This window comes from Pristiophorus japonicus, chromosome 33, assembly GCF_044704955.1.
Source record: "Pristiophorus japonicus isolate sPriJap1 chromosome 33, sPriJap1.hap1, whole genome shotgun sequence".
Taxonomy (NCBI): Eukaryota; Metazoa; Chordata; class Chondrichthyes; family Pristiophoridae; genus Pristiophorus; species Pristiophorus japonicus.
Genome location: NC_092009.1, coordinates 1,690,657 through 1,762,745, shown reverse-complemented (window position 1 = coordinate 1,762,745; position 72,089 = coordinate 1,690,657). Strand labels below are relative to the sequence as shown.

The 72,089-nt window shown below is 46.1% G+C and overlaps 2 protein-coding genes across 2 annotated transcripts; both read left to right on the top strand.

Annotated features, from left to right (window-relative positions):
* Positions 1-11,235: 11,235 nt before the first annotated feature.
* On the top strand, positions 11,236-11,631 carry LOC139240658 (histone H2B 1.2-like). Its single transcript, XM_070869223.1, has one exon. The coding sequence runs from the start codon at positions 11,236-11,238 to the stop codon at positions 11,629-11,631; it is 396 nt and encodes a 131-aa protein (XP_070725324.1).
* Positions 11,632-32,954: 21,323 nt separating this feature from the next.
* LOC139240653 (zinc finger protein 420-like) lies at positions 32,955-67,504 on the top strand (the record flags this gene model as incomplete). The annotated part of the gene is made up of 2 exons (XM_070869221.1): positions 32,955-33,778; positions 66,661-67,504. Coding segments are annotated over 2 exons (1,668 nt in total), but the record flags the coding sequence as incomplete, so codon positions are not given.
* Positions 67,505-72,089: the final 4,585 nt, after the last annotated feature.

Genomic DNA, 72,089 nt, shown 5'->3' with positions numbered 1-72,089 from the left:
ATAAAATTCTGACAGGACTGGACAGGTTAGATGCAGGAATAATGTTCCCGATGTTGGGGAAGTCCAGAACCAGGGGACACAGTTTAAGGATAAGGGGTAAACCGTTTAGGAATGAGACGAGGAGAAATATATTTACTCAGAGTTGTCAACCTGTGGAACTGCCTACCGCAGAGATTTGTTGATGGCAGTTCATTGGATACATTCAAGAAGGAGTTAGATGTCGTCCATATGGCTAAAGTGATCAATAGGTATGGAGAGAAAGCAGGAAATGGGTACTGAGGTGAATGATCAGCCATGATCTTATTGAATGGTGGTGCTGGCTCTAAGGGCCTACTCCTGCAACTATTTTCTAAGTTTCTATATTTCTAAGTGGATAATCAAGCGGCTCGAGGGAGGCAGGATCATAATACAATCCCTATCCCTAATGAAGTAGTACTCGGTAATATAATGGGAATGAAGGTGGACAAGTCACCTGGACCTGATGGCTTACATCCTCGGGTCTTAAGAGAAGTGACTGTAGAAATAGTGGATGCATTGGTTGTAATCTAGCAAAATTTCCTGGATTCTGGGGCAGTCCCAGCAGATTGGAAAACCGCAAATTTAATGCCTATTTAAAAAAAAGAACACAGACAAGAAGCAGGAAACTATAGACCAGTTAGCCTAACATCTGTCGTTGGGAAAATGCTGGAGTCCATTATTAAAGAAGCAGCAGCGGAACATTTGAAAAAGCATGATTTAATCAAGCAGAGTCAGCATGGATTTATGAAAGGGGAAATCATGTTGGACAAATTTACAGGAGTTCTTTGACGATGCAAGAAGCAGTGTGGATAAGGGGGACCAATGGATGTGGAGGCTGTTCAGAGGTTGATTCCAGAGATGAATCAGGTTGTCTTCTGAGGATAGGTTGTGTAGGTTGGGCCTATACACATTGGAGTTCAGAAGAATGAGAGGTGATCTTATCAAAACATACAAGATAACGAGGAGCCTCGACAAGGTGGATGTAGAGAGGATATTTCCAATGGTGGGGGACACTAGGTCCAGAGGGCATGATTTAGGATAAGGGCCCGCCCATTTAGAACTGAGATGGGGAGAAATTTCTTCACTCAGAGCGATGTTAATCTATGGAATTCTCTTTCCCGGAGAGCTGTGGAGGCTGGGTCATTGAAGATATTTAAGGCAGAGGTAGACAGATTTTTGAGTGATTAGGGAATGACGGGTTATGGGGAGCGGGCGGGGAAGTGGAGCTTAGTCCATGATCAGGTCAGCCATGATCTTATTGAATGGCGGAGCAGGCTCGAGGTGCCATATGACCTCTTCTTGCTCCAATTTCTTATGTTCTTATGAGCTAATAACCCTGGGACTGTTCACAGGGATTCCAATCCTGGGACTGTACATGGGGATTCTAACCCTGGGACTGTAAATGGGGATTTTAACCCTGTTACTGTGCATGGCGATTCTAACCCTGAGACTGTTCATGGGGATTCTAACCCTGGGACTGTAAATGCGGATTCTAACCCTGGGACTGTACATCGGGATTCTAACCCTGGGACAGTACATGGGGATTCTAACCCTGGGACTGTACATGGGTATTCTAACCCTGGGACTGTACATGGCGACTCTAACCCTTGGAGTGAACAGCTCTGGGGCTTTCCTGTTACAATTGTCTGGAATGTAAACCGGAAGCTTAGCACTGAGCAGCGGCTTTGGGAGAGATGATGAAAAATCCGAGGTGTGGAGTGAGCATGAAATGACTAATTGTTGCTTTACTCTGGAGGACCGGTGGGAAAAAGACAACAACGCTACACACGTTGCTCCTGCACCAAGATGGCCGCGTATGCGCGTTGCTGCTCACTGAATGAAGATGGCAGGCCGCTGAACTTACCTTCCTGTACAAGGATGGCCGCCGTTACCCTGGGCCTGTGACCGGGAGACAGCCTCGAGGCTGCCTCCGCCGATATTCCGGTTATTATTCCGGGCTTACGGCGGGCACCAGTTGTTTATGAAGCCTCCCCGCCAACCCGCTGGTCCATTACTCCCCTCTGCCCCGCTGGAAAATAATTATTTTACGCAGCAGATGTTCAAAGCATGCACTCCGCCATTACACGCACTTCCCATGCTCCAAACTCAGCCTGCTACCGCGCATGCGCACTGGACCCCTGTCGTCAGGGTGCAGCACATTCTCCGCCGCGGGGAATGCTGGTTAAATAAACCGCCATTGAAAGGCCACGTTAGTGACTATGCGAGGATTTACTATGATTGAAGGGCTTCATTCGAGGGAGCAGCGTGCGGCGGCCCAGCCCGGAAATGGGCGCGGAACCGGCCTGCAAGACCATCAGCTGGCCGGGGTCATCAGAGGGAGCAGCGTGCGGCGCCATATCACTGCAGGAGGGCGACGGCTGCCAAGTCAGATCACTGAATGCAGTGCGGCCAGGTACAGCAGGAGGGGAACAGGAGCGGTAAGAGTTTGTACAAGGAAGTGACTGGTGCCCATGAACGGCGTGAGTCTGTTTCCCAGAAGAGGCGAGGGAACTCCGTCCGTGCAGTAGAGCTGGTCTCCAGTCGTCTTGGTTAACCTTGCCACTGGACCAAGACCTAGCTCCGTCAAGCTGGTGTGCAACGGTCACCACACGTTAAAAAAATTCCAAGCACAGGCATCTTCCACCCTCTAAGATGTAATTTGTGATCTCCAATATTAGGTCCTTCTTTGAAACACCTGTGAACTCATTCCTTTTTGGCGTGGAAACAAGTCATCCTCGCTTCGAAGGACTGCTTATGATGATGACTCTGATTGCATGTCTCAGAGTCCACCATCAAGGGTGATGAATGCTGGGCCATTAACATCTTGTTGGCGCTGCGGTGGTGATCATCATTTCCTTTCATGCCACTTCAGTGACTACGTTTGCAAGTGCTGTGGAACAATGGGACACCTCCAACGTATGTGCAGGTGAGTTGCAAACCCTGCTAATCCTGCAAACCACCATGTTGAGAGGAGGACAGATCCATGGTGGATCACGATGAACCAAAGCCTCAGAATGAGGAAGCAGAGGTATATACGGTGCACACATTTACCACAATGAGTCCCCGATAAAGCTGAAGGTTGAATTAATGGACTGTCGGTGTCAATGGAGCTGGACACGGGTGCGAGCGAGTCCATTATGAGCAAAAAGACTTCCGATAAATTGAGATGCAGCAAGGCCTCAAGGCCAGACCTGACTCCCATTCACACTAAACTGAGAAGTTACACAAAGGAACTGGAAATCGTAATCGCCAGTGCTACTGTAAAGCTCTCCTACGATGGAGCGGTGCACAAGTTCACACTCTGGCTGGTACCGGGCGATGGTCCCAAGCTGCTCGGCAGGAGCTGACTGGGGATGCTACGCTGGAACTGGGACAACGTCCAAGCACTCTCGTCCGTCAACAACACTCCATGTGCCGAGGTCTTAAACAAGTTCCGCTTGCTGTTTGAACCAGACATCGGGAAGTTCCAAGAAGCAAAAGTGCAGATCCACATAATTCCGGGGGCGCAACCCTTTCACTACAAGGTGCGAGCAGTACTTAACATGATGAGAGAGGAGGTGGAGGTTGAGCTGGACCGGCTGCAATGAGAGGGCATCATTTCACGGATCGATTTCAATGAGCGGGCCAGTCCGATTGTTCCATTCCTCAAGGGAGATGGCACACTCAGAATCTGTGCTGATTACAAAGTAGCTATCAATCGTTTAACCCTGCAGGATCAATAGTCACTTCCAAAGGCAGACGACCTTTTTCTGACACTGGCGGGAGGAAAGATGTTCATGTACATGGAATCGATCTTGGCCTAACTGATACAGCAGCTGGAGGAATTATCGAAGGGCCTCACCTGCATCAACATGCACAAAGGTCTCTTCATTTACAACAGATGCCCGTTTGGGAGTCGATCAGCTGCGGCGATATTCCTGAGAAACATGGAAAGTTTACTGAAATCTGCCCCAAGCACCGTGTTCTTCCAGGATGACATCGTGGTTGCAGGTCGGGACACAATGGAGCATTTTAGGACCTGGAGGAGGTTCCTCATCGGTTTAATCCCGTGGTGCTCAGCTTAAAACGCTCGAAGTGCATTTTCCTGGCACCTGAACTGGAGTTCTTGGGGAGAAGAATTGCAGTGGACGGTATCAGGCCAACAGATTCGAAGACAGAGGCAATCGAGAACGGACAAAAGCCACAGAACGTGACGGAGCTGCGTTCGTTTCTCGTACTCCTGAACTACTTTGGTAACTTCCTATCGGGTCTCAGCACACGGTTAGAACCACTGCACGCCTTACTGCGTATAGGAGACGAATGGGTATGGGGTCAAAGCTAAGAACATGCCTTTGTAAAAGCGAGAAAACTGTTATGCTCAAATTGCTTGTGCTGTATGATCCATGTATGCGTTTGGTACTGGCATGTGATGCGTCCTCATACGGTGTCGGGTGTGTCTTGCAACAAGCTAATGAATTTGGGAAATTGCAACCGGTTGCTGATGCATCCACACGTCTGTCTAAGGCTGAGAGGGCGCTGCCACCACTGAAAGCCTGCGGGCCATTTTTGCCATGCACGGTCTGCCTGATGTCCTTGTGAGTGACAACGGGCTATGTTTCACCAGTGCCCAGTTCAAAGAGTTAATGACGTGCAATGGAATGAAACATGTAACATCTGCCCCGTTCAAACCAGCACCCAATTATCAGGCAGAGAGAGTCGTGCAAACAATGAAATAGAGCTTGAAGAGTGTAACTGAAGGCTCACTGCAGACTCGCCTATCGCGAGTCCTGCTTAGTTAGCACATGAGACTACACTCGCTCATTGGGTTTCCAGCCGCTGAACTGCTCATGAAAAGGGCTTTTAAGACGAGGCTCTCGTTAGTCCATCCTGATCTACATGAACAGGTGGACTGCAGGTGGCTTCAACAAAGTACATATCATGGGAGCGCAAATGTGTCACGCGAAATTGAAATTAATGATCCTGTATTTGTGTTGAACTATGGACAAGGTCCCAAATGGCTTCCCGGCACTGCCGTGGCCAAAGAGGGTAGTCGGGTGTTTCAGGTCAAACATTCAAATGGATTCATCTACAGGAAACACTTCGACCAAACCAAAATCAGATTCACGGCCTATCCAGAGCAACCCACTTTTGACCCTAACTTTTCCGACCCACCAACACAGACACCAGTGGCAACCGGCACAGCTTTTAACCACGAAACAGAACACATCACCAGCAGCATCATAGCAGGACTCACCACACCAAGCAGCCCAGCAAGGCCAGCTGCACAGCAGCCCAGTGAAAGCCCAACAAATGACTCACCAAAACCAGCATTTGTACAGAGACGATCAACCAGGGAAAGTAAGGCGGCAGATCGACTCACTTTGTAAATAGTTACACTATTGACTTTGAGAGGGAGTGTTGTTATATATGTAAACCTGTAAATACCTTGTTCAACTATCAGAAGGCTCATCCCCTGGAGTTCCAAGCGATCCCACAATCCCTTGGGAGGACCTGTACTTTAGGAGGCCTCACAGGCTGAGAGGCACTCTGGAGACCTGTAATAAAAGACAAAGGTCACACTTTACTTTAAGCTCACAGTACCTGGTCAGACTCTTTATTCATACATAACAGTTAGGGAATTGGTTTAGACGTACGTTTATTGGTTAGTGGGTGTGGTTTGTGTTCATTTGTTAGGATTGTGATTGGTGGTTGAGGTAGTCGGTAGGATATTTGGCTTATGATATAGTGATTATATAAGAAAGCATTATTGGCAATAGAAATGTCACTGGACTTGCCCTTTTCCATTTCATGTTTTGAACCTCGCACAAAGAGTCACAAAACAGCCTCACAATTCGTTCATTCAAGGAACCTTATTTACTGTGCAAGCCTCATGTCCTCCCTTCTTTGACATCTGTACATTTATCACAGAAAAATAAATTAGTGACCTTACATTTGGGCATTTTGGGACAAGAACAGATAGATACAGTTGTTGTGTCGGTTACACCAGCATCAAAGTCCACGGCGCAGCCCTGCACAAAGTGGACCAATTCCCATATCTCGGGAGCCTCTTATCAACAAGAGCAGATATTGACAACGATATTCAACACCGCCTCCAGTGCGCCAGTGCAGCCTTCGCCCGCCTGAGGAAAAGAGTGTTTGAAGACCAGGCCTCAAATCTGCCACCAATCTCATGGTCTACAAGGCTGTAGAAGTACCTGCCCTCCTGTATGGTTCAGAGACATGGACTATGTACAGTAAACACCTCAAGTTGCTGGAGAAATATCACCAACGATGTCTCCGCACGATCCTACAAATCCCCTGGGAGGACAGAAGTACCAACATCAGTGTACTCATTCAGGCTTGCATCCCCAGCATTGAAGCACTGACCACACTCGATCAGCTCGGTTGGGCAGGCCACATAGTCTGCATACCAGACACGAGACTCCCAAAGCAAGTGCTCTACTCGGAGCTCCTTCACGGCAAATGAGCCAGAGGTGGGCAGGGGAAACGGTACAAGAGCACTTTCAAAGCCTACCTGATAAAGTGTAACATCCCCACTGACACCTGGGAGTCCCTGGCCCAAGACCGCCCTAAGTGGAGGAAATGAATCCAAGAGGGCGCTGAGCACCTCGAGTCTCAACGCCGAGAGCGTGCAGAGATCAAGAACAGAGAGCAGAAGGAGCGTGCGGAAAACTTTTCCCAACCACCCCTTCTCTCAACGACTATCTGTCCCACCCGTAACAGAGTCTGTGTCTCTCGTATTGGACTGTTCAGCCACCAAAGAACTTATTTCAGCAATGGAAGCAAGTCTTCCTCAATTCCGAGGGACTGCCTATGATGACGATGGTTACATCTAATCATCAGCCTGCCTAAAAATTGCTTCTGACAATAATCTGTCACCAGGCGCCACAAGTCGCCATGTGATTCCACCATCATATCTTCATTCATTACCCACCTTTCGCCTTAACGAGAGCTGCTTTCACTGTCATGGCCATTCCCCATACTGAGGCTCTCTAATTCCCGAGCAGAGCATAAACACCGGCACGGATTGGTTCGTCCGAATGGCCGATTTCTGTGCCGTATATCTGAAGTAATTATGCAGTCTCAGTGTAAGTGATCAATGAATTTGATCCCTCAATGTTACTGGTCCATGAATTTCTTGTCACGGTATTAATAATCCCTCAATCTGTTGTCACAATGCAGTTAATCCTGGATTTGATGTCTCATTGTAACTAGTCCCTGGATTGGGATTACGGTATGTGTTCCTGGATTTGATGCCTCAGTTTAAGGGATCCCTGGATTTGATGACTTCGTGTAAGTGGTCCCTGGTTTCGTTTCATAATGTATGTGGTTCCTGGGTTTGGTGCCACAATGTATGTGGTCGCTGGATTTGGTGTCACAATGTAAGTGGTCCCTGGGTTTGGTGTCTCAATGCATGTGGTCCTTGGATTTGGTGTCACACTCTATGCTCTCCCTGGATTTGATGTCACAATGTAAGTGGATCCTGGATTTGTTGTCAACAGCACCTCGCCACTGGGATTGAGGGCAAACCCGACGCCCAGCAGCGCATTCAGCATAGAATGATCCCACATTAATTCACCAGAACCAGCCCAGTGCCTGCAAGGAACTGCAACCCCACACGTCTAACTTCAGTGAAACACACGATAAAAACATTTTGAAGGAAAAATGAACCCCATCATATTTGAACGGAGCTGATTAATAGGCAATAAATCTCCCACACTCATACACCTCCTTCACCCCTACTCTCCAAACCCCTCACCCAACTCCTCTTTTAAACCTACAATTTCACATTCAACATCACTTACACAAGTCATCCACACTGGAGGTAAAACTGCGGAGCTGCTGTGTGATGGTGAGGTGATCACTGGACAATAAAGTGCAGAGACTGATGGGTGGCTTCTCATTACGCTCGGTGAGATTTAATCCCCTTACCCACTGAATACTGTGGACAGATGGTCACCTTGGTAAAGTAATTGTCATTGTGACATCACTTTCTAACCAAGAGCGTAGAAGGCAATGGGTCATCAATAAATGGTAAAGGGATTAAATATTCTACAATGTAATTGAAAATAACAGGAAATAAAATGCTGGAAAATAACAGGTGATGATAATAACTTATCTCTGTGGAATTGGCTAGCAAACATTAAGAATGATGTGTTTTATTTACACACACAGACATATATATGTAGAGATAATTGCAAAGACTTTGTGTGCACACTTTTCAATTGTTCTGCTTAGCCTGAAGCGTTTTATTTTCTAAGGTCTTTAGGAACCTGCGGGAGTCCATCCGGCGGTGCTTGCTGTGTCAGCATATAAAGAGACCGACCGCTGTTGCTCCTGCCACTGCCTGGGGGAAATAGAGCAGATATTTAAAGGGACAGGTTCTCCCTTTTCACTGTCTATTTATACTTAAAGGAACAATCCAGTTTACCTCGGAGTGTCGGAGGACTTCACGAACGGATCTCCCAGTAACAGTCGCTCCTTTCTGTACTGTGCAGTGATTGTAAAGCTGTCTCATTGTCTCTATGATCCATTTTACTTCCTTGTCTAATTTGAAAAGATTTCAGAATTGTGCAGTGTGACGAAGGTTTTATTAAAAGGTGGAAAAAATTGGTTTCAAATTATTCTTTCTAACCCTCCCCCACTCCTTAAAATTTAAAAGCACTGCAATACTGACTGGGATGTTTCCAATTTCGATCCTTGATCTGGGTTGTTCGCTGATCTCAGCCAAGGCAGCAGTTCAGGGATTACAGTTGCCCTGAGTAACACTGGACTAAATATGAGCAAAAATTATCCACTGCCCCTGCTCTTGATACCGATCCAGTGACATCAACTGGGAAGTGTGTGGATGTCATTGAAGGCAGGTTTGGACTCAGCTCTGATGCCGACCACAGTGGAAATGCAGCTGACACTCACTGAGTCGATTGATGGTGAGGCACCAGAGGTAAATAAATGTCTCTGGCATTGCACCCAGCCAGATTCAGCACTTTCTGGAGAAAATAACTCACAGACGATTAAATTAATATTGATTTTAGACTGTAAGGATGGAGGGAGAATGTCGAGAATATGGGATTTACAGCTTAGGAGGGGAAGAATGTTCTATAGAATCTAGAATTGTCGGTTCTGAACTTCTATCCTGTACTTAAAGTACAACTTTTGTAACCTCCATTTGCAGGGTATTAGAAGGTGAGGGTCTGCAGCTGGGAAACTGAAACCAAACAGCGCGTCAAGATTAAAGAGGTTCACCGGATTCATCAGGATCACCTTATCATCAGCCTTTGGAAAACACTAATCACAGCGGGGAGCAACAGGACACATGTTCTATGTGTGGATGCACCTTTAACCAATCGTCTAGCCTGTGAGACTCGTGTTCCCAGCTGACTGAACACTGTAAATGTGGGGACAGTGGGAATGGATGCAGATGCGCGTTGGGAGGAAACGTATCAGGGAGAGACCATTTACCAGCTGAGTGTGGAAAGAGATTCACTCTCTCATTTCATGAACTGACATTCGAGGACTTAGATATCAGACTATCACCTGTGAGTATAGAGCTGTGTTATTGGGCCGTGATGTTTTTACTTATTCATCTTGTTGACTGTAAATCTTTGCCAATTGTTTCATATGATCCGTTTATCTGCACATATTTTTTTTCATTGCATTTAGTCAGTGGAATCAAATTCAAATTGAAACCAGCTTTGCAGGCTTGATGCTCTATTCACGCATCGAATATTAGAGAGATCCTGTGGGGTACACGCTACGTCCTGTAGCTGAAAGTTAGTAACAGACTGTTTGTTGTTTTTTGTTTAGTGATCTCGGGCCTGTTTGCCTTGATGTCCAGGGTAGGTATAGCTAAGAGTGGCACTCTGGACGGTATGGGAAACTGGGACTTGTCCCTTAGAATAATCAAAGACATGAGAACTGAAACAATCTAGAGCTAGAAAGGAGAAAAGGGGCAACATGAAGCAGTCAGTGACAGGATATCAAATATCATGGAGATACCAATATCGACACACTGTTAAAATATTAAACTCTTGCCCACTTTTAGGATTTATTAACATCAGCAGAAACAAATCCCAATTGACAGAATTAACACTAGTCAGTCAGGATGCGATTAACAGCAGTAATAACATTAGAACACAACCCCTGCAGTCACTTGAGAACTCGCAATTCAGATGACTGAGTGAATCCCTCCCCACAATTCCCCAGTGTGAACTCGCTGGAGTTTCAGCAGGTTGGATGACTGAGTGAACCCTGCCCACACAGAGAGCAGGTGAACGGCATCTCCCCGGTGTGACGGCGACGATGCCTTTCGAGATCGGACTCGAAACTGATTAACAGTCTCCACATTCCCATGGTTTCTCCATGATGCAGGTGTCCTTTTGTGTCCCAGGTTGGATGCTCAGTTGAAGTTTGCTCCACACATAGAACACGTGCAGTTTCTCCCCGCTGTGAATGGTGCGATGTTTTTTCAGGCTGGCTCTTTCCACAGTCAGTGCACTGGAAAACTCTCACTCGATTGTGTGTGTGTGTTTCCAGTCACACTGATGTTTGAAATATTTTCTCACAGACAGAAAGACAAACATTGCTCCTTTCACATTCAAAGGCAGACGATGTTCATCATTTCCAGCTAAGATGTTTGGGTTCAAACCTGCACCCGCTGTGCGCAGAGTGAGAATAAAATCAATCGGATGCTGATTTTCTCTGCTGGTCACTGAGCCTTTCATGCCGGCCCAATAGGGTGAGCCTGTGCCAGCCCAATAGGGTGAGCCTGCGCTGGCTCGATAGGGTGAGACTGTGTTTGCCCGATAGGGTGAGCCCTGTGCTGGCCCGATAGCGTGAGCCTAGGCTGGCCCACAGGGTGTGACCGGACTGGGACAATCGGGTGAGCCTGGACTGGCCTGTTGGTGTGAGCTTGGGCTGGCCCGATAGGGCGAGACTGAGCTGGCCCAATAGGATGAGCTGGTCCAATAGGGTGAGACCGGGCTGGCCCAAAAGAGTGAGCCTGAGCTGGCTCAATAGGATGAGTCCGGGCCCAGGGTCACCAAATAACAATGAGAACTACAAGGCTTCCTTTCAGGGACCCTGATCAATCATAATTTCGCGCACCCTGAAGCCCCGCCCACACTTTGTCCCTGCACAAAAGGCCGCGCATGCGCTGTGAGACCCGCCCTAACCAAGATGGTGACGGTGAGCACGCTCTCTGGGTGCCCTGCCCAAATGGCGACAGCTGATAAACACCCACCGGCGGGGAAAAGAGTTACTGCCAAGAAAGGCGCCAAGAAAACGATCACCAAAGCGCCACTGAATGGCGGCAAGAAGCGGGTAAAATCGAGGAAGGAAAGTTACACTATCTACATCCACAAAGTGATGAAGCAGGTTGACCCCGACACCGGCATCTCCTCCAAGGCCATGGACATCATGAACTCGGTTGTGAACGATATTTTGGAGCACATCGTGGGGGAGGCTTCCCGCCTGGTCCATTACAACAAGCGCCGCAACATCAGCTCCCGGGTGATCCAGACCGCCGTGCGCCTGCTGCTGCCCGGGGAGCTGGCCAAGCACGCCGTGTCGGAAGGGACAAAGGTGGTGACCAAGTACACCAGCTCCAAGTAAAACTGCACGCTGTCCTGGGAGATCAAACCGCTAAACATGAGCCACCACAACCTTACTAAGCTGGACAAACCTTTAAAATCAATTTACAGTAATTATTTCCCGAGCACGTGTGCAGGACAACCGTTGATGTTAAAGCTGCAGCTTGGAATTATCAGATCAGCAGCTTCACTCTCCGGATGAACCTTAGCATCGCTGTTGAATTTCCCACCAAACTCAAACAGGGTCCCTGGTCGCGCTTTCCCTTTGCTCTCAGACCCGTTCATTTACACTCCCTGCCGATGAATTAAGAGCTTGTTTTTGGGGTGAGACCCAAGACTTTAGCCATCTCGTTTTCTCTCATGCCTCCTTTAAATTAAAAAAATTCTTATTAGGGGTCAAACTATTTATTAACCCGACACTCCCCGCAGTGTAACAACCCAGAATGAGAGTTTTTACAGAGGCCAGAACCGGGACAGTTTGAACACTCTGTCCCTCTTCTCTTTTCACAGAAGGACTCCCCGTTCTGGTCTCACTCCTGCCTTTCTGGGGGATCGATCGATAATCTATAAAAGCCCACATTTACAAAGATTGAGCTGGAAGGTGTTCCATTACAGAATCAGTGGGGATTGATTCCCGCCCATTACAGATAGTTTGAAATATAATTTAATCTTGATTGTAACAGTCAGGAACTTGCAAGGGAAGTATGGAATAAGACAAAAGGAATTAAAACGTGTTGCGAAATCTTTGACAAACCTTGACTTTATTAATCCGCATTTCTTGGTGGGTTTTTTGAAATTAAAAATACGTTAGCTTGTAGTGGGGAAATGCTTGAAACTATCATTCAGGAAGAAATAGCGGGACATCTAGATAGGAATAGTGCAATCAAGCAGACGCAGCATGGATTCATGAAGGGGAAATCATGTTTAACTAATTTACTGGAATTCTTTGAGGATATAAGGAGCATGGTGGATAGAGGTGTACCGATGGATGTGGTGTATTTAGATTTCCAAAAGACTTTCGATAAGGTGCCACACAAAAGGTTACTGCAGAAGATAACGGTACGCAGAGTCATAGGAAATCTATGAGCATGGATAGAGAATTGGCTGGCGAACAGAAAGCAGAGATTCGGGATAAATGGGTCCTTTTCGGGTTGGAAATCAGTGGTTAGTGGTGTGCCATAGGGATCAGTGCTGGGACCACAACTGTTTACAGTATACATAGATGACCTGGAAGAGGGGACAGAGTATAGTGCAACAAAATTTGCAGATGACACAAAGATTAATGGGAAAGCGGGTTGTGTAGAGGACTCAGAGAGGCTGCAAAGAGATTTAGATAGGTTAAACGAATGTGATAAGGTTTGGCAGATGGAATACAATGTCGGAAAGTGTGAGGTCATCCACCTTGGGGAAAAAACAGTAAAAAGGAATATTATTTGAATGGGGAGAAATTATAACATGCTGCGGTGCAGAGGGACCTGGTGATCCTTGTACATGAATCCCAAAAAGTTAGTTTGTACGTGCAGCAGGTAATCAGGAAGGCGAATGGCATGTTGGCCTTCATTTGGGGGGGATTGGCGTATAAAAGCAGAGAGGTCCTTCTGCCACTATATAGGATATTGATGAGGCCGCACCTGGAGTACTGCGTGCAGTTTTGGTCACCTTACTTAAGGAAGGATAGACTAGCTTTGGAGGGGGTACACAGACGATTCACGAGGCTGATTCCGGAGATGAGGGGGTTACCTTATGATGATAGATTAAGTAGACTGGGTCTTTACTCGTTGGAGTTCAGAAGGATGAGGGGTGATCTTATAGAAACATTTAAAATAATGAAAGGGATAGACAAGATAGAGGCAGAGAGGTTGTATCCACTGGTCGGGGAGACTTGAACTAGGGAGCACAGGCTCAAAATACGGGGGAGCCAATTTAAAACCGAGTTGAGAAGGAATTTCTTCTCCCAGAGAGTTGTCAATCTGTGGAATTCTCTGCCCAAGGAAGCAGTTGAGGCTAACTCATTGAATGTATTCAAGTCACTGACCGATAGATTTTTAACCAATCAGTATATTAAGGGTTACGGGCAGCGGGCGGGTAAGTGGAGCTGTGTTCACGGTCAGATCAGCCATGATCTTGTTAAATGGCGGAGCAGGCTCGAGGGGCTAGATGGCCTACTCCTGTTCCTAATTCTTATGTTCTGACGGTTGGAGATAGTAATTGGTCATCGGAAAAGTTCCCAGGTGTTTTAATGAAGGACCTAATATACCAGATTACGAACTACATATTGAAGGGTGGAAGATGCCTGTGCGGGGATTAATTTAACATGTGGTTGCCGTTGTACACCAGCCACCACACAGGCTTGACAGAACTAGGTTTTGGTCCTGCGGCAAGCATTACCCAATACGACCTGGAGACCAGCTCTGCTGCACGGACCTAGTGCACACATATCTCACTGTGGGCTGGCCCGTGCTGTCCCTGGGCCTTCGGCTCTTCTGGGCCCTGAGCTCACGTCTCTCCCGGGTACCGATCACAAGTCTCTACAATCTCTGGCCGCTCCTTTGTCCCTCCAGCTGTACCTGCCCGCACTGCAATCAGCGACCAGGCTTCACAGCAGCCCTCCTGCAGCAGCAAGCGCTGCTCCCTGCAATGGTACCCTGCTGCACGCTGCTCCATCTAATGGTCTCGGCTTGCTGATATACGGTACAAGAAAGGCAGATGTTGGAGGAATTTCTCATTCTTTCTCTGAACTTGTAGATTGTGCAAATATTTGGTAGAGGCACAACCGGCGGTAAAGCTCGGGCCAAGGCCAAGTCTCGCCCCTCCCGGGCCGGACTGCAGTTCCCTGTGGGCCGTGTTCACAGGCTCCTGCGGACGGGGAACTACGCTGAGCGTGTGGGTGCCGGAGCCCCGGTCTACATGGCTGCTGTGCTCGAGTATCTGACCGGCTGAAATCCTGGAGCTGGTCGGCCACGCAGCCCTCGACAACAAGAATATCCGCATCATCCCCAGCCACCTGCAGCTGGCTATCCGCAACGACCAGGAGCTCAACAAGCTGCTGGGAATGGTGACCATCGCTCAGGGCGCGTTGCTGCCCAATATCCAGGCTGTGCTGCTGCCCAAGGAAACCACCAGTGTGTCCAAGAGCAAGTATAGCGGACAGGATTTAATCTAATAACCCAAACGCTCTTTTCAAACTCACTAACAATATCTGTGAAAGGGCTGCTTGCTGTTCTATGCATCTCAATTATCCCAGATTTAATTTAACATATTATATCTCCGTAATTACGCCGAGAATTTCTTGATCAGAAATTAGCCACAGATATTCTCAATTAGGAACATGATGAAAATGTAGAAATCTCGATCGCCAAACACTGCAGCGGATCTTCAGATCAGTGAATCAATATAGAGAGGGACTGGCTTCAGGGAAACACAACCGACAGGACATGAACGTGAGACCGCCCGTCATTGTGCACGTTGTTGGGAGAGCCGAATATGAACGGATGTTAAGAGCCGAGTATAAAGGGAATGTACTGTTAATGGGCTCACCGTCCATTATTGGGGAAGTAATTCAATAGGCTGAAGGATATAAATCCATGATCACAGTGGTCCATGCAGATTTTCGCCGTTGAATTTGCATACAGGAGGGAACTAGAATTACAGCTATGGTTAAATCAAAATATTACAAAGAGTATCCCACCTGTCCCCACATTAAGAGCTGTGTTAAAGGTGAGATACCGAATTTAGATATGTGCAGTGGGATCAGTTCACTATCAGATCTCCCACTGAGAGTTTCCGCCCACATTGGCGGGAGTTATCGGTATATTGGGCATCCCAATCACATTCAAACCTGGATGAAACCCTGTCATTTTAACCTGTGAGGGACCGCCCCCAGCAGTGATTGGCTGGCGCCGAGCGCCCTTCCAGCTTCAATCCAATCAAATATGAGGGAACTAAGCGGTGGAAGGTACTGGCCACTGATTGGCTGAACTGGGATTGAGCATCATTTTCACAAATCTGTTAATTTCACTGCAGGACTGACCGATTTAACAAAAACATTGAACATTTTATCAATAGAGAGAGAAGGGGCCACTCTGCCGTCTAACCCTTCCTCGCACAGAATCCTCGGGACCCTTCACCGCATCAACTGGCTCTTAAGTTTATGCCTGCATGTTCTCTACTCCACAATCCGAGCAAATTGTATCCACCACATCAACACCTTTAATAATCATAAACCCACCAAATGGTCCACCCTCCCTCTGTACTCCCTATGCATCCTGCCACCATCATTAAAACCTAGAGCACCTATTATCCTCTCTAAGTCTAGCAAGGCCATATAGTTATTCAGAGCATAAAGTAGGCGCTCTCTACTCCACACCCAGTGCAACTTTGTACTAAAATACCAAAACCCAACACAACGTGAATCCACACTCTATCCCCGGTCCCAGGTCACTGCTCTCTCTGTGAGGCGGTGGGTGGCTGTTGTGTTCTGCACGAAAGCGTCGAGTTGTTCAGCCGCCGAATCCATAGAGAGTTTCAGAGTGTACAGCACACCCCGGAGAGTGACTGCCTTGCCCTCGGCGGGCTCGCTGTAGGTGACAGGTTCCCTGATCACATTTTCCAGGAAAACCTTCAGCACCCCGCGGGTCCCCTCGTAGATCAGGCCCGAGATCCGCTGCACCTTCTCACACTGACTCTGCCAGACATCCTCGTCTCTTTATTTGTGAACTGATTTCTGTGGAGAAGGGGCCCGGCCGTGGGACAGGTGACATTTAATTGCGGTCACCGCTCTTTCCTGAGAGGATTTGCTGGCTCTGAAAAGAGCGTTTTGGTTCTGGTGTTTACAAGTTGCGATCTTTTATTTTACTTCTTTTTGGGGCTTTTGGCTTTTTCTTAGGTTTTGGCGTTTAACGTTACAGCGTTGATCTTTTGGGAGGCCTTGGTCTTCTTGGCAGGAGCCTTTTTCTGACTGATGCATTTATTTGTACGAACTGAAAAAGGCAGCCGTTTCTCTGATTGGCTCGCCATTATCACATGATCTGTTGCTAATTGGTCGCCTTGGAGGAGAAGATACACCCTGTAGTTCATCTGGAATGTGTAACTGGAATCGCCCAAGGATTTCCAAAGTGTAATTCGATCCATTTTGAATTCAAATGCCACAGAGGACAGATCTCCCCAAATACCACCACGTTGCAGCCGAAGGCCCATTTTATCTGCTGGCTCTTTGACACAGCGGCTGTGCTTAATCCCAAACAGCCCGCTCTTCTGTCCCTAATCCTGTAGGTTACTCATTCTGGGGGAGGGGAGGGTGCTGACACTAGGGGAGGGGTGGGTACAGACACTTGGGGAGGGGTGGGTGCAGAAACTGGGGAAGGGTGGGTGCAGACACTGGGGGAGGGGAGGGTGCTTACACTGGGGGAAGTGTGCGTGCAGACACTCGGGGAGGGGCGGGTGCCGACACTGGGGAGGTGTGGATGCAGACACTGGGGGAAGTGTGGGTGCAGATACTGGGGGAGGGGTGGGTGCAGATACTGGTGGAGGGGTGAGTGCCGACACTGGGGGCGAGTTGGGTGCAGATATTGGGGGAGGGGTGGTTGCAGACACTGGGGGATGGGTGGGTGCAGATACTGCGGGAGAGGTGGGTGAAGACACTGGTGGAGGGGTGGGTGCAGACACGGGGGATCAGTGGCTGCCGACACTGGGGGAGGGTGGATGCAGACACTGGGGGAGGAGTGGTTGCAGACACTGGTGGAAACTTGGCGCCTTTCTTGGCCGTAACTGTTTTCCCCGCAGGTGGGAGGAGGTTCAATGGCCTTCATCTTGGGCAGGGCGCCCAGGGGAACGGGCTCAGCTACCTTGGTCAGGGTGGGTCTGACGGCACATGAGCGGCCCATTGTGCAGGGACAAAGTGTGGGCGGTGCTTTAGGGTTTCTATCGGTTTGATTGGTCACATTTTTGTGCGCAGGTCAGTGACACCTGAAAGGGTGTCTTGTTGTTCTGATTGTTTTCTGGTGACACTGGGCCGGGGCTCATCGTATTGGGCGAGCCCAGGCTCACCCTATTGGGCCAGCAAAGGCTCACACTATTGGGCCAGCCCAGGTTCACCATATTGGGCGAGTAGAGGCTCACACTATTGGACCATATCAGGCTCACCCTATTGGGCCAGCACAGCTCATGCTTTTGATTCAGCCGGGTCTCACCCTATTGTGCCAGCCTAGGCTCAGCCTTTTGGGCCAGCCCAGGCTCACTCTATTGGATCAGCACACGCTCATGCTATTGGCCAGCCGGGTCTCACCATATTGGGCCAGCCCGACTGATCCTATTGGGCCAGCCCGGGCTCAGACCTTTGGGCCAGCACAGGCTCACCCTATTGGGTCAGCACAGGCTGATACGATTGGGTCAGCCGGGGCTCAGCCTATTGGGCCAGCCCAGTCTCGTCCTATCGTGCCAGCACAGGCTCATGCTATTGGGTCAGCCTAGGTTCACCCTGTTGGAACAGCCCGGTCTCACCCTATTCGACCAGCACAGTCTCACCCTATTGCGGTGGTACAAAAGGGCCAGTGACCAGCAGAGAAAATTAATAGCTGATTGATTTTATTCTCATTCTGCGCACAGTGGGTGCAGGTCTGAACCCAAACATGTAAGGTCGAAATGATGAACATCATCGGCCTTTGAATGTCGAAGGATCAATATCTGTCTGTTCTGTCTGTGGTAAAATATTTCAAACATCAGTGTGACTGGAAAAGCACACACACGTCCAAGTGAGAGTCTTCCAGTGCACTGACTGTGGAAAGAGCTTCAACCAGTTGCACAGCCTGGAAAAACATTGCACCATTCATAGCGGGGAGAAACTACACGTGATCTGTGTGTGGAGGAGGTTTCAACTGATTGTCCAACCTGGAGAGACAAAGGACACCTGCATCATGGAGAAACCGTGGGAATGTGTAGACTGTGGAAAGGGATTCAGTTCCCAGTCTGATCAAGAAATTTATTGTCGCAGTCACACCAAAGAGAGGCCATTCAACTGCTCTGTGTGTGGGCAGTGATTCACTCAGTCATCTGAATTGCGAGTTCACAAGTGACTGCAGGGGTTATGTTCTACTATTATTACTGCTGTTAATCACATCCTGACTGAATCGTGTTCGTTGTCTCAGTTGGGATTTGTTTCTTCTGATATTACTAACCGCGAAAACTGGGATGGAGTTTAATATTTTGATATTTCAAATAATACAATGTGTCTATATTTGACATATCCATGATAAGAGGAGACTAATTGATATCCTGTTACATTTGGTCCTTTTTTCCTTTCTAATTTTAGATTGTTTTAGTTCTCTGAACTTTGGGTACTCTCAGGGACAAGTCTCAGTTCCTTATACCTTCCAGTATGCCTCTCTTTGCCTTGGTGTCCAGAGTAGGGATAGCTATCACGCCTGGGATCACTAAACACAAAAAAAGTCTGTTAATCCCTTTCAGCAACAGGACTTATTGCGTTCCTGGCAGTATTTCTCTCGCCTTCAATGTGTGAATAGAGCATCGTGCAAATCTGGTTTCAATTTAAATTTGAATCCACCCAGTAAATGTATTTAAAGAAAAAATGTACATGTAAACCCATCACATCAAGTAACTGTCAAAGGTTTACAGTCAACAAGATGAACAAGTAAAAACATCACGGCCCAATAACCCAGCTCTATATTCACAGGAGAATGTATGTTATCTAAGTCCTCGAATGTCAGTTGGTGCGATGAGAGAGTGAATCTCTTTCCACATTCAGCTGGTAAACGGTATCTCCCTGATATGTTTCCACCCAACGCACATCTGCACCCATTCCCACTGTCCCCACATTTACAGTGTTCAGTCAGCTGGGCACACGAGTCTCACAGGCTAGACGATTGCTTGAAGGTGCATCCACACACAGAACATGTGTCCTGTTTCTCACCGCTGTGATTGGTGTTTTTCCAAAGGCTGATGAAAAGGTGATCCTGATGAATCCGGTGAATCTCTCAAATCTTGACGTGATGTTTGGTTTCAGTTTCCCAGCTGTAGACCCTCCCTTTCTAATACCCTGCAAATAGCGGTTACAAACGTTATTACTTTAAGTACAGGATAGGAATTTCCACTGAGATAGGCATCAGAGTCGAGTCCAATCCTGCCCTCAAATGACATTCACACACTTCCCAGTTGAGGTCATTTCCCAGTTGAGGCCATTGGATCAGTATTAAGAGCAGGGTCACTGGCTAATTTTTAATCATATTTTGCCCACTGGTACCGAGGACAATTATAACCCCTGAACTGCTGCCTTGTCTGAGATCAAATAACAGCCCAGATCAAGGATCGAACTTGGGAACTTCCCAGTCAGTATTGCAGAGTGTTCTAAAATTTGGGAGCTTGGGGGAGGGTTAGAAATTAATATTTTGAAACACATTTTGCTCCAGCTTTAAACAAAACCTTCGTCACACTGCACAATTCTGAAGTCTTTCCAAATTCAAGTCAAATGGATCATCACAAAGATGAGACATTTTAGAAAGGAGCAAATCACTGAAATAGACAGCTTTACAATCACTGCACAGTACAGAAGGGAACGACTGTTAATGGGAGCTCGGTTTGTGAAGTCCTCCGACACTCCGAGATAAACTGGACTGTTCCTTTAAGTATAAATATGCAGACAATAGGGAGTCCCTGTCACTTTAAATATCCGCCCATTCCCTCAGGTGTGGGAGGAGCAACAGCGCGCGTAATCTTTATATCACCGGAGAAAGTCTGTTATCAATGTCCTCGAATGTTCGTTGGTGAGATGATGGTCAGTTCGCGGGATCACACAGCAAGCACCGCCGGTTGGGCTCCCGCAGGGTCCTGAAGCCCGAACAAAATTTTCGCATCAGGTTAAGCACAACAACTGAAAAGTGCACACACAAAGTCTTGTGTGTGTGTGTGTGTGTGTGTAAATAAAACACAACATTCTTAATGTTTACTAGTGTATCCTACATAGATAAGCTATTATCTTCGCCAGTTATTTTCCAGCATTTTATTTCCTTTTATTTACAAGGTAATTGCAGAGTATTTAATCACTTTACCATTTATTGATGACTCATTGTCTTGAGTGCTCTCGTTTTGAAATTGATGTATCAATGACCATTCCGTTACCAAGGTGACCATCTGTCTGCAGCATTCAGTGGGAAAGGGGATTAAATCTCAGCGAGGGTAATGAGCAGCCACCCACCAGTCTCTGTGTTTTATTGACCAGTGATCACCTCACCATCACACAGAAGCTCCTCAGATTTACCTCCAGTGTGGATGACTTGTGTAAGTGATGTTTAAAATTAAATTCTTGAGGTAAAAATTGATTTGGGTGAGGGCGTTTTGGAGAGTAGCGTTGAAAGAGGAGTTGGGATGAGGGTTTGAGAGAAAGGGGGTGATAGAGGAGTTGGGGTGAGGGGTTTGGTGAGTAGGGTTGCAAGATGAGTTGGGGAGGGGGAGTTGGAGAGTTGGAGTGAAAATGATGGATGAGTGAGTGGGATTTATTGCCCATTAATTGCCTCTATTAAACTATGATGGGGTTTATCTTTCCGTTAAAATGTTTTGTATGGTGTGTTTCACTGAAGTTAGACGTGGGGCTGCAGTTCCTTGCAGGCACTGGGCAGTTTCTGGTGAAACAATGTGGGCCGTGTTAATTGGGAATAGATTTGTGTGGGATCATTCTGTGCTGAATGCATTGCTGGGCTGCGGGTTTGCCCTCAGTCCCAGTGACGAGGTGCTGTTGATTTTAAATCCAGGAACCACTTACATTGTGACTCCAAATTCAGGGACCACTTACATTGTGACTCCAAATCCAGGGACCACTTACATTGTGACTCCAAATCCAGGGGCTACTTACACTGAGGCACCAAATCCAGGGACCAGTTACAATGAGACATCAAATCCACGATGAATTACATCATGACACCAAATTGAGGGATTATTAATACTGTGACATCAAATCCAGGGACAACTTACACTGAGTCCACAACATTACATAGGATATACAGCACAGAAATGGGTCATTCAGATGAATGAGTCCATGCTGGTGTTTATGCTCTGCTCAGGAATTAGAGAGCCTCAGTGTGGGGAATGGTCATGCCGGTGAAACCAGCTCCAATTAGGGGGAAAGGTGGGTAATGAATAAAGATATGATGGAAAAATCAGACTGGTGGGGCATGGTGACAAATTATTGTCAGAAGCCCTTTTCAGGCAGTAAGATGATTAGATATAACCAGCGCAATAATTGTATCCATCTGATCTTTTCCAAAAATCCCCAAATGTATCGTCACTAATTTATTTTGCTGTGATAACTGTACAGATGTGAAAGAAGGGAGGAAATGAGGCTTGCAGGAAAGAAGGTTCCTTGAATGAACACATTGTGAGGCTGTTTAGTGACTCGTCTGTGTGAGGTTAAAAACATGAAATGGAAACGGGCACGTCCAGTGACACTTGTATTGCCAATAGTGCTTTCTAAGTTAATCACTATATCCTAAGCCAAATATCCTATTGACTATCCCAATCACTGATCCCAATCCCAACAAATAAGCACAAACCACACTCACTAACCACTAAACCTACATTTTAAGCAGCCGAAGGCTAAGAAGATAAGAAATAAGAGCAGACGTAGGCCATCTGGCCCCTTGAGACCACTCTGCCATTCAATAAGATCATGGCTGATCTAATCTTGGCCTCAATTCCACTTCCCTGCCCTCTCCCCATAAACCTTGACTCCGCTATCTTTCAAAAATCAGTCTATCTGCCACTTAAATATATTCAATGATCCAACCTCCTTTGCTCTCTGGTGCAGAGAATTTCAAAGATTCACGATCCTCAGAGAAGGGCGACCCCTAATGCTCAGACTTTGCCACCATGCTCTAGATTCCTCTCACAAGATGAAACAGAGATCAGTGGGGAAGCTGAAGAGCTGATAAAGGAAGTGTTTAAACAATTATTTTGCTGCAAAAAATACTGCAAGGTATGTTTGTAACAAGTAATTGTAATCAACTAACCCATCAACATTAGCAAAGACAATTACAAATGATTGTAACTTGAGACACGCTGGTTCATTCCATGACAACCACAAGCCGTACACTCAAACGAAACAAGTTTGGGATTTGATTTGGGAAAAGATGAACTGCGTGAGAGGTGAATCAATCCAGAGTAAGAAAAGGCCCAAAATGGAAGGGAAGGAAACATTAATTAGTCTCTTATTCTGGAGAAATGAAATATTGGACACACCATGTTTGAAACAATATTTATACAGAACATAAATCTCCAGCTCAGGTACAGGGTTATTCAGAGCAGCAGAAACAAAGTCTAAGTGCCAGAATGAACATGGTTCAGTGGCCAATGGGAGCCCAGTATATCCTGTCCCATTCATTGAAGTGGTCTTGGGTATTTACCCAGCATTCCCCGCGATGGAGATGTGCCGAGCCCAGACAACAGGGGTCCAGTGCGCAGGCGCGCGATCTGGCTGTATTTGGAGCATGCGCGGTGCTTGTAATGGCGGAGCGGCTCTGTTGAAATGTGCTCCGCAAAGCAGCTCAATCTCCGCGGGGCGGAATTGAGTCATGGACCAGCGGGTAGCCGGGGAGGCTTCACAAACAACTGGTGCCCGCCGGAAGCCCGGAATAATAACCCGGCATATCGACGACTGCAGCCTCGAGGCTTTTTCCCGGTCAAAGGCCCGGGGTAACGGCGGACATCTTTGTACAGGAAGGCAGGGTCAGTCCTCCGCCATCTTGGATCAGTGAGCAGCAAAGCGCATGCGCGGCCATCTTGGTAAAGTAACAGCTGAGTTATGTTATTCTCGAAACCTCGGATATCTCTCATTGTTCTGAACTCCATAGTGTATCGTCACAATCTTCTCAACCTGTCCTCATCAGAGAACCCCCTCCTCGCCGGAATCAGCCTCTGAACAGCCTCCAGTGTAAGTATATCCTTCCTTAAATACACAGTATTCCAGGTGTGGTCTCACCAATACCCTGCACACTTGTAGCAGGACTTCTCTTTTTTTCATTCTATCCCCCTTACAATAAAGGCCAACATTACATTTGCCTTCCTGACTACCTGAACCTGCAGACTAACTTTTTGTGTTTTATGCACAAACACCCTCAGGTCTCTCTGTCCTGTAGCACTTTGCAATTTTTCTCCATTTAAATTATAATTTGCTTTTCTATTATTTCTGCCAACATGGATAACGTCACCTTTTCCCATAGTATACTCCCTCTGACAAATTTTTGCCCACTCATTTACCCTGTCTATAGCCCTTTGCAGATTTTTTGTATCCTCAATTTGCTTTCTCACCCATCTTTGTATCATCAGCAAACTTGGCTACATTACACTCGGTCCTTCTTCCAAGTCAGTAATATAGATTGTAAATAGTTGAGGACCCAGCATCGATACCTGCGGCACCCCACTGGTTACCATTTGCCAACTGGAAAAAGACCAATTTATCACGACTCTCTGTTTTCTGTTTGTTAATCAAATCTCTATCTATGCTAATATACTGCCCCCAACCTGATGAGATTTTATCTTGTGCAGTAATCTCTTATGTGGCACTTTATCAAATGCCTTCTGGAAATCCAAATACACCACATCCACTGGTTCCGCCTTATCCACCCTGGTCATTACATTCTCAAAGAATTCCAGCAAATTTGTCAAACATGATTTCCCTTTCATAAAGCCATACTGACTCTGCTTGATTGAATCATGCTTTTCCAAATGTCCCGCTACTGCTTCCTTAATAATGCACTACAGCATTTTCCCAATAACAGATGTTAGGCTAACTAGTCTATAGTTTCATGCTTTTTGACTGCCTCCTTTTTTAGAGAGAGGCGTTGCATTTGCAGTTTTCCAAACTGTTGGGACTGCCCCAGAATCCAGGGAATTTTGGTAGATTACAACTAATGTGTCCACTATCTCTGCAGCCACTTCTCTTATGACCCTACGATGTAAACCATCAGGGCAAGGTGACTTGTCTGCCTTTAGTCCCATTATTTTACCGAGTACTACTTCATTATGAATAGTTATTGAATTAATTTTTTTCCCTCACTATAGCCCATTGATTATCCACTTCGGTATTACTCTCAGTGACCGAGTGTTTTACTCTAATTAAACTGATCTCGGACTGTTTCTGTCAGATATTAACTTCTGCACGGTCCCAGCAAACAATCCCACTCCCTCGTCCCTCCGATGTTGCTGCAGGATTGCTTTGTGAAGACGGTCTCATGGAGAGAAACATCATGCACGGAATGATCCCAAATTGATCATCTCCAAGGAACAAGGCTTGCAGCTTTAATCATTCTCTGTCCTTTCCCCCCAGGCCCAGTTCCATATTCTGATAAAAGTAAATTGGGAAAAGTGCACTTTGGTTTTGAAAGATTGAATTATTGCAGAGATCTGCGCATGCGCGGTTCAGCACCGCCCCCTGTGTCAATTTCCAGTGAGCGCCCTCCCCTCCCCCAGACCTGCCTGTGATCGCCATTCACTCAGTGAGCGGAAGAAGATGGTTTAAAACAGCCAGGAATGGAGACATCGCGGCCCCGGGGTAAGGCAGTGAGCAGCAGCCTCCTTAAAGCTGCGCCGTGCTTTGGGAACGTGTCCGCAGATCGGCTCAGAGATCGGCACTGAGTCCGGGGGGAGTTCAGGGAGTGTCAGCGGCTGTGTGTAAGAGGCAGAGTGGACCAAGAATCAGTATCTGTGAGTGGGGGAAGGGAGAGTCCATTCTCGCGCTGTGTGTGGATAGTGTGTGTCCAGGGTAAGGGACACAGAATGGGCAGAATCTGCTATTTACAATCTGCTGCTTTCTCTCTCCAAACCAGTCATGAACGTTCCTGTTTTAGTTCCATCGGGGGCTGTGTGTAAGGGGCAGAGTGGAGCAGGAACTAGTTCAGGGACATGGTGTGAGTGGGGGAAGCGGAGGCCATTCTCGGGCTTTGTGTGAACAGTGTAAGGTAGAAGAGAAAGTAAATCATCTCGGTCTTTCAAATCATTGCTGCTTTCTTTCCCCAAATCAGTAGTGAATGTTCCTGATTCAGTTCCAATCTAACCGTGTCTGTTTCTTGGATAGTGAGCAGTGGAAACACAGCCTGACAGTGAGGATGTGGGGAATTTCACAAAGTGCATCTTTTGCAGGCACCAGGAGAGGAGTGTGGGAGAAGATATTTTAAAGACCAGTTATATTGTTTCGGTGAGCTGAGTTCTCCAGAACCATGTTGCTGGTGGTCGAGAGATACATTGTTGCTCCCTCATATTCTCCCCCGCATCCACCTCTTAGAACTAATAATGTTCTCGAATTATTATTCTCAGAGCAAAATTCTTCAGCCAGAACAAATGTGAGCTTTCCTCCACCCGGAACACAAGGAACAGTGCAGGCAGCTCCTTCTCACACACAGTAAGTAGATTATCACTCACAGTGTGCAGAGACACATAACTGGCCTCAATCCTGTTGTTACAAGCAGCAGAAGCTGTCAGTTCCACAGTGATCCGAAGTGGCAGAGTTACATTGCGAATCTTACAGCCACATGGAGCAGTATAAACACATGCTGTTTCACCATTGAAACAGATCATACTGACGGTACATTAAAAACTGACACTTGCCAGAAACTGGCAGGTAGAGAATAAAAGACAATCATCTATCAGAAAAAATGTCCAATAGAACGTATAAACCACACTCGCATATCAGAAGCTGATGGGTACAGAGCAAAAGCCATATTCACGTTTCAGAATCTGACGGATTCAGTATTTAAACCCCCCGAACATACCAGAAGATGGCAGGTGCAGAATAAACGCCACATTCTTGTACCACAGACTGACAGATACAGTATACAACACACACACACATATATGAAAGTGACAGTAACAGAATAAAATCCCCACTTGCATACCGGAGAGTGACAGGTAAAGTGTAAATCCTATATGCACATATCGGAAATCTGAAAGGCAGTAAGGAAAATTGTTACCTGCATCGCAGAAACTGATAGGGACAGATCAAAACCCACAACCACACATCAGAAAAAATGACATGGAGAAGGCAAAATCTTCACTCACATATCAGAGAAATACAGGTTAAAAGTAAAATTGATTCTCATGTTCACACACCAGAGACTGGCAAATACAGAGTAAATTCCACACTCACATAGCAGGAACTGACAGGTATAGTCTAAAACACACAATCAAGTAGCAGGAACAAATAGGTACAATCTAACATAACAGAAACTGAGATGCACAGATTAAACCTCAACACACGCCAAAACCTGACAGTTACAGAAAAATATACACACTTGCATATCAGAGACTGAGTGGTACAGTATAAAACCCACACTCACATATCAGAGGCTGACATATTACAATCCATTTTCCCATAACATAAATTGACATACAGTGACATGCCCAGACTCTCAAATCAGTAATTGACAGGTACAGGGTAAAGACCTCTCTTTCATTCCAGAAACTGACATGTACAAAGGAAAGTCCACTCATAATTAAGCAGAAACTGGCAGGTATAGAGTGAGGCCCACAATCACATGTCAGAACGTCACAGGTACAGAATAAAACCCAGACACCCATAACAGAAATGCAGAGATACAGAGAAAGATCCACACTCATAGCAGAGACAGATAGATGCAGAGTGAAACTCAGACTCATTTACCAGAGACCGACCGAGTCAGCATAAACACTCACCTCCATAACACAAATTGACAGTTAAAAAGTAAAACGAATACTCTATCAGGAATTGGTGGTACACAGTAAAACAATACTAATATACTGGAGAATGACGGGTCTGGAGTAGAGCTCACATTCACATAAGAGATGGACAGATACAGCGCAAAATACACATCACACACCAAGAATGGAAAGAAACATAGAAAATAGGTGCAGGAGCAGGCCATTTGGCCCTTCGAGCCTGCACCGCCATTCAATATGATCATGGTTGATCATGCAACTTCAATACCCCACTCCCGCTTTCTCTCCCTATCCCTTGATCCTCTTAGCTGTAAGGGCCACATCTAACTCCCTCTTGAGTATGTCCAACGAACTGGACTCCACAACTTTCTGTGGTAGAGAATTGCATAGGTTTACCACTCTCTGGGTGAAAAAGTTTCACCTCATTTCAGTCCGGTATGGCTTGCCCCTTATCCTTAGACTGTGATCCCTGATTCTGGACTTCCCCAACATCAGGAACATTCTTCCTGCATCTAACGTGTCCAGTCCTGTCATAATTTTATATGTTTCTATGAGATACCCTCTCATTCTTCTAAATTCCAGTGAGTGTAAGCCTAGCCGATCCAGTTTTTCTTCATATGTCAGTCCTGCCATCCCGGAAATTAGTCTGGTGAACCTTCGCTGCAGTCCCTCAATAGCAAGCACGTCCTTGCTCAGAATAAGAGACCAAAACTGTACACAATACTCAAGGTGTGGTCTCACCAAGGCCCTCTACAACTGCAGTAAGACCTCCCTTCTCCGACACTCAAATCCCCTCGCTATGAAGGCCTTCATGCCAGTTGCTTTCTTTACTGCCTGCTGTACCTGCATGCCTACCTTCAGTGAATTGATGTACCATAACATCCAGGTCTCTTTGCACCTCCCATTTTACTAATCTGTCACCATTCTGATAATCTGCCTTCCTGTTTTTGCCACCAAAGTGGATAACCTCAATTTATCCACATTATACTGCATCTGCCATGCATTTGCCATTCACCTAACGTGTCCAAGTTACCCTGCAGCCTCTTAGCATCCTACTCACAGCTCACACTGCCACCCAGCTTAGTATCATCTGCAAACTTGGAGATATTACCTTCTATTCCATCATCTAAATCATTAATATATATTGTAAATATATGGGATCCCAGCACTGAACCTTGCGGCACCCCACTAGTCACTGCCTGCCATTCTGAAAAAGACCCGTTTATTCCTACTTTTTGCTTCCTGTCTGAAAACCGGTTCTCTATCCACGTCAATACATTACCCCCAGTACATTGTGCTTTCATTTTGCACAATAATCTCTTGTGTGGGACCTTGTCGAAAGGTTTTTGAAATTCCACTGCTTCTCCCTTATCCACTCTACTAGTTACATCCTCAAAAAACTCTCGAAGATTTGTCAAGCATGATTTCCCTTTCATAAATCCAAGCTGACTTGGACCAATCCTGTCACTGCTTTTTCAAATGATCTGCTATTACATCTTTAATAATTGATTCCAGCATTTTCCCCACCACCGATGTCAGGCTATAATTCCCTGTTTGCTCTCCTCGTCCTTTTTTTTTAAAGTGGGGTTACATTAGCTACCCTCCAATCTATAGATACTGATCCATAGTCCATGGAATTCTGGAAAATGAACACCAATGCATCTACCATTTCTAGGGCCACTTCTTTAACTACTCTGGGATACCGACTATCAGTCCCTGGGGATTTATTGGCCTTCAGTCCCATTAGTTTCCCTCCAACCATTTCCTGACTAATAAGGATTTCCCTCAGTTCCTCATTCCCGCTAGATCCTCGGGAGGTTATTTGTGTCTTCCTTAGTTACGACAGAACCAAAGTATTAGTTCAATTGGTCTGCCATTTCCTTGTTCCCCATTATGAATTCACCTGATTCTGACTTCCAAGGGACCACATTTGTCTTAATTAATCTTTTTCTCTTCACATATCTATAGAAGCTTTTGCAGTCAGTTTTTAATGTTCCCTCCAAGCATACTCTCATAGTCTATTTTCCCTCTCCTAATTAGACACTTAGTCCTCCTCTGCTGAATTCTAAATTTCTCCCAGTCCTCAGGTTTGCTGCTTTTTCAGGCCAATTTATATGCCTCTTCCTTGGATTTAACACTGTCCCTAATTTCCCTTGATAGCCACGATTGAGCCACCTTTTCGGTTTTATTTTTATGCCAGACAGGGATGTACAGTAGTTATAATTCATCCATATGATCTTTAAATGTCTGCCATTGCCTATCCACCGTCAACCCTTTAAGTATAATTCGCCAGTTTATCCTAGCCAAATCATGTCTCATACCATTGAAGTTTCCTTTAAGTTCAGGACCCTAGTCTCTGAATTAACTGTGTCGCTCTCCAGCTTAATGAAGAATTCTACCATATTATGGTCACTTTTCCCCAAGGGGCCACGCGTGACCAGATTGCTAATTAATCCTCTCTCGTTGCACAAGCCCCAGTCTAGGATGGCCGGCTCTCCAGTTGGTTCCTCGACATATTGGTCTAGAAAACCATCCCTTATACACTCCAGAAAATGCTCCTCCACAGTATTGCTACAAGTTTGGTTAGCACAATCAATATCTAGGTTATGGTCACCCATGATAACTGCTGTACCCTTATTGCACGCGTCACTAATTTCCTGTTTGATGCCATCACCAACCTCCCTACTACTGTTTGGTGGTCTGTACACAACCCCAACGAACGTTTTCTGCCCTTTGGTGTTTCGCAGCTCTACCCATGTATATTCCACATCATCCTAGCCAATTCCTTCCTTACTATTGCATTAACTTTCTCTTTAACCATTAACACTGCCCCACCTCCTTTTCATTTCTGGCTATCCTTTCTGAATATTGAATACCACAGAATGTAGTGTTCCCAGCCTTGGTATCTTGGAGCCATGTCTCTGTAATCCCAATTACATCATATCCGTTAACAGCTATCTGTGCAGTTAATTCGTCCACCTTATTACGAATGCTTCTTGCTTTGAGACTCAGAGCTTTCAGGCTTTTGTTTTTTAAACACTCTTTGTTCTTTTAGAATTATGTTGTAATGTGGCCCTTTTTGATACAGAATGAAACACACAGGCAATTAACAGAAATTGACAGGTACAGGATAAAATCCACCTCTCGTATCAGAAACTAACATGCAGAGTAAAACCCTCATCCACATACCAGAGATGGACAGCTACAGAGGCAAATCCACACTCCCATACCAGACACCCACTATATAAGAAAATAAGAACAAAAGAAATAGGAGCAGGATTAGGCATACGGCCCCTCGAGCCTGCTCCACCAATTAATACGATCTTGGCTGATCCGATCATGGACTCAGGACCACTTCCCTGCCCGCACCCCATAACCCCTTATTCCCTTATCAGTTAAGACAATGTCTATCTCTGTCTTAAATATATTCAATGTCCCAGCTTCCACAGGTCTCTGAGGCAGCGAATTCCACAGCTTTATAACCCTATGAGAGAAGAAATTACTCCTCACCTCAGTTTTAAATGGGGGGCCCCTTATTCTAAGATTATGCCCCCTAGTACTAGTCTCCACGATCAGTGAAAACATCCGCACTGCTACCACCTTGTCAAGCCCCCTTGTTATCTGATACGTTTCGATAAATCACCTCTCATTCGTTCTTCTGAATTCAATAAGTAGAGGCCCAACCTCCTCAATCTTTTCTCATAAGTCAACCCCTCATCTCCGGAATCAACCCAGTGAACCTTCTCTCAACTTCCTGCAAAGCAAGTATATACTTTCATAAATGTGGAAACCAAAACTGCACGTAATATTCCAGGTGTCGCCTCACCAATAACTTGTATAACTGTAGCAAGACTTCCCTGCTTTTATACTCCAGCCCCTTTGCAATAAAGGCCAAGATTCAGTTGGCCTTCCTAATCACCTGCTGTACCTGCATACTAACCTTTTGTGTTTCATGCACAAGTACCCCCAACTCCTGCTGTACTGCAGCACTTTGCAATCTTTCTCCATTTAAATAATAACTTGCTCTTTGATTTTTTTCTGCCATAATGCATGACCTCACACTTTCCAACATTATACTCCATCTGCCAAATTTTTGCCCACTCACTTAGCCTGTCTATGTCCTTTTACAGATTATGTGTGTTCTACTCACACATTGTTTTTCCTCCCATCTTTATATCGGCAGCAAACTTGGCTACGTTACAGTCGGTCCCTTCTTCCTAGTCGTTAATATAGATTGTAAATAGTTGGGGTCCCAGCACTGATTCCTGCGGCACACCACTAGTTACTGATTGCCAACACAAGAATGAACATTTATCCCCACTCTCTGTTTTCAGTTAGTTAGCCAATCCTCTATCCATGCTAATATATTATCCCCAGCCCCGTGAACTTTTATCTTGTGCAGTAACCTTTTATGTGGCACCTTGTCAAATGCCTTCTGGGAGTCCAAATACACCACACCCACTTTATCCACCCTGTTCATTACATGCTCAAAGAATGCCAGCAAATTTGTAAAACTTAACTTCCCCTTCATAAATCCATGCTGACTGCCTGACCGAATTATGCTTTTCCAAATGTCGTGCTACTGCTTCTTTAAGAATGAACTCTTCAACATTTTCCCAACCACAGATGTTAGGCGAACTGGTCTATAGTTTCCTGCTTTTTGTCTGCCTCCTTTTTAACCGAGTGTGGCTCTCAATCCCAGGGCAATACCGAGTTCGGCTTTCAGTCCCCGGGCAACACCGAGTGCGGCTCTCAGTCCCCAGGCAACACCGAGTGTGGCTCTCAGGCCCCGGGGAACACCGAGTGCGGCTCTCGGTCCCCGGGCAACACCGAGTGCGGCTCTCGGTCCCCGGGCAACGCCGAGTGCGGCTCTCGGGACCCGGGCAGCACCGTGTGCGGCTCTCGGGACCCGGGCAACACCGAGCGCGGCTCTCGGGCCCCGGGCAACACCGAGTGCGGCTCTCGGTCCCCGGCCAACACCGAGTGCGGCTCTCAGGCCCCGGGCAACACCGAGTGCGGCTCTCGGGCCCTGAGTCAGAGCCACTGGGCCCGGCACCAGCAACCCCTGAGGCAGCACCTCCCCCACACCAGGAAAACAACAACTGACATTTATACAGCATGCCCAGCAATTCCCAGCCGCTCTGTATCAGGTGGGCGCTGGATGTGGAAGTCACTCACTGGCCTCCTGTTTGGGTCTGTTGTTACATCAGTTTGAGCTGGATGCAGAGGGGGGAGAAGCTGCTGGGTTTCACCCCCAGTACTTCTGGGCCCAGTGGGAACAACAATTTCCCATGTGGGCCTGTCGAGGGAGGTGTGTTCCCTTCCCTGAAGGACAGTACTGACCCAGATGTGTTTTTACGACAATCCGGCAGCTTTCATGGTCACTTTTTTCTTGTGCCTGCCCCACAAGTGACCAGATTCATTAAGCTCAATTTCACAATCTGCCTTTGTGTTTTTGTGGGTTCTCTCTCACACTCCCTTTTTCCTGTTTGAAATTCATTTTACAGCGTGTTAAAAGGGGAGGATGTGTCACTGGAAGCTCAAACCAAACATCACCTCAAGATCTGACAGTCACTCGCTACATCGCGACTGGAATATCATCAGCTTTTGACCATGGAAGCAGAAGGCACCGTTCACAGTGAGCTGAAACGGTACACGTGCTCTGTGTGTGGACAAGGCTTCAGCCGATCGTCCAAACTGGAGAGACACAAGTTCAGTCACACTGGGGAGAACCCGTGTAAATGTGGGGATTGTGGCAGACGTTTCAACTCCCAGTCCCAGCTGGAAACACATCGGCGAGGTCACACTGGGGAGAGGCCGTTCACCTGTTCCGACTGTGGGAAGGGATTCACTGTGTCATCCGACCTGCGGACACACCAGCGAGTTCATACTGGGGAGAGGCCGTTCACCTGCTCCGACAGTGGGAAGGGATTCACTCATTCATCCGACCTGCGGACACACCAGCGAGTTCACACTGGGGAGAGGCCGTTCACCTGCTCCGACAGTGGGAAGGGATTTACTCATTCATCCGACCTGCGGACACACCAGCGAGTTCACACTGGGGAGAGGCCGTTCACCTGCTCTGACAGTGGGAAGGGATTCACTCATTCATCCGACCTGCGGACACACCAGCGAGTTCACACTGGGGAGAGGCCGTTCACCTGCTCAGACAGTGGGAAGGGATTCACTCATTCATCCGACCTGCGGACACACCAGCGAGTTCACACTGGCGAGAGGCCGTTCACCTGCTCTGACCGTGGGAAGGGTTTCACTCTGTCATACCACCTGCTGACACAGCAGCGAGTTCACGCTGTGGAGAGACCATTCCCCTGCTCTGAATGTGGAAAGAGATTCACTTGCTTATCCGAACTACTGATACACCAGCGAATTCACACTGGGGAGAGGCCGTTCACCTGCTCCGAATGTGGGATGGGATTCACGACCTCATCCAACCTGCTGAGCCACCAGCGAGTTCACAAGTGACTGCAGGGGTTCGAATCTGCTATTAATAGAAACATAGAAACATAGAAAATAGGTGCAGGAGTAGGCCATTCGGCCCTTCTAGCCTGCACCGCCATTCAATGAGTTCATAGCTGAACATGCAACTTCAATACCCCATTCCTGCTTTCTCGCCATACCCCTTGATCCCCCTAGTCATAAGGACTTCATCTAACTCCTTTTTGAATATGTTTATTGAATTGGCCTTAACAACTTTCTGTCGTAGAGAAGTCCACAGGTTCACCACTCTCTGGGTGAAGAAGTTCCTCCTCATCTCGGATTAAAATGGCTTACACCTTAAACTTAGACTGTGTCCCCTGGTTCTGGACTTCCCCAACATTGGGAACATTCCTCCTGCATCCAACCTGTCTAACCCATCAGAACTTTAAACGTTTCTATGAGGTCCCTTCTCATTCTTCAGAACTCCAGTGAATACAAGCCCAATTGATCCAGTCTTTCTTGATAGGTCAGTCCCGCCATCCCGGGAATCAGTCTGGTGAACCTTCGCTGCACTTCCTCAGTAGCAAGAATGTCCTTCCTCAGGTTAGGAGACCAAAACTGTACATAATACTGCAGGTGTGGTCTCACCAAGGCCCTGTACAACTGTAGCAACACCTCCCTGCCCCTGTACTCAAATCGCCGCGCTATGAAGGCCAAGATGCCATTTCCTTTCTTAACCGCCTGCTGTACCTGCATGCCAACCTTCAATGACCGATGTACCATGACACCCAGGTCTCTTTGCACCTCCCCTTTTCCTAATCTGTCACCATTCAGATAATAGTCTGTCTCTCTGTTTTTACCACCAAAGTGGATAACCTCACATTTATCCAGATTATACTTCATCTGCCATGCATTTGCCCACTCACGTAACCTATCCATGTCGCTCTGCAGCCTCATAGCATCCTCCTCGCAGCTCACACTGCCACCCAAGTTAGTGTCATCCGCAAATTTGGAGATACTACATTTAATCCCCTCGTCTAAATCATTAATGTACAGTGTAAACAGCTGGGGCCCCAGCAAAGAACCTTGCGATATCCCACGAGTCACTGCCTGCCATTCTGAAAAGTCCCTATTTCCTCCTACTCTTTGCTTCCTGTCTGACAACCAGTTCTCAATCCACGTCAGCACAATGTGAATGTTTAAAAATGTATAGAGACATTGAAGTTGAGAGCGTGGAAATTGTATAGGGACATTATAAGCTAACAAAGAATTCATGGAGAATAGCCATGACATCTCAGACTCGAGACTGCGAAATGTTGCAACACTAACACATATTGAAACAAAACCCACAGCTTGCAGAAAAACTTCAAGGTCTTATTAAATCATGTTATTAACCTGAAACATTAACAGGCCTTTGTTTAAAATCAGACCATACTTTGGTCGGCGTATGAGTGGACAAAGGGAAACAGTGATCAAAAGAGATAGGCTGAACTAGGATGTCACTCTATCCCTATCTTGTTATCTTTTGCCAAAAATGTATAACCGTCGTGCCATTACAATGTAACGTCACTTTGTCCGTAGGTAGTGGGTGCGTTCAAACAGACTTGCATTCCTTCTGTCTGATAAGGTTCCCGATCGGGATTTGCTTTTTAAATAAAAGCTTGCTTTGTTTAAAGCACAAACGGTATCCGTTTCAGTAATTTTGCTGAAGCAGATTGAGGTAAAATAATCCACATTTACATTTGGTGTCAGAAGTGGGATCTCAACGGACGACTGCCGAAAATTTTCGAATTAAGAGCCAGACGAGCCTTGGACAAGACGAGGGGAAAGTGGCCACTGGAGTGAGTATGATTTCAATACTGCTCCAGTTTCCCCTCGTTTCAAAAGTCTGAGGAAAGTTTAGCCACTCGCTGGTTCTCAGATAGTGTCTGAACGACATCCAGGACAATCTGGTGAATACCTTTCTAACTTAGAATAGAGATAGAGGTCGGGAAATTGCGCAGTGACGCAAACCAAGAGGCGACTTGGAAAGATAGGTTAGAATAGGTAAGTCTGCCTGGGTTCAAGGCCCAGAGCCTGCCTGGGTTCGAAACCCAGTGTCTCTCTGGGTTCGAGGCCCAGTTGATCCGTGCGGCGACACGGAAAGTAGGGATAGTTAGAGCTAAATAGGGATAGATGAACAATCATGGATCCCAAAATTAATAGGAAAGAAAAGAGACTCTTATGAACGCTTGTTTTAAATGAGAAATGCTTGTGTGATTTGTACTGTGTAAAAAAAAAAGCTGGGGAGTTGTGGTTTGTTTTAGCTCCACCCACTTTTTCAAACAGAATGAAAGTTTATTTTAACCCTTTGTAGTGTTGTCCTGTATGTGGGAAGTTTAAGAGTGTGAACCTGATTGAATTACGTATATTAGGATGATAAGTTACGGAGCCAGGAAATGCACAAAGGATAGGTTTGTTGAGTAAAAAAAAAAGAAAAAAATACATGGTCCCGGTGGTTAAAAAACAAAGGATTTGACATGCTCACTTACTTGTTGAAAGAAAACATTCAGAGAAGGCACAGCAAAACAACTGAGATGGATTCAAAAGGATTCAAAAAAAATATTATATTAAATAACACGACCTTGAGGCTGGAACAATTGAGATAACGAAAAGCAGTCCACAGCCTACGTGCCAGACTTCTCTCTATTTATGGAAAAGACAAAAAAAAAGTAGCGTACTAAATAGGTGCTGAAAGAAAAAAAAATGTTCTGAGATTTTAAATTATGAGAAAAATTCCACTGCAGTCTTAAAATAAAATCACACCTGTCCAGTTGGCAGAAAAACTCCATTAAATTAGGGCTTTCATTGACAGAAGGAGGACATATTAAAAACCGTAGACGTCTTAAAGAAAGAGTGCACGCACGAGAAACGTACTCAGAGTTCCACTGGGACCTCTGAGAAATGTATCGATAGACGACTTAGTTAAAATGGCTGGCTTTGCGTTGACCGAGGCTGATGACGAAATTGAATTTCAGTAAACAAATGTGTGGTCTCGTTTTAAATCAATTAAAAAAATATATATATCTTTGGCAAGTACTTGAATAAGAAGTTAAAAAATTTTGGAGTTTAATCAAATGCTGCCTTTCCTGATGAAAAGATTGTTTTTTCCACATGGTTACGTGAAGTCACGTAATGACATCAGGTCTTCTTACAAATCTATAAAGGAGTTAACCCTTTCCATTGAAAGCCATTTCATACTGAACATTATCAATTAGTATTTCTTACTAGAAAAAAGACTCACCTAACAGAGGAATGGTGCGATAGTCAGAATAAAAATAAAAACAGAACTAGCTTATGTAATAATACTTGCCTGATACAATAAAGAAATAGATACTCAAACAAAACAAATTGAAGAGTTAAAAGGCTAAGATAAATAAGTTGAAAGGAATCCATAAACCCAACTTAACCCTGACCTCAGATTTCACGGAGTGACCTCGACATACACGGATATAATGCAGAATCAAGGGACCTGTCGGCCCTGGTAAAGAAAACCCTGAGCCCAACTGAGCATGCCCGATTTCTAACTCACCTAGGACGGGCTACTCATGCTGATTGGTGGTTGCTCACCCTAACGATGTCCAGGATCGCCTAAACTCTATATTTAATGCTTTCACCACGACCCTTCAGAAACCCATCATTATGGAGCCGCCTCGGGTGGAAGGACCAAAACCCGACCCAAGGGGATACCAGATGGAACTGCAGTATTGCGTGCAGAGTTGGGTGGATAAACGGGAAAACGGTTATATCAAACAGCCAAATGGCCCGTGCCCTGCTAATTACGGACCGCCCTACTGTCCCCGGCATGGTATGTGAAGAGGTAGGGTCTCGGAAAACGAGATGGATGCTTTATTTGTGGGCAAAAAGGACATTGGAATAGAAATTGTCCCTCCCATCGGCACGAAAAAGGAAGAGGAGGAAGAGGAGGGTGGCAAGGGGGGAGAGGACGGGGATCTTACATTAACTTCTCCCAGAACAACCCCTTTGGCCAACCGTCCCTCTATTCGTATTGACTACGCAGGGACCGTCTCCGGATGACGAACCGATGATATTGTTAAAAATTCGGAATGAGTGGCAACCCTTCTTGATAGATATGGGAGCTTTCATGTCTTCTGTCGAATCAAAGCTTAAACTCCCCGCCTTCACTGAAACAAAGGACTGTCAGGATTCCTGGGACAAGTCTCGACATTCCCGGTGTCAGAACCGGTTAAAATGGGTTACCAGGAAGAATTGGTGGAAAATCGATTTGTTATCACAACCATTCTGGACTGTAACTTGATGGCTAGAGACCTCCTTTGCAAATTCCAGTTGCATTTGGAGTGTGGAGATGATGGGATTATTGTAAAACAGGGAACCCTTAAGCAGCAGTATAATACCACTAGAATCACTAAGTGGTGGTCTCTGGACCTGCCGCAGGCACCCTCACACGTGACCCTAGCACGCGATCCCAGTGGAAAGAATCAGGACCTGCAGACCTGCAGACCACCACTGAAAGCCTGCGGGCCATTTTTGCCATGCACGGTCTGCCTGATGTCCTTGTGAGTGACAACGGGCTATGTTTCACCAGTGCCCAGTTCAAAGAGTTAATGACGTGCAATGGAATGAAACATGTAACATCTGCCCCGTTCAAACCAGCACCCAATTATCAGGCAGGGAGAGTCGTGCAAACAATGAAATAGAGCTTGAAGAGTGTAACTGAAGGCTCACTGCAGACTCGCCTATCGCGAGTCCTGCTTAGTTAGCACATGAGACTACACTCGCTCATTGGGTTTCCAGCCGCTGAACTGCTCATGAAAAGGGCTTTTAAGACGAGGCTCTCGTTAGTCCATCCTGATCTACATGAACAGGTGGACTGCAGGTGGCTTCAACAAAGTACATATCATGGGAGCGCAAATGTGTCACGCGAAATTGAAATTAATGATCCTGTATTTGTGTTGAACTATGGACAAGGTCCCAAATGGCTTCCCGGCACTGCCGTGGCCAAAGAGGGTAGTCGGGTGTTTCAGGTCAAACATTCAAATGGATTCATCTACAGGAAACACTTCGACCAAACCAAAATCAGATTCACGGCCTATCCAGAGCAACCCACTTTTGACCCTAACTTTTCCGACCCACCAACACAGACACCAGTGGCAACCGGCACAGCTTTTAACCACGAAACAGAACACATCACCAGCAGCATCATAGCAGGACTCACCACACCAAGCAGCCCAGCAAGGCCAGCTGCACAGCAGCCCAGTGAAAGCCCAACAAATGACTCACCAAAACCAGCATTTGTACAGAGACGATCAACCAGGGAAAGTAAGGCGGCAGATCGACTCACTTTGTAAATAGTTACACTATTGACTTTGAGAGGGAGTGTTGTTATATATGTAAACCTGTAAATACCTTGTTCAACTATCAGAAGGCTCATCCCCTGGAGTTCCAAGCGATCCCACAATCCCTTGGGAGGACCTGTACTTTAGGAGGCCTCACAGGCTGAGAGGCACTCTGGAGACCTGTAATAAAAGACAAAGGTCACACTTTACTTTAAGCTCACAGTACCTGGTCAGACTCTTTATTCATACATAACAGTTAGGGAATTGGTTTAGACGTACGTTTATTGGTTAGTGGGTGTGGTTTGTGTTCATTTGTTAGGATTGTGTATGGTGGTTGAGGTAGTCGGTAGGATATTTGGCTTATGATATAGTGATTATATAAGAAAGCATTATTGGCAATAGAAATGTCACTGGACTTGCCCTTTTCCATTTCATGTTTTGAACCTCGCACAAAGAGTCACAAAACAGCCTCACAATTCGTTCATTCAAGGAACCTTATTTACTGTGCAAGCCTCATGTCCTCCCTTCTTTGACATCTGTACATTTATCACAGAAAAATAAATTAGTGACCTTACATTTGGGCATTTTGGGACAAGAACAGATAGATACAGTTGTTGTGTCGGTTACACCAGCATCAAAGTCCACGGCGCAGCCCTGCACAAAGTGGACCAATTCCCATATCTCGGGAGCCTCTTATCAACAAGAGCAGATATTGACAACGATATTCAACACCGCCTCCAGTGCGCCAGTGCAGCCTTCGCCCGCCTGAGGAAAAGAGTGTTTGAAGACCAGGCCTCAAATCTGCCACCAATCTCATGGTCTACAAGGCTGTAGAAGTACCTGCCCTCCTGTATGGTTCAGAGACATGGACTATGTACAGTAAACACCTCAAGTTGCTGGAGAAATATCACCAACGATGTCTCCGCACGATCCTACAAATCCCCTGGGAGGACAGAAGTACCAACATCAGTGTACTCATTCAGGCTTGCATCCCCAGCATTGAAGCACTGACCACACTCGATCAGCTCGGTTGGGCAGGCCACATAGTCTGCATACCAGACACGAGACTCCCAAAGCAAGTGCTCTACTCGGAGCTCCTTCACGGCAAATGAGCCAGAGGTGGGCAGGGGAAACGGTACAAGAGCACTTTCAAAGCCTACCTGATAAAGTGTAACATCCCCACTGACACCTGGGAGTCCCTGGCCCAAGACCGCCCTAAGTGGAGGAAATGAATCCAAGAGGGCGCTGAGCACCTCGAGTCTCAACGCCGAGAGCGTGCAGAGATCAAGAACAGAGAGCAGAAGGAGCGTGCGGAAAACTTTTCCCAACCACCCCTTCTCTCAACGACTATCTGTCCCACCCGTAACAGAGTCTGTGTCTCTCGTATTGGACTGTTCAGCCACCAAAGAACTTATTTCAGCAATGGAAGCAAGTCTTCCTCAATTCCGAGGGACTGCCTATGATGACGATGGTTACATCTAATCATCAGCCTGCCTAAAAATTGCTTCTGACAATAATCTGTCACCAGGCGCCACAAGTCGCCATGTGATTCCACCATCATATCTTCATTCATTACCCACCTTTCGCCTTAACGAGAGCTGCTTTCACTGTCATGGCCATTCCCCATACTGAGGCTCTCTAATTCCCGAGCAGAGCATAAACACCGGCACGGATTGGTTCGTCCGAATGGCCGATTTCTGTGCCGTATATCTGAAGTAATTATGCAGTCTCAGTGTAAGTGATCAATGAATTTGATCCCTCAATGTTACTGGTCCATGAATTTCTTGTCACGGTATTAATAATCCCTCAATCTGTTGTCACAATGCAGTTAATCCTGGATTTGATGTCTCATTGTAACGAGTCCCTGGATTGGGATTACGGTATGTGTTCCTGGATTTGATGCCTCAGTTTAAGGGATCCCTGGATTTGATGACTTCGTGTAAGTGGTCCCTGGTTTCGTTTCATAATGTATGTGGTTCCTGGGTTTGGTGCCACAATGTATGTGGTCGCTGGATTTGGTGTCACAATGTAAGTGGTCCCTGGGTTTGGTGTCACAATGCATGTGGTCCTTGGATTTGGTGTCACACTCTATGCTCTCCCTGGATTTGATGTCACAATGTAAGTGGATCCTGGATTTGTTGTCAACAGCACCTCGCCACTGGGATTGAGGGCAAACCCGACGCCCAGCAGCGCATTCAGCATAGAATGATCCCACATTAATTCACCAGAACCAGCCCAGTGCCTGCAAGGAACTGCAACCCCACACGTCTAACTTCAGTGAAACACACGATAAAAACATTTTGAAGGAAAAATGAACCCCATCATATTTGAACGGAGCTGATTAATAGGCAATAAATCTCCCACACTCATACACCTCCTTCACCCCTACTCTCCAAACCCCTCACCCAACTCCTCTTTTAAACCTACAATTTCACATTCAACATCACTTACACAAGTCATCCACACTGGAGGTAAAACTGCGGAGCTGCTGTGTGATGGTGAGGTGATCACTGGACAATAAAGTGCAGAGACTGATGGGTGGCTTCTCATTACGCTCGGTGAGATTTAATCCCCTTACCCACTGAATACTGTGGACAGATGGTCACCTTGGTAAAGTAATTGTCATTGTGACATCACTTTCTAACCAAGAGCGTAGAAGGCAATGGGTCATCAATAAATGGTAAAGGGATTAAATATTCTACAATGTAATTGAAAATAACAGGAAATAAAATGCTGGAAAATAACAGGTGATGATAATAACTTATCTCTGTGGAATTGGCTAGCAAACATTAAGAATGATGTGTTTTATTTACACACACAGACATATATATGTAGAGATAATTGCAAAGACTTTGTGTGCACACTTTTCAATTGTTCTGCTTAGCCTGAAGCGTTTTATTTTCTAAGGTCTTTAGGAACCTGCGGGAGTCCATCCGGCGGTGCTTGCTGTGTCAGCATATAAAGAGACCGACCGCTGTTGCTCCTGCCACTGCCTGGGGGAAATAGAGCAGATATTTAAAGGGACAGGTTCTCCCTTTTCACTGTCTATTTATACTTAAAGGAACAATCCAGTTTACCTCGGAGTGTCGGAGGACTTCACGAACGGATCTCCCAGTAACAGTCGCTCCTTTCTGTACTGTGCAGTGATTGTAAAGCTGTCTCATTGTCTCTATGATCCATTTTACTTCCTTGTCTAATTTGAAAAGATTTCAGAATTGTGCAGTGTGACGAAGGTTTTATTAAAAGGTGGAAAAAATTGGTTTCAAATTATTCTTTCTAACCTTCCCCCACTCCTTAAAATTTAAAAGCACTGCAATACTGACTGGGATGTTTCCAATTTCGATCCTTGATCTGGGTTGTTCGCTGATCTCAGCCAAGGCAGCAGTTCAGGGATTACAGTTGCCCTGAGTAACACTGGACTAAATATGAGCAAAAATTATCCACTGCCCCTGCTCTTGATACCGATCCAGTGACATCAACTGGGAAGTGTGTGGATGTCATTGAAGGCAGGTTTGGACTCAGCTCTGATGCCGACCACAGTGGAAATGCAGCTGACACTCACTGAGTCGATTGATGGTGAGGCACCAGAGGTAAATAAATGTCTCTGGCATTGCACCCAGCCAGATTCAGCACTTTCTGGAGAAAATAACTCACAGACGATTAAATTAATATTGATTTTAGACTGTAAGGATGGAGGGAGAATGTCGAGAATATGGGATTTACAGCTTAGGAGGGGAAGAATGTTCTATAGAATCTAGAATTGTCGGTTCTGAACTTCTATCCTGTACTTAAAGTACAACTTTTGTAACCTCCATTTGCAGGGTATTAGAAGGTGAGGGTCTGCAGCTGGGAAACTGAAACCAAACAGCGCGTCAAGATTAAAGAGGTTCACCGGATTCATCAGGATCACCTTATCATCAGCCTTTGGAAAACACTAATCACAGCGGGGAGCAACAGGACACATGTTCTATGTGTGGATGCACCTTTAACCAATCGTCTAGCCTGTGAGACTCGTGTTCCCAGCTGACTGAACACTGTAAATGTGGGGACAGTGGGAATGGATGCAGATGCGCGTTGGGAGGAAACGTATCAGGGAGAGACCATTTACCAGCTGAGTGTGGAAAGAGATTCACTCTCTCATTTCATGAACTGACATTCGAGGACTTAGATATCAGACTATCACCTGTGAGTATAGAGCTGTGTTATTGGGCCGTGATGTTTTTACTTATTCATCTTGTTGACTGTAAATCTTTGCCAATTGTTTCATATGATCCGTTTATCTGCACATATTTTTTTTCATTGCATTTAGTCAGTGGAATCAAATTCAAATTGAAACCAGCTTTGCAGGCTTGATGCTCTATTCACGCATCGAATATTAGAGAGATCCTGTGGGGTACACGCTACGTCCTGTAGCTGAAAGTTAGTAACAGACTGTTTGTTGTTTTTTGTTTAGTGATCTCGGGCCTGTTTGCCTTGATGTCCAGGGTAGGTATAGCTAAGAGTGGCACTCTGGACGGTATGGGAAACTGGGACTTGTCCCTTAGAATAATCAAAGACATGAGAACTGAAACAATCTAGAGCTAGAAAGGAGAAAAGGGGCAACATGAAGCAGTCAGTGACAGGATATCAAATATCATGGAGATACCAATATCGACACACTGTTAAAATATTAAACTCTTGCCCACTTTTAGGATTTATTAACATCAGCAGAAACAAATCCCAATTGACAGAATTAACACTAGTCAGTCAGGATGCGATTAACAGCAGTAATAACATTAGAACACAACCCCTGCAGTCACTTGAGAACTCGCAATTCAGATGACTGAGTGAATCCCTCCCCACAATTCCCCAGTGTGAACTCGCTGGAGTTTCAGCAGGTTGGATGACTGAGTGAACCCTGCCCACACAGAGAGCAGGTGAACGGCATCTCCCCGGTGTGACGGCGACGATGCCTTTCGAGATCGGACTCGAAACTGATTAACAGTCTCCACATTCCCATGGTTTCTCCATGATGCAGGTGTCCTTTTGTGTCCCAGGTTGGATGCTCAGTTGAAGTTTGCTCCACACATAGAACACGTGCAGTTTCTCCCCGCTGTGAATGGTGCGATGTTTTTTCAGGCTGGCTCTTTCCACAGTCAGTGCACTGGAAAACTCTCACTCGATTGTGTGTGTGTGTTTCCAGTCACACTGATGTTTGAAATATTTTCTCACAGACAGAAAGACAAACATTGCTCCTTTCACATTCAAAGGCAGACGATGTTCATCATTTCCAGCTAAGATGTTTGGGTTCAAACCTGCACCCGCTGTGCGCAGAGTGAGAATAAAATCAATCGGATGCTGATTTTCTCTGCTGGTCACTGAGCCTTTCAAGCCGGCCCAATAGGGTGAGCCTGTGCCAGCCCAATAGGGTGAGCCTGCGCTGGCTCGATAGGGTGAGACTGTGTTTGCCCGATAGGGTGAGCCCTGTGCTGGCCCGATAGCGTGAGCCTAGGCTGGCCCACAGGGTGTGACCGGACTGGGACAATCGGGTGAGCCTGGACTGGCCTGTTGGTGTGAGCTTGGGCTGGCCCGATAGGGCGAGACTGAGCTGGCCCAATAGGATGAGCTGGTCCAATAGGGTGAGACCGGGCTGGCCCAAAAGAGTGAGCCTGAGCTGGCTCAATAGGATGAGTCCGGGCCCAGGGTCACCAAATAACAATGAGAACTACAAGGCTTCCTTTCAGGGACCCTGATCAATCATAATTTCGCGCACCCTGAAGCCCCGCCCACACTTTGTCCCTGCACAAAAGGCCGCGCATGCGCTGTGAGACCCGCCCTAACCAAGATGGTGACGGTGAGCACGCTCTCTGGGTGCCCTGCCCAAATGGCGACAGCTGATAAACACCCACCGGCGGGGAAAAGAGTTACTGCCAAGAAAGGCGCCAAGAAAACGATCACCAAAGCGCCACTGAATGGCGGCAAGAAGCGGGTAAAATCGAGGAAGGAAAGTTACACTATCTACATCCACAAAGTGATGAAGCAGGTTGACCCCGACACCGGCATCTCCTCCAAGGCCATGGACATCATGAACTCGGTTGTGAACGATATTTTGGAGCACATCGTGGGGGAGGCTTCCCGCCTGGTCCATTACAACAAGCGCCGCAACATCAGCTCCCGGGTGATCCAGACCGCCGTGCGCCTGCTGCTGCCCGGGGAGCTGGCCAAGCACGCCGTGTCGGAAGGGACAAAGGTGGTGACCAAGTACACCAGCTCCAAGTAAAACTGCACGCTGTCCTGGGAGATCAAACCGCTAAACATGAGCCACCACAACCTTACTGAGCTGGACAAACCTTTAAAATCAATTTACAGTAATTATTTCCCGAGCACGTGTGCAGGACAACCGTTGATGTTAAAGCTGCAGCTTGGAATTATCAGATCAGCAGCTTCACTCTCCGGATGAACCTTAGCATCGCTGTTGAATTTCCCACCAAACTCAAACAGGGTCCCTGGTCGCGCTTTCCCTTTGCTCTCAGACCCGTTCATTTACACTCCCTGCCGATGAATTAAGAGCTTGTTTTTGGGGTGAGACCCAAGACTTTAGCCATCTCGTTTTCTCTCATGCCTCCTTTAAATTAAAAAAATTCTTATTAGGGGTCAAACTATTTATTAACCCGACACTCCCCGCAGTGTAACAACCCAGAATGAGAGTTTTTACAGAGGCCAGAACCGGGACAGTTTGAACACTCTGTCCCTCTTCTCTTTTCACAGAAGGACTCCCCGTTCTGGTCTCACTCCTGCCTTTCTGGGGGATCGATCGATAATCTATAAAAGCCCACATTTACAAAGATTGAGCTGGAAGGTGTTCCATTACAGAATCAGTGGGGATTGATTCCCGCCCATTACAGATAGTTTGAAATATAATTTAATCTTGATTGTAACAGTCAGGAACTTGCAAGGGAAGTATGGAATAAGACAAAAGGAATTAAAACGTGTTGCGAAATCTTTGACAAACCTTGACTTTATTAATCCGCATTTCTTGGTGCGTTTTTTGAAATTAAAAATACGTTAGCTTGTAGTGGGGAAATGCTTGAAACTATCATTCAGGAAGAAATAGCGGGACATCTAGATAGGAATAGTGCAATCAAGCAGACGCAGCATGGATTCATGAAGGGGAAATCATGTTTAACTAATTTACTGGAATTCTTTGAGGATATAAGGAGCATGGTGGATAGAGGTGTACCGATGGATGTGGTGTATTTAGATTTCCAAAAGACTTTCGATAAGGTGCCACACAAAAGGTTACTGCAGAAGATAACGGTACGCAGAGTCATAGGAAATCTATGAGCATGGATAGAGAATTGGCTGGCGAACAGAAAGCAGAGATTCGGGATAAATGGGTCCTTTTCGGGTTGGAAATCAGTGGTTAGTGGTGTGCCATAGGGATCAGTGCTGGGACCACAACTGTTTACAGTATACATAGATGACCTGGAAGAGGGGACAGAGTATAGTGCAACAAAATTTGCAGATGACACAAAGATTAATGGGAAAGCGGGTTGTGTAGAGGACTCAGAGAGGCTGCAAAGAGATTTAGATAGGTTAAACGAATGTGATAAGGTTTGGCAGATGGAATACAATGTCGGAAAGTGTGAGGTCATCCACCTTGGGGAAAAAACAGTAAAAAGGAATATTATTTGAATGGGGAGAAATTATAACATGCTGCGGTGCAGAGGGACCTGGTGATCCTTGTACATGAATCCCAAAAAGTTAGTTTGTACGTGCAGCAGGTAATCAGGAAGGCGAATGGCATGTTGGCCTTCATTTGGGGGGGATTGGCGTATAAAAGCAGAGAGGTCCTTCTGCCACTATATAGGATATTGATGAGGCCGCACCTGGAGTACTGCGTGCAGTTTTGGTCACCTTACTTAAGGAAGGATAGACTAGCTTTGGAGGGGGTACACAGACGATTCACGAGGCTGATTCCGGAGATGAGGGGGTTACCTTATGATGATAGATTAAGTAGACTGGGTCTTTACTCGTTGGAGTTCAGAAGGATGAGGGGTGATCTTATAGAAACATTTAAAATAATGAAAGGGATAGACAAGATAGAGGCAGAGAGGTTGTATCCACTGGTCGGGGAGACTTGAACTAGGGAGCACAGGCTCAAAATACGGGGGAGCCAATTTAAAACCGAGTTGAGAAGGAATTTCTTCTCCCAGAGAGTTGTCAATCTGTGGAATTCTCTGCCCAAGGAAGCAGTTGAGGCTAACTCATTGAATGTATTCAAGTCACTGACCGATAGATTTTTAACCAATCAGTATATTAAGGGTTACGGGCAGCGGGCGGGTAAGTGGAGCTGTGTTCACGGTCAGATCAGCCATGATCTTGTTAAATGGCGGAGCAGGCTCGAGGGGCTAGATGGCCTACTCCTGTTCCTAATTCTTATGTTCTGACGGTTGGAGATAGTAATTGGTCATCGGAAAAGTTCCCAGGTGTTTTAATGAAGGACCTAATATACCAGATTACGAACTACATATTGAAGGGTGGAAGATGCCTGTGCGGGGATTAATTTAACATGTGGTTGCCGTTGTACACCAGCCACCACACAGGCTTGACAGAACTAGGTTTTGGTCCTGCGGCAAGCATTACCCAATACGACCTGGAGACCAGCTCTGCTGCACGGACCTAGTGCACACATATCTCACTGTGGGCTGGCCCGTGCTGTCCCTGGGCCTTCGGCTCTTCTGGGCCCTGAGCTCACGTCTCTCCCGGGTACCGATCACAAGTCTCTACAATCTCTGGCCGCTCCTTTGTCCCTCCAGCTGTACCTGCCCGCACTGCAATCAGCGACCAGGCTTCACAGCAGCCCTCCTGCAGCAGCAAGCGCTGCTCCCTGCAATGGTACCCTGCTGCACGCTGCTCCATCTAATGGTCTCGGCTTGCTGATATACGGTACAAGAAAGGCAGATGTTGGAGGAATTTCTCATTCTTTCTCTGAACTTGTAGATTGTGCAAATATTTGGTAGAGGCACAACCGGCGGTAAAGCTCGGGCCAAGGCCAAGTCTCGCCCCTCCCGGGCCGGACTGCAGTTCCCTGTGGGCCGTGTTCACAGGCTCCTGCGGACGGGGAACTACGCTGAGCGTGTGGGTGCCGGAGCCCCGGTCTACATGGCTGCTGTGCTCGAGTATCTGACCGGCTGAAATCCTGGAGCTGGTCGGCCACGCAGCCCTCGACAACAAGAATATCCGCATCATCCCCAGCCACCTGCAGCTGGCTATCCGCAACGACCAGGAGCTCAACAAGCTGCTGGGAATGGTGACCATCGCTCAGGGCGCGTTGCTGCCCAATATCCAGGCTGTGCTGCTGCCCAAGGAAACCACCAGTGTGTCCAAGAGCAAGTATAGCGGACAGGATTTAATCTAATAACCCAAACGCTCTTTTCAAACTCACTAACAATATCTGTGAAAGGGCTGCTTGCTGTTCTATGCATCTCAATTATCCCAGATTTAATTTAACATATTATATCTCCGTAATTACGCCGAGAATTTCTTGATCAGAAATTAGCCACAGATATTCTCAATTAGGAACATGATGAAAATGTAGAAATCTCGATCGCCAAACACTGCAGCGGATCTTCAGATCAGTGAATCAATATAGAGAGGGACTGGCTTCAGGGAAACACAACCGACAGGACATGAACGTGAGACCGCCCGTCATTGTGCACGTTGTTGGGAGAGCCGAATATGAACGGATGTTAAGAGCCGAGTATAAAGGGAATGTACTGTTAATGGGCTCACCGTCCATTATTGGGGAAGTAATTCAATAGGCTGAAGGATATAAATCCATGATCACAGTGGTCCATGCAGATTTTCGCCGTTGAATTTGCATACAGGAGGGAACTAGAATTACAGCTATGGTTAAATCAAAATATTACAAAGAGTATCCCACCTGTCCCCACATTAAGAGCTGTGTTAAAGGTGAGATACCGAATTTAGATATGTGCAGTGGGATCAGTTCACTATCAGATCTCCCACTGAGAGTTTCCGCCCACATTGGCGGGAGTTATCGGTATATTGGGCATCCCAATCACATTCAAACCTGGATGAAACCCTGTCATTTTAACCTGTGAGGGACCGCCCCCAGCAGTGATTGGCTGGCGCCGAGCGCCCTTCCAGCTTCAATCCAATCAAATATGAGGGAACTAAGCGGTGGAAAGTACTGGCCACTGATTGGCTGAACTGGGATTGAGCATCATTTTCACAAATCTGTTAATTTCACTGCAGGACTGACCGATTTAACAAAAACATTGAACATTTTATCAATAGAGAGAGAAGGGGCCACTCTGCCGTCTAACCCTTCCTCGCACAGAATCCTCGGGACCCTTCACCGCATCAACTGGCTCTTAAGTTTATGCCTGCATGTTCTCTACTCCACAATCCGAGCAAATTGTATCCACCACATCAACACCTTTAATAATCATAAACCCACCAAATGGTCCACCCTCCCTCTGTACTCCCTATGCATCCTGCCACCATCATTAAAACCTAGAGCACCTATTATCCTCTCTAAGTCTAGCAAGGCCATATAGTTATTCAGAGCATAAAGTAGGCGCTCTCTACTCCACACCCAGTGCAACTTTGTACTAAAATACCAAAACCCAACACAACGTGAATCCACACTCTATCCCCGGTCCCAGGTCACTGCTCTCTCTGTGAGGCGGTGGGTGGCTGTTGTGTTCTGCACGAAAGCGTCGAGTTGTTCAGCCGCCGAATCCATAGAGAGTTTCAGAGTGTACAGCACACCCCGGAGAGTGACTGCCTTGCCCTCGGCGGGCTCGCTGTAGGTGACAGGTTCCCTGATCACATTTTCCAGGAAAACCTTCAGCACCCCGCGGGTCCCCTCGTAGATCAGGCCCGAGATCCGCTGCACCTTCTCACACTGACTCTGCCAGACATCCTCGTCTCTTTATTTGTGAACTGATTTCTGTGGAGAAGGGGCCCGGCCGTGGGACAGGTGACATTTAATTGCGGTCACCGCTCTTTCCTGAGAGGATTTGCTGGCTCTGAAAAGAGCGTTTTGGTTCTGGTGTTTACAAGTTGCGATCTTTTATTTTACTTCTTTTTGGGGCTTTTGGCTTTTTCTTAGGTTTTGGCGTTTAACGTTACAGCGTTGATCTTTTGGGAGGCCTTGGTCTTCTTGGCAGGAGCCTTTTTCTGACTGATGCATTTATTTGTACGAACTGAAAAAGGCAGCCGTTTCTCTGATTGGCTCGCCATTATCACATGATCTGTTGCTAATTGGTCGCCTTGGAGGAGAAGATACACCCTGTAGTTCATCTGGAATGTGTAACTGGAATCGCCCAAGGATTTCCAAAGTGTAATTCGATCCATTTTGAATTCAAATGCCACAGAGGACAGATCTCCCCAAATACCACCACGTTGCAGCCGAAGGCCCATTTTATCTGCTGGCTCTTTGACACAGCGGCTGTGCTTAATCCCAAACAGCCCGCTCTTCTGTCCCTAATCCTGTAGGTTACTCATTCTGGGGGAGGGGAGGGTGCTGACACTAGGGGAGGGGTGGGTACAGACACTTGGGGAGGGGTGGGTGCAGAAACTGGGGAAGGGTGGGTGCAGACACTGGGGGAGGGGAGGGTGCTTACACTGGGGGAAGTGTGCGTGCAGACACTCGGGGAGGGGCGGGTGCCGACACTGGGGAGGTGTGGATGCAGACACTGGGGGAAGTGTGGGTGCAGATACTGGGGGAGGGGTGGGTGTAGATACTGGTGGAGGGGTGAGTGCCGACACTGGGGGCGAGTTGGGTGCAGATATTGGGGGAGGGGTGGTTGCAGACACTGGGGGATGGGTGGGTGCAGATACTGCGGGAGAGGTGGGTGAAGACACTGGTGGAGGGGTGGGTGCAGACACGGGGGATCAGTGGCTGCCGACACTGGGGGAGGGTGGATGCAGACACTGGGGGAGGAGTGGTTGCAGACACTGGTGGAAACTTGGCGCCTTTCTTGGCCGTAACTGTTTTCCCCGCAGGTGGGAGGAGGTTCAATGGCCTTCATCTTGGGCAGGGCGCCCAGGGGAACGGGCTCAGCTACCTTGGTCAGGGTGGGTCTGACGGCACATGAGCGGCCCATTGTGCAGGGACAAAGTGTGGGCGGTGCTTTAGGGTTTCTATCGGTTTGATTGGTCACATTTTTGTGCGCAGGTCAGTGACACCTGAAAGGGTGTCTTGTTGTTCTGATTGTTTTCTGGTGACACTGGGCCGGGGCTCATCGTATTGGGCGAGCCCAGGCTCACCCTATTGGGCCAGCAAAGGCTCACACTATTGGGCCAGCCCAGGTTCACCATATTGGGCGAGTAGAGGCTCACACTATTGGACCATATCAGGCTCACCCTATTGGGCCAGCACAGCTCATGCTTTTGATTCAGCCGGGTCTCACCCTATTGTGCCAGCCTAGGCTCAGCCTTTTGGGCCAGCCCAGGCTCACTCTATTGGATCAGCACACGCTCATGCTATTGGCCAGCCGGGTCTCACCATATTGGGCCAGCCCGACTGATCCTATTGGGCCAGCCCGGGCTCAGACCTTTGGGCCAGCACAGGCTCACCCTATTGGGTCAGCACAGGCTGATACGATTGGGTCAGCCGGGGCTCAGCCTATTGGGCCAGCCCAGTCTCGTCCTATCGTGCCAGCACAGGCTCATGCTATTGGGTCAGCCTAGGTTCACCCTGTTGGAACAGCCCGGTCTCACCCTATTCGACCAGCACAGTCTCACCCTATTGCGGTGGTACAAAAGGGCCAGTGACCAGCAGAGAAAATTAATAGCTGATTGATTTTATTCTCATTCTGCGCACAGTGGGTGCAGGTCTGAACCCAAACATGTAAGGTCGAAATGATGAACATCATCGGCCTTTGAATGTCGAAGGATCAATATCTGTCTGTTCTGTCTGTGGTAAAATATTTCAAACATCAGTGTGACTGGAAAAGCACACACACGTCCAAGTGAGAGTCTTCCAGTGCACTGACTGTGGAAAGAGCTTCAACCAGTTGCACAGCCTGGAAAAACATTGCACCATTCATAGCGGGGAGAAACTACACGTGATCTGTGTGTGGAGGAGGTTTCAACTGATTGTCCAACCTGGAGAGACAAAGGACACCTGCATCATGGAGAAACCGTGGGAATGTGTAGACTGTGGAAAGGGATTCAGTTCCCAGTCTGATCAAGAAATTTATTGTCGCAGTCACACCAAAGAGAGGCCATTCAACTGCTCTGTGTGTGGGCAGTGATTCACTCAGTCATCTGAATTGCGAGTTCACAAGTGACTGCAGGGGTTATGTTCTACTATTATTACTGCTGTTAATCACATCCTGACTGAATCGTGTTCGTTGTCTCAGTTGGGATTTGTTTCTGCTGATATTACTAACCGCGAAAACTGGGATGGAGTTTAATATTTTGATATTTCAAATAATACAATGTGTCTATATTTGACATATCCATGATAAGAGGAGACTAATTGATATCCTGTTACATTTGGTCCTTTTTTCCTTTCTAATTTTAGATTGTTTTAGTTCTCTGAACTTTGGGTACTCTCAGGGACAAGTCTCAGTTCCTTATACCTTCCAGTATGCCTCTCTTTGCCTTGGTGTCCAGAGTAGGGATAGCTATCACGCCTGGGATCACTAAACACAAAAAAAGTCTGTTAATCCCTTTCAGCAACAGGACTTATTGCGTTCCTGGCAGTATTTCTCTCGCCTTCAATGTGTGAATAGAGCATCGTGCAAATCTGGTTTCAATTTAAATTTGAATCCACCCAGTAAATGTATTTAAAGAAAAAATGTACATGTAAACCCATCACATCAAGTAACTGTCAAAGGTTTACAGTCAACAAGATGAACAAGTAAAAACATCACGGCCCAATAACCCAGCTCTATATTCACAGGAGAATGTATGTTATCTAAGTCCTCGAATGTCAGTTGGTGCGATGAGAGAGTGAATCTCTTTCCACATTCAGCTGGTAAACGGTATCTCCCTGATATGTTTCCACCCAACGCACATCTGCACCCATTCCCACTGTCCCCACATTTACAGTGTTCAGTCAGCTGGGCACACGAGTCTCACAGGCTAGACGATTGCTTGAAGGTGCATCCACACACAGAACATGTGTCCTGTTTCTCACCGCTGTGATTGGTGTTTTTCCAAAGGCTGATGAAAAGGTGATCCTGATGAATCCGGTGAATCTCTCAAATCTTGACGTGATGTTTGGTTTCAGTTTCCCAGCTGTAGACCCTCCCTTTCTAATACCCTGCAAATAGCGGTTACAAACGTTATTACTTTAAGTACAGGATAGGAATTTCCACTGAGATAGGCATCAGAGTCGAGTCCAATCCTGCCCTCAAATGACATTCACACACTTCCCAGTTGAGGTCATTTCCCAGTTGAGGCCATTGGATCAGTATTAAGAGCAGGGTCACTGGCTAATTTTTAATCATATTTTGCCCACTGGTACCGAGGACAATTATAACCCCTGAACTGCTGCCTTGTCTGAGATCAAATAACAGCCCAGATCAAGGATCGAACTTGGGAACTTCCCAGTCAGTATTGCAGAGTGTTCTAAAATTTGGGAGCTTGGGGGAGGGTTAGAAATTAATATTTTGAAACACATTTTGCTCCAGCTTTAAACAAAACCTTCGTCACACTGCACAATTCTGAAGTCTTTCCAAATTCAAGTCAAATGGATCATCACAAAGATGAGACATTTTAGAAAGGAGCAAATCACTGAAATAGACAGCTTTACAATCACTGCACAGTACAGAAGGGAACGACTGTTAATGGGAGCTCGGTTTGTGAAGTCCTCCGACACTCCGAGATAAACTGGACTGTTCCTTTAAGTATAAATATGCAGACAATAGGGAGTCCCTGTCACTTTAAATATCCGCCCATTCCCTCAGGTGTGGGAGGAGCAACAGCGCGCGTAATCTTTATATCACCGGAGAAAGTCTGTTATCAATGTCCTCGAATGTTCGTTGGTGAGATGATGGTCAGTTCGCGGGATCACACAGCAAGCACCGCCGGTTGGGCTCCCGCAGGGTCCTGAAGCCCGAACAAAATTTTCGCATCAGGTTAAGCACAACAACTGAAAAGTGCACACACAAAGTCTTGTGTGTGTGTGTGTGTGTGTGTAAATAAAACACAACATTCTTAATGTTTACTAGTGTATCCTACATAGATAAGCTATTATCTTCGCCAGTTATTTTCCAGCATTTTATTTCCTTTTATTTACAAGGTAATTGCAGAGTATTTAATCACTTTACCATTTATTGATGACTCATTGTCTTGAGTGCTCTCGTTTTGAAATTGATGTATCAATGACCATTCCGTTACCAAGGTGACCATCTGTCTGCAGCATTCAGTGGGAAAGGGGATTAAATCTCAGCGAGGGTAATGAGCAGCCACCCACCAGTCTCTGTGTTTTATTGACCAGTGATCACCTCACCATCACACAGAAGCTCCTCAGATTTACCTCCAGTGTGGATGACTTGTGTAAGTGATGTTTAAAATTAAATTCTTGAGGTAAAAATTGATTTGGGTGAGGGCGTTTTGGAGAGTAGCGTTGAAAGAGGAGTTGGGATGAGGGTTTGAGAGAAAGGGGGTGATAGAGGAGTTGGGGTGAGGGGTTTGGTGAGTAGGGTTGCAAGATGAGTTGGGGAGGGGGAGTTGGAGAGTTGGAGTGAAAATGATGGATGAGTGAGTGGGATTTATTGCCCATTAATTGCCTCTATTAAACTATGATGGGGTTTATCTTTCCGTTAAAATGTTTTGTATGGTGTGTTTCACTGAAGTTAGACGTGGGGCTGCAGTTCCTTGCAGGCACTGGGCAGTTTCTGGTGAAACAATGTGGGCCGTGTTAATTGGGAATAGATTTGTGTGGGATCATTCTGTGCTGAATGCATTGCTGGGCTGCGGGTTTGCCCTCAGTCCCAGTGACGAGGTGCTGTTGATTTTAAATCCAGGAACCACTTACATTGTGACTCCAAATTCAGGGACCACTTACATTGTGACTCCAAATCCAGGGACCACTTACATTGTGACTCCAAATCCAGGGGCTACTTACACTGAGGCACCAAATCCAGGGACCAGTTACAATGAGACATCAAATCCACGATGAATTACATCATGACACCAAATTGAGGGATTATTAATACTGTGACATCAAATCCAGGGACAACTTACACTGAGTCCACAACATTACATAGGATATACAGCACAGAAATGGGTCATTCAGATGAATGAGTCCATGCTGGTGTTTATGCTCTGCTCAGGAATTAGAGAGCCTCAGTATGGGGACTGGTCATGCCGGTGAAACCAGCTCCAATTAGGGGGAAAGGTGGGTAATGAATAAAAATATGATGGAAAAATCAGACTGGTGGGGCATGGTGACAAATTATTGTCAGAAGCCCTTTTCAGGCAGTAAGATGATTAGATATAACCAGCGCAATAATTGTATCCATCTGATCTTTTCCAAAAATCCCCAAATGTATCGTCACTAATTTATTTTGCTGTGATAACTGTACAGATGTGAAAGAAGGGAGGAAATGAGGCTTGCAGGAAAGAAGGTTCCTTGAATGAACACATTGTGAGGCTGTTTAGTGACTCGTCTGTGTGAGGTTAAAAACATGAAATGGAAACGGGCACGTCCAGTGACACTTGTATTGCCAATAGTGCTTTCTAAGTTAATCACTATATCCTAAGCCAAATATCCTATTGACTATCCCAATCACTGATCCCAATCCCAACAAATAAGCACAAACCACACTCACTAACCCCTAAACCTACATTTTAAGCAGCCGAAGGCTAAGAAGATAAGAAATAAGAGCAGACGTAGGCCATCTGGCCCCTTGAGACCACTCTGCCATTCAATAAGATCATGGCTGATCTAATCTTGGCCTCAATTCCACTTCCCTGCCCTCTCCCCATAAACCTTGACTCCGCTATCTTTCAAAAATCAGTCTATCTGCCACTTAAATATATTCAATGATCCAACCTCCTTTGCTCTCTGGTGCAGAGAATTTCAAAGATTCACGATCCTCAGAGAAGGGCGACCCCTAATGCTCAGACTTTGCCACCATGCTCTAGATTCCTCTCACAAGATGAAACAGAGATCAGTGGGGAAGCTGAAGAGCTGATAAAGGAAGTGTTTAAACAATTATTTTGCTGCAAAAAATACTGCAAGGTATGTTTGTAACAAGTAATTGTAATCAACTAACCCATCAACATTAGCAAAGACAATTACAAATGATTGTAACTTGAGACACGCTGGTTCATTCCATGACAACCACAAGCCGTACACTCAAACGAAACAAGTTTGGGATTTGATTTGGGAAAAGATGAACTGCGTGAGAGGTGAATCAATCCAGAGTAAGAAAAGGCCCAAAATGGAAGGGAAGGAAACATTAATTAGTCTCTTATTCTGGAGAAATGAAATATTGGACACACCATGTTTGAAACAATATTTATACAGAACATAAATCTCCAGCTCAGGTACAGGGTTATTCAGAGCAGCAGAAACAAAGTCTAAGTGCCAGAATGAACATGGTTCAGTGGCCAATGGGAGCCCAGTATATCCTGTCCCATTCATTGAAGTGGTCTTGGGTATTTACCCAGCATTCCCCGCGATGGAGATGTGCCGAGCCCAGACAACAGGGGTCCAGTGCGCAGGCGCGCGATCTGGCTGTATTTGGAGCATGCGCGGTGCTTGTAATGGCGGAGCGGCTCTGTTGAAATGTGCTCCGCAAAGCAGCTCAATCTCCGCGGGGCGGAATTGAGTCATGGACCAGCGGGTAGCCGGGGAGGCTTCACAAACAACTGGTGCCCGCCGGAAGCCCGGAATAATAACCCGGCATATCGACGACTGCAGCCTCGAGGCTTTTTCCCGGTCAAAGGCCCGGGGTAACGGCGGACATCTTTGTACAGGAAGGCAGGGTCAGTCCTCCGCCATCTTGGATCAGTGAGCAGCAAAGCGCATGCGCGGCCATCTTGGTAAAGTAACAGCTGAGTTATGTTATTCTCGAAACCTCGGATATCTCTCATTGTTCTGAACTCCATAGTGTATCGTCACAATCTTCTCAACCTGTCCTCATCAGAGAACCCCCTCCTCGCCGGAATCAGCCTCTGAACAGCCTCCAGTGTAAGTATATCCTTCCTTAAATACACAGTATTCCAGGTGTGGTCTCACCAATACCCTGCACACTTGTAGCAGGACTCCTCTTTTTTTCATTCTATCCCCCTTACAATAAAGGCCAACATTACATTTGCCTTCCTGACTACCTGAACCTGCAGACTAACTTTTTGTGTTTTATGCACAAACACCCTCAGGTCTCTCTGTCCTGTAGCACTTTGCAATTTTTCTCCATTTAAATTATAATTTGCTTTTCTATTATTTCTGCCAACATGGATAACGTCACCTTTTCCCATAGTATACTCCCTCTGACAAATTTTTGCCCACTCATTTACCCTGTCTATAGCCCTTTGCAGATTTTTTGTATCCTCAATTTGCTTTCTCACCCATCTTTGTATCATCAGCAAACTTGGCTACATTACACTCGGTCCTTCTTCCAAGTCAGTAATATAGATTGTAAATAGTTGAGGACCCAGCATCGATACCTGCGGCACCCCACTGGTTACCATTTGCCAACTGGAAAAAGACCAATTTATCACGACTCTCTGTTTTCTGTTTGTTAATCAAATCTCTATCTATGCTAATATACTGCCCCCAACCTGATGAGATTTTATCTTGTGCAGTAATCTCTTATGTGGCACTTTATCAAATGCCTTCTGGAAATCCAAATACACCACATCCACTGGTTCCGCCTTATCCACCCTGGTCATTACATTCTCAAAGAATTCCAGCAAATTTGTCAAACATGATTTCCCTTTCATAAAGCCATACTGACTCTGCTTGATTGAATCATGCTTTTCCAAATGTCCCGCTACTGCTTCCTTAATAATGCACTACAGCATTTTCCCAATAACAGATGTTAGGCTAACTAGTCTATAGTTTCATGCTTTTTGACTGCCTCCTTTTTTAGAGAGAGGCGTTGCATTTGCAGTTTTCCAAACTGTTGGGACTGCCCCAGAATCCAGGGAATTTTGGTAGATTACAACTAATGTGTCCACTATCTCTGCAGCCACTTCTCTTATGACCCTACGATGTAAACCATCAGGGCAAGGTGACTTGTCTGCCTTTAGTCCCATTATTTTACCGAGTACTACTTCATTATGAATAGTTATTGAATTAATTTTTTTCCCTCACTATAGCCCATTGATTATCCACTTCGGTATTACTCTCAGTGACCGAGTGTTTTACTCTAATTAAACTGATCTCGGACTGTTTCTGTCAGATATTAACTTCTGCACGGTCCCAGCAAACAATCCCACTCCCTCGTCCCTCCGATGTTGCTGCAGGATTGCTTTGTGAAGACGGTCTCATGGAGAGAAACATCATGCACGGAATGATCCCAAATTGATCATCTCCAAGGAACAAGGCTTGCAGCTTTAATCATTCTCTGTCCTTTCCCCCCAGGCCCAGTTCCATATTCTGATAAAAGTAAATTGGGAAAAGTGCACTTTGGTTTTGAAAGATTGAATTATTGCAGAGATCTGCGCATGCGCGGTTCAGCACCGCCCCCTGTGTCAATTTCCAGTGAGCGCCCTCCCCTCCCCCAGACCTGCCTGTGATCGCCATTCACTCAGTGAGCGGAAGAAGATGGTTTAAAACAGCCAGGAATGGAGACATCGCGGCCCCGGGGTAAGGCAGTGAGCAGCAGCCTCCTTAAAGCTGCGCCGTGCTTTGGGAACGTGTCCGCAGATCGGCTCAGAGATCGGCACTGAGTCCGGGGGGAGTTCAGGGAGTGTCAGCGGCTGTGTGTAAGAGGCAGAGTGGACCAAGAATCAGTATCTGTGAGTGGGGGAAGGGAGAGTCCATTCTCGCGCTGTGTGTGGATAGTGTGTGTCCAGGGTAAGGGACACAGAATGGGCAGAATCTGCTATTTACAATCTGCTGCTTTCTCTCTCCAAACCAGTCATGAACGTTCCTGTTTTAGTTCCATCGGGGGCTGTGTGTAAGGGGCAGAGTGGAGCAGGAACTAGTTCAGGGACATGGTGTGAGTGGGGGAAGCGGAGGCCATTCTCGGGCTTTGTGTGAACAGTGTAAGGTAGAAGAGAAAGTAAATCATCTCGGTCTTTCAAATCATTGCTGCTTTCTTTCCCCAAATCAGTAGTGAATGTTCCTGATTCAGTTCCAATCTAACCGTGTCTGTTTCTTGGATAGTGAGCAGTGGAAACACAGCCTGACAGTGAGGATGTGGGGAATTTCACAAAGTGCATCTTTTGCAGGCACCAGGAGAGGAGTGTGGGAGAAGATATTTTAAAGACCAGTTATATTGTTTCGGTGAGCTGAGTTCTCCAGAACCATGTTGCTGGTGGTCGAGAGATACATTGTTGCTCCCTCATATTCTCCCCCGCATCCACCTCTTAGAACTAATAATGTTCTCGAATTATTATTCTCAGAGCAAAATTCTTCAGCCAGAACAAATGTGAGCTTTCCTCCACCCGGAACACAAGGAACAGTGCAGGCAGCTCCTTCTCACACACAGTAAGTAGATTATCACTCACAGTGTGCAGAGACACATAACTGGCCTCAATCCTGTTGTTACAAGCAGCAGAAGCTGTCAGTTCCACAGTGATCCGAAGTGGCAGAGTTACATTGCGAATCTTACAGCCACATGGAGCAGTATAAACACATGCTGTTTCACCATTGAAACAGATCATACTGACGGTACATTAAAAACTGACACTTGCCAGAAACTGGCAGGTAGAGAATAAAAGACAATCATCTATCAGAAAAAATGTCCAATAGAACGTATAAACCACACTCGCATATCAGAAGCTGATGGGTACAGAGCAAAAGCCATATTCACGTTTCAGAATCTGACGGATTCAGTATTTAAACCCCCCGAACATACCAGAAGATGGCAGGTGCAGAATAAACGCCACATTCTTGTACCACAGACTGACAGATACAGTATACAACACACACACACATATATGAAAGTGACAGTAACAGAATAAAATCCCCACTTGCATACCGGAGAGTGACAGGTAAAGTGTAAATCCTATATGCACATATCGGAAATCTGAAAGGCAGTAAGGAAAATTGTTACCTGCATCGCAGAAACTGATAGGGACAGATCAAAACCCACAACCACACATCAGAAAAAATGACATGGAGAAGGCAAAATCTTCACTCACATATCAGAGAAATACAGATTAAAAGTAAAATTGATTCTCATGTTCACACACCAGAGACTGGCAAATACAGAGTAAATTCCACACTCACATAGCAGGAACTGACAGGTATAGTCTAAAACACACAATCAAGTAGCAGGAACAAATAGGTACAATCTAACATAACAGAAACTGAGATGCACAGATTAAACCTCAACACACGCCAAAACCTGACAGTTACAGAAAAATATACACACTTGCATATCAGAGACTGAGTGGTACAGTATAAAACCCACACTCACATATCAGAGGCTGACATATTACAATCCATTTTCCCATAACATAAATTGACATACAGTGACATGCCCAGACTCTCAAACCAGTAATTGACAGGTACAGGGTAAAGAGCTCTCTTTCATTCCAGAAACTGACATGTACAAAGGAAAGTCCACTCATAATTAAGCAGAAACTGGCAGGTATAGAGTGAGGCCCACAATCACATGTCAGAACGTCACAGGTACAGAATAAAACCCAGACACCCATAACAGAAATGCAGAGATACAGAGAAAGATCCACACTCATAGCAGAGACAGATAGATGCAGAGTGAAACTCAGACTCATTTACCAGAGACCGACCGAGTCAGCATAAACACTCACCTCCATAACACAAATTGACAGTTAAAAAGTAAAACGAATACTCTATCAGGAATTGGTGGTACACAGTAAAACAATACTAATATACTGGAGAATGACGGGTCTGGAGTAGAGCTCACATTCACATAAGAGATGGACAGATACAGCGCAAAATACACATCACACACCAAGAATGGAAAGAAACATAGAAAATAGGTGCAGGAGCAGGCCATTTGGCCCTTCGAGCCTGCACCGCCATTCAATATGATCATGGTTGATCATGCAACTTCAATACCCCACTCCCGCTTTCTCTCCCTATCCCTTGATCCTCTTAGCTGTAAGGGCCACATCTAACTCCCTCTTGAGTATGTCCAACGAACTGGACTCCACAACTTTCTGTGGTAGAGAATTGCATAGGTTTACCACTCTCTGGGTGAAAAAGTTTCACCTCATTTCAGTCCGGTATGGCTTGCCCCTTATCCTTAGACTGTGATCCCTGATTCTGGACTTCCCCAACATCAGGAACATTCTTCCTGCATCTAACGTGTCCAGTCCTGTCATAATTTTATATGTTTCTATGAGATACCCTCTCATTCTTCTAAATTCCAGTGAGTGTAAGCCTAGCCGATCCAGTTTTTCTTCATATGTCAGTCCTGCCATCCCGGAAATTAGTCTGGTGAACCTTCGCTGCAGTCCCTCAATAGCAAGCACGTCCTTGCTCAGAATAAGAGACCAAAACTGTACACAATACTCAAGGTGTGGTCTCACCAAGGCCCTCTACAACTGCAGTAAGACCTCCCTTCTCCGACACTCAAATCCCCTCGCTATGAAGGCCTTCATGCCAGTTGCTTTCTTTACTGCCTGCTGTACCTGCATGCCTACCTTCAGTGAATTGATGTACCATAACATCCAGGTCTCTTTGCACCTCCCATTTTACTAATCTGTCACCATTCTGATAATCTGCCTTCCTGTTTTTGCCACCAAAGTGGATAACCTCAATTTATCCACATTATACTGCATCTGCCATGCATTTGCCATTCACCTAACGTGTCCAAGTTACCCTGCAGCCTCTTAGCATCCTACTCACAGCTCACACTGCCACCCAGCTTAGTATCATCTGCAAACTTGGAGATATTACCTTCTATTCCATCATCTAAATCATTAATATATATTGTAAATATATGGGATCCCAGCACTGAACCTTGCGGCACCCCACTAGTCACTGCCTGCCATTCTGAAAAAGACCCGTTTATTCCTACTTTTTGCTTCCTGTCTGAAAACCGGTTCTCTATCCACGTCAATACATTACCCCCAGTACATTGTGCTTTCATTTTGCACAATAATCTCTTGTGTGGGACCTTGTCGAAAGGTTTTTGAAATTCCACTGCTTCTCCCTTATCCACTCTACTAGTTACATCCTCAAAAAACTCTCGAAGATTTGTCAAGCATGATTTCCCTTTCATAAATCCAAGCTGACTTGGACCAATCCTGTCACTGCTTTTTCAAATGATCTGCTATTACATCTTTAATAATTGATTCCAGCATTTTCCCCACCACCGATGTCAGGCTATAATTCCCTGTTTGCTCTCCTCGTCCTTTTTTTTTAAAGTGGGGTTACATTAGCTACCCTCCAATCTATAGATACTGATCCATAGTCCATGGAATTCTGGAAAATGAACACCAATGCATCTACCATTTCTAGGGCCACTTCTTTAACTACTCTGGGATACCGACTATCAGTCCCTGGGGATTTATTGGCCTTCAGTCCCATTAGTTTCCCTCCAACCATTTCCTGACTAATAAGGATTTCCCTCAGTTCCTCATTCCCGCTAGATCCTCGGGAGGTTATTTGTGTCTTCCTTAGTTACGACAGAACCAAAGTATTAGTTCAATTGGTCTGCCATTTCCTTGTTCCCCATTATGAATTCACCTGATTCTGACTTCCAAGGGACCACATTTGTCTTAATTAATCTTTTTCTCTTCACATATCTATAGAAGCTTTTGCAGTCAGTTTTTAATGTTCCCTCCAAGCATACTCTCATAGTCTATTTTCCCTCTCCTAATTAGACACTTAGTCCTCCTCTGCTGAATTCTAAATTTCTCCCAGTCCTCAGGTTTGCTGCTTTTTCAGGCCAATTTATATGCCTCTTCCTTGGATTTAACACTGTCCCTAATTTCCCTTGATAGCCACGATTGAGCCACCTTTTCGGTTTTATTTTTATGCCAGACAGGGATGTACAGTAGTTATAATTCATCCATATGATCTTTAAATGTCTGCCATTGCCTATCCACCGTCAACCCTTTAAGTATAATTCGCCAGTTTATCCTAGCCAAATCATGTCTCATACCATTGAAGTTTCCTTTAAGTTCAGGACCCTAGTCTCTGAATTAACTGTGTCGCTCTCCAGCTTAATGAAGAATTCTACCATATTATGGTCACTTTTCCCCAAGGGGCCACGCGTGACCAGATTGCTAATTAATCCTCTCTCGTTGCACAAGCCCCAGTCTAGGATGGCCGGCTCTCCAGTTGGTTCCTCGACATATTGGTCTAGAAAACCATCCCTTATACACTCCAGAAAATGCTCCTCCACAGTATTGCTACAAGTTTGGTTAGCACAATCAATATCTAGGTTATGGTCACCCATGATAACTGCTGTACCCTTATTGCACGCGTCACTAATTTCCTGTTTGATGCCATCACCAACCTCCCTACTACTGTTTGGTGGTCTGTACACAACCCCAACGAACGTTTTCTGCCCTTTGGTGTTTCGCAGCTCTACCCATGTATATTCCACATCATCCTAGCCAATTCCTTCCTTACTATTGCATTAACTTTCTCTTTAACCATTAACACTACCCCACCTCCTTTTCATTTCTGGCTATCCTTTCTGAATATTGAATACCACAGAATGTAGTGTTCCCAGCCTTGGTATCTTGGAGCCATGTCTCTGTAATCCCAATTACATCATATCCGTTAACAGCTATCTGTGCAGTTAATTCGTCCACCTTATTACGAATGCTTCTTGCTTTGAGACTCAGAGCTTTCAGGCTTTTGTTTTTTAAACACTCTTTGTTCTTTTAGAATTATGTTGTAATGTGGCCCTTTTTGATACAGAATGAAACACACAGGCAATTAACAGAAATTGACAGGTACAGGATAAAATCCACCTCTCGTATCAGAAACTAACATGCAGAGTAAAACCCTCATCCACATACCAGAGATGGACAGCTACAGAGGCAAATCCACACTCCCATACCAGACACCCACTATATAAGAAAATAAGAACAAAAGAAATAGGAGCAGGATTAGGCATACGGCCCCTCGAGCCTGCTCCACCAATTAATACGATCTTGGCTGATCCGATCATGGACTCAGGACCACTTCCCTGCCCGCACCCCATAACCCCTTATTCCCTTATCAGTTAAGACAATGTCTATCTCTGTCTTAAATATATTCAATGTCCCAGCTTCCACAGGTCTCTGAGGCAGCGAATTCCACAGCTTTATAACCCTATGAGAGAAGAAATTACTCCTCACCTCAGTTTTAAATGGGGGGCCCCTTATTCTAAGATTATGCCCCCTAGTACTAGTCTCCACGATCAGTGAAAACATCCGCTCTGCTACCACCTTGTCAAGCCCCCTTGTTATCTGATACGTTTCGATAAATCACCTCTCATTCGTTCTTCTGAATTCAATAAGTAGAGGCCCAACCTCCTCAATCTTTTCTCATAAGTCAACCCCTCATCTCCGGAATCAACCCAGTGAACCTTCTCTCAACTTCCTGCAAAGCAAGTATATACTTTCATAAATGTGGAAACCAAAACTGCACGTAATATTCCAGGTGTCGCCTCACCAATAACTTGTATAACTGTAGCAAGACTTCCCTGCTTTTATACTCCAGCCCCTTTGCAATAAAGGCCAAGATTCAGTTGGCCTTCCTAATCACCTGCTGTACCTGCATACTAACCTTTTGTGTTTCATGCACAAGTACCCCCAACTCCTGCTGTACTGCAGCACTTTGCAATCTTTCTCCATTTAAATAATAACTTGCTCTTTGATTTTTTTCTGCCATAATGCATGACCTCACACTTTCCAACATTATACTCCATCTGCCAAATTTTTGCCCACTCACTTAGCCTGTCTATGTCCTTTTACAGATTATGTGTGTTCTACTCACACATTGTTTTTCCTCCCATCTTTATATCGGCAGCAAACTTGGCTACGTTACAGTCGGTCCCTTCTTCCTAGTCGTTAATATAGATTGTAAATAGTTGGGGTCCCAGCACTGATTCCTGCGGCACACCACTAGTTACTGATTGCCAACACAAGAATGAACATTTATCCCCACTCTCTGTTTTCAGTTAGTTAGCCAATCCTCTATCCATGCTAATATATTATCCCCAGCCCCGTGAACTTTTATCTTGTGCAGTAACCTTTTATGTGGCACCTTGTCAAATGCCTTCTGGGAGTCCAAATACACCACACCCACTTTATCCACCCTGTTCATTACATGCTCAAAGAATGCCAGCAAATTTGTAAAACTTAACTTCCCCTTCATAAATCCATGCTGACTGCCTGACCGAATTATGCTTTTCCAAATGTCGTGCTACTGCTTCTTTAAGAATGAACTCTTCAACATTTTCCCAACCACAGATGTTAGGCGAACTGGTCTATAGTTTCCTGCTTTTTGTCTGCCTCCTTTTTAACCGAGTGTGGCTCTCAATCCCAGGGCAATACCGAGTTCGGCTTTCAGTCCCCGGGCAACACCGAGTGCGGCTCTCAGTCCCCAGGCAACACCGAGTGTGGCTCTCAGGCCCCGGGGAACACCGAGTGCGGCTCTCGGTCCCCGGGCAACACCGAGTGCGGCTCTCGGTCCCCGGGCAACGCCGAGTGCGGCTCTCGGGACCCGGGCAGCACCGTGTGCGGCTCTCGGGACCCGGGCAACACCGAGCGCGGCTCTCGGGCCCCGGGCAACACCGAGTGCGGCTCTCGGTCCCCGGCCAACACCGAGTGCGGCTCTCAGGCCCCGGGCAACACCGAGTGCGGCTCTCGGGCCCTGAGTCAGAGCCACTGGGCCCGGCACCAGCAACCCCTGAGGCAGCACCTCCCCCACACCAGGAAAACAACAACTGACATTTATACAGCATGCCCAGCAATTCCCAGCCGCTCTGTATCAGGTGGGCGCTGGATGTGGAAGTCACTCACTGGCCTCCTGTTTGGGTCTGTTGTTACATCAGTTTGAGCTGGATGCAGAGGGGGGAGAAGCTGCTGGGTTTCACCCCCAGTACTTCTGGGCCCAGTGGGAACAACAATTTCCCATGTGGGCCTGTCGAGGGAGGTGTGTTCCCTTCCCTGAAGGACAGTACTGACCCAGATGTGTTTTTACGACAATCCGGCAGCTTTCATGGTCACTTTTTTCTTGTGCCTGCCCCACAAGTGACCAGATTCATTAAGCTCAATTTCACAATCTGCCTTTGTGTTTTTGTGGGTTCTCTCTCACACTCCCTTTTTCCTGTTTGAAATTCATTTTACAGCGTGTTAAAAGGGGAGGATGTGTCACTGGAAGCTCAAACCAAACATCACCTCAAGATCTGACAGTCACTCGCTACATCGCGACTGGAATATCATCAGCTTTTGACCATGGAAGCAGAAGGCACCGTTCACAGTGAGCTGAAACGGTACACGTGCTCTGTGTGTGGACAAGGCTTCAGCCGATCGTCCAAACTGGAGAGACACAAGTTCAGTCACACTGGGGAGAACCCGTGTAAATGTGGGGATTGTGGCAGACGTTTCAACTCCCAGTCCCAGCTGGAAACACATCGGCGAGGTCACACTGGGGAGAGGCCGTTCACCTGTTCCGACTGTGGGAAGGGATTCACTGTGTCATCCGACCTGCGGACACACCAGCGAGTTCATACTGGGGAGAGGCCGTTCACCTGCTCCGACAGTGGGAAGGGATTCACTCATTCATCCGACCTGCGGACACACCAGCGAGTTCACACTGGGGAGAGGCCGTTCACCTGCTCCGACAGTGGGAAGGGATTTACTCATTCATCCGACCTGCGGACACACCAGCGAGTTCACACTGGGGAGAGGCCGTTCACCTGCTCTGACAGTGGGAAGGGATTCACTCATTCATCCGACCTGCGGACACACCAGCGAGTTCACACTGGGGAGAGGCCGTTCACCTGCTCAGACAGTGGGAAGGGATTCACTCATTCATCCGACCTGCGGACACACCAGCGAGTTCACACTGGCGAGAGGCCGTTCACCTGCTCTGACCGTGGGAAGGGTTTCACTCTGTCATACCACCTGCTGACACAGCAGCGAGTTCACGCTGTGGAGAGACCATTCCCCTGCTCTGAATGTGGAAAGAGATTCACTTGCTTATCCGAACTACTGATACACCAGCGAATTCACACTGTGGAGAGGCCGTTCACCTGCTCCGAATGTGGGATGGGATTCACGACCTCATCCAACCTGCTGAGCCACCAGCGAGTTCACAAGTGACTGCAGGGGTTCGAATCTGCTATTAATAGAAACATAGAAACATAGAAAATAGGTGCAGGAGTAGGCCATTCGGCCCTTCTAGCCTGCACCGCCATTCAATGAGTTCATAGCTGAACATGCAACTTCAATACCCCATTCCTGCTTTCTCGCCATACCCCTTGATCCCCCTAGTCATAAGGACTTCATCTAACTCCTTTTTGAATATGTTTATTGAATTGGCCTTAACAACTTTCTGTCGTAGAGAAGTCCACAGGTTCACCACTCTCTGGGTGAAGAAGTTCCTCCTCATCTCGGATTAAAATGGCTTACACCTTAAACTTAGACTGTGTCCCCTGGTTCTGGACTTCCCCAACATTGGGAACATTCCTCCTGCATCCAACCTGTCTAACCCATCAGAACTTTAAACGTTTCTATGAGGTCCCTTCTCATTCTTCAGAACTCCAGTGAATACAAGCCCAATTGATCCAGTCTTTCTTGATAGGTCAGTCCCGCCATCCCGGGAATCAGTCTGGTGAACCTTCGCTGCACTTCCTCAGTAGCAAGAATGTCCTTCCTCAGGTTAGGAGACCAAAACTGTACATAATACTGCAGGTGTGGTCTCACCAAGGCCCTGTACAACTGTAGCAACACCTCCCTGCCCCTGTACTCAAATCGCCGCGCTATGAAGGCCAAGATGCCATTTCCTTTCTTAACCGCCTGCTGTACCTGCATGCCAACCTTCAATGACCGATGTACCATGACACCCAGGTCTCTTTGCACCTCCCCTTTTCCTAATCTGTCACCATTCAGATAATAGTCTGTCTCTCTGTTTTTACCACCAAAGTGGATAACCTCACATTTATCCAGATTATACTTCATCTGCCATGCATTTGCCCACTCACGTAACCTATCCATGTCGCTCTGCAGCCTCATAGCATCCTCCTCGCAGCTCACACTGCCACCCAAGTTAGTGTCATCCGCAAATTTGGAGATACTACATTTAATCCCCTCGTCTAAATCATTAATGTACAGTGTAAACAGCTGGGGCCCCAGCAAAGAACCTTGCGATATCCCACGAGTCACTGCCTGCCATTCTGAAAAGTCCCTATTTCCTCCTACTCTTTGCTTCCTGTCTGACAACCAGTTCTCAATCCACGTCAGCACAATGTGAATGTTTAAAAATGTATAGAGACATTGAAGTTGAGAGCGTGGAAATTGTATAGGGACATTATAAGCTAACAAAGAATTCATGGAGAATAGCCATGACATCTCAGACTCGAGACTGCGAAATGTTGCAACACTAACACATATTGAAACAAAACCCACAGCTTGCAGAAAAACTTCAAGGTCTTATTAAATCATGTTATTAACCTGAAACATTAACAGGCCTTTGTTTAAAATCAGACCATACTTTGGTCGGCGTATGAGTGGACAAAGGGAAACAGTGATCAAAAGAGATAGGCTGAACTAGGATGTCACTCTATCCCTATCTTGTTATCTTTTGCCAAAAATGTATAACCGTCGTGCCATTACAATGTAACGTCACTTTGTCCGTAGGTAGTGGGTGCGTTCAAACAGACTTGCATTCCTTCTGTCTGATAAGGTTCCCGATCGGGATTTGCTTTTTAAATAAAAGCTTACTTTGTTTAAAGCACAAACGGTATCCGTTTCAGTAATTTTGCTGAAGCAGATTGAGGTAAAATAATCCACATTTACATTTGGTGTCAGAAGTGGGATCTCAACGGACGACTGCCGAAAATTTTCGAATTAAGAGCCAGACGAGCCTTGGACAAGACGAGGGGAAAGTGGCCACTGGAGTGAGTATGATTTCAATACTGCTCCAGTTTCCCCTCGTTTCAAAAGTCTGAGGAAAGTTTAGCCACTCGCTGGTTCTCAGATAGTGTCTGAACGACATCCAGGACAATCTGGTGAATACCTTTCTAACTTAGAATAGAGATAGAGGTCGGGAAATTGCACAGTGACGCAAACCAAGAGGCGACTTGGAAAGATAGGTTAGAATAGGTAAGTCTGCCTGGGTTCAAGGCCCAGAGCCTGCCTGGGTTCGAAACCCAGTGTCTCTCTGGGTTCGAGGCCCAGTTGATCCGTGCGGCGACACGGAAAGTAGGGATAGTTAGAGCTAAATAGGGATAGATGAACAATCATGGATCCCAAAATTAATAGGAAAGAAAAGAGACTCTTATGAACGCTTGTTTTAAATGAGAAATGCTTGTGTGATTTGTACTGTGTAAAAAAAAAAGCTGGGGAGTTGTGGTTTGTTTTAGCTCCACCCACTTTTTCAAACAGAATGAAAGTTTATTTTAACCCTTTGTAGTGTTGTCCTGTATGTGGGAAGTTTAAGAGTGTGAACCTGATTGAATTACGTATATTAGGATGATAAGTTACGGAGCCAGGAAATGCACAAAGGATAGGTTTGTTGAGTAAAAAAAAAAGAAAAAAATACATGGTCCCGGTGGTTAAAAAACAAAGGATTTGACATGCTCACTTACTTGTTGAAAGAAAACATTCAGAGAAGGCACAGCAAAACAACTGAGATGGATTCAAAAGGATTCAAAAAAAATATTATATTAAATAACACGACCTTGAGGCTGGAACAATTGAGATAACGAAAAGCAGTCCACAGCCTACGTGCCAGACTTCTCTCTATTTATGGAAAAGACAAAAAAAAAGTAGCGTACTAAATAGGTGCTGAAAGAAAAAAAAATGTTCTGAGATTTTAAATTATGAGAAAAATTCCACTGCAGTCTTAAAATAAAATCACACCTGTCCAGTTGGCAGAAAAACTCCATTAAATTAGGGCTTTCATTGACAGAAGGAGGACATATTAAAAACCGTAGACGTCTTAAAGAAAGAGTGCACGCACGAGAAACGTACTCAGAGTTCCACTGGGACCTCTGAGAAATGTATCGATAGACGACTTAGTTAAAATGGCTGGCTTTGCGTTGACCGAGGCTGATGACGAAATTGAATTTCAGTAAACAAATGTGTGGTCTCGTTTTAAATCAATTAAAAAAATATATATATCTTTGGCAAGTACTTGAATAAGAAGTTAAAAAATTTTGGAGTTTAATCAAATGCTGCCTTTCCTGATGAAAAGATTGTTTTTTCCACATGGTTACGTGAAGTCACGTAATGACATCAGGTCTTCTTACAAATCTATAAAGGAGTTAACCCTTTCCATTGAAAGCCATTTCATACTGAACATTATCAATTAGTATTTCTTACTAGAAAAAAGACTCACCTAACAGAGGAATGGTGCGATAGTCAGAATAAAAATAAAAACAGAACTAGCTTATGTAATAATACTTGCCTGATACAATAAAGAAATAGATACTCAAACAAAACAAATTGAAGAGTTAAAAGGCTAAGATAAATAAGTTGAAAGGAATCCATAAACCCAACTTAACCCTGACCTCAGATTTCACGGAGTGACCTCGACATACACGGATATAATGCAGAATCAAGGGACCTGTCGGCCCTGGTAAAGCAAACCCTGAGCCCAACTGAGCATGCCCGATTTCTAACTCACCTAGGACGGGCTACTCATGCTGATTGGTGGTTGCTCACCCTAACGATGTCCAGGATCGCCTAAACTCTATATTTAATGCTTTCACCACGACCCTTCAGAAGCCCATCAGTATGGAGCCGCCTCGGGTGGAAGGACCAAAACCCGACCCAAGGGGATACCAGATGGAACTGCAGTATTGCGTGCAGAGTTGGGTGGATAAACGGGTAAACGGTTATATCAAACAGCCAAATGGCCCGTGCCCTGCTAATTACGGACCGCCCTACTGTCCCCGGCATGGTATGTGAAGAGGTAGGGTCGCGGAAAACGAGATGGATGCTTTATTTGTGGGCAAAAAGGACATTGGAATAGAAATTGTCCCTCCCATCGGCACGAAAAAGGAAGAGGAGGAAGAGGAGGGTGGCAAGGGGGGAGAGGACGGGGATCTTACATTAACTTCTCCCAGAACAACCCCTTTGGCCAACCGTCCCTCTATTCGTATTGACTACGCAGGGACCGTCTCCGGATGACGAACCGATGATATTGTTAAAAATTCGGAATGAGTGGCAACCCTTCTTGATAGATATGGGAGCTTTCATGTCTTCTGTCGAATCAAAGCTTAAACTCCCCGCCTTCACTGAAACAAAGGACTGTCAGGATTCCTGGGACAAGTCTCGACATTCCCGGTGTCAGAACCGGTTAAAATGGGTTACCAGGAAGAATTGGTGGAAAATCGATTTGTTATCACAACCATTCTGGACTGTAACTTGATGGCTAGAGACCTCCTTTGCAAATTCCAGTTGCATTTGGAGTGTGGAGATGATGGGATTATTGTAAAACAGGGAACCCTTAAGCAGCAGTATAATACCACTAGAATCACTAAGTGGTGGTCTCTGGACCTGCCGCAGGCACCCTCACACGTGACCCTAGCACGCGATCCCAGTGGAAAGAATCAGGACCTGCAGACCTTTTATCAGGATCACGAAGGGGAAGTGAAGGAAATTCTATTAAGGGCTAGAGTGACTGGACAGGAAGGGAAGGCAGATTTTGTGGAAATGGACAGCCCCCAACAGTGGCACCACA

Excerpts from the sequence above, each read along its gene's own strand:
- LOC139240658 (XM_070869223.1), top strand. The coding sequence starts at position 11,236 with ATGGCGACAGCTGATAAACACCCACCGGCGGGGAAAAGAGTTACTGCC.